At 41.5% G+C, this 67,427-nt stretch overlaps 1 long non-coding RNA gene across 1 annotated transcript; it reads left to right on the forward strand.

Moving 5' to 3' along the window:
- Positions 1–1,370: 1,370 nt before the first annotated feature.
- Positions 1,371–37,953, forward strand: LOC125879393 (uncharacterized). The gene is made up of 3 exons (XR_007447863.1): positions 1,371–1,554; positions 37,095–37,196; positions 37,854–37,953. It is a non-coding gene; the product is annotated as an uncharacterized LOC125879393 (long non-coding RNA).
- The last annotated feature ends 29,474 nt before the right edge of the window (positions 37,954–67,427 follow it).

The raw sequence follows: 67,427 nt of genomic DNA on the forward strand, positions 1-67,427 counted from the left end.
GGTATCTGCCCATAGAGCTAATTTTGGTTTTACTTTGCCAGATTTTGTGATATCCATCTCTGACATTTCAGTTGCTGGTCCCTTATAATTCTCTCTGTGTGCAGTTGTAAAGAGAGAGTCTTTTACAGTTGATAATCAACAGCATTACCACTGTGGGTCACAACTAAATGACTCTGTATTTGCATATTACGTCACTGCCTGAAGGCCAACAGAGGCTATCGTGATGGAGTGCTCAGGAAATGGCTGCCTGCCCTAAGGTTACGTGACTTTCTGACCCTCTGTTGGTGGGAGCTCAATGTGTTCCTGATCAGGCTGATGGAAATGATAAGGACAAGACAGCCACAAGACTGCTGCTGGACGGCTCCTTGATTCAATTTCCTCGATACCAAAGCAGTGTTTAGCATAACAATGACAAATGGAAGCATGCGCCTATGAAAGTAAACCATGCCAGCGACCACCCTCTGGGAGTCTGCACTTAGTATCCATAAGAGGAGTCATAGACTGTCGGGCTTCCAGACAGTTTTTTTTTTTAACTCTATCTCAGCGGCATGCTGATGCATCTATTAAAAACCTCTTACCATACTTGTAAAATTAATCTAAAACGCCTATCCAAGGCATACCCAAAGTAAACTGAAAGCTGTTCTTATTCCATGTTTAAGTACATGTACATGGATGGACTCTGAAGTTTTTCCCTGACAGTCAGAATCACTGTAACTGTGACTGTCATTGAGTAATAGAAGTCTGAATACACTAAAAAAGATTCTATTTTTTAAAAATCTCTGCTTGAATATTTTCTCGAAAAAAAGATGCCACAGATGACAATGATTGGGACTTATTGGCAGGAAAACAAAGAGAGACCATAGTATAAAATCTAACCTTGTCTAAATTTAAAGCAGACAATAATATAATAAAAATTTTACACAATTTTCTAAGATTTTGGTTAGACGCCTTTCAAAGAAAGGGTAAAATAATGTACTGAATGTAAGAGTTAAAAACACATCAATCAAAGCAAAAATATCTCTTGAGGACCATAGCCTACCACATATGAAAACAAGACTGAGTTTTTTCCTCTTAAGACAAATGAAGAACCACCTGTTTATCATTTATGTGCATTTAAAATGGTCTATGTTAAAGATAATGGACCTAAAAGTCCAGTTTCACTGGCTGCAAGACCTGTCTGTCATCGGACCAGCTGCATGCTATTGGCTGGCTCTACAGAGTGAAAAAAGAGGCAGGCTTTTCTCCCAACACAGGCTCTCATTGGTTATTGTAGGTTTTGGAGAGGATATGGAAGCTCCTATTTGCTTAAGTAAAGTGTCAATCAAAAGGTCAGAGTTCAGTCGCCATTTTGAAATCTTGTTATCAAGGAAATTTACATGCAAACTGAGGATACTGCAGACAGTACCTGGAGAAATCAAAACATTTGAAATGATGCAACAGCTGTCCATGAATATCTATGGTTGCAATGTTGAGCTTGGACTCAGTATTCAGTGCATGGGTCGTCTGGGCCTTTGCAAATATATAGGGAAGGTGGATTATGATAAATCATCATAGGTAAGTATAAGCTGTTTGTGTGCTTGTTGGTTGTCTGACCGACGCATTTAATGTACCTGCTGCAGTGGTTGTACCTTGAAATGATCCATATTAATCAAATTGCAAAGATCGCAGCTTTCTAATGACATAAGTCATATGGGTCAACCATGTAAACACAGCAGTTGGTTACATATTGCAATTATCTAATAAACCATACAATGGCCACAGCAATGGTTATTCAGCATACAACCACAGGCCTCATTTAAAAAAAAAAAGTTTCACAGGTAAGAAAAATCCTTTCTTCCTGTTACAGAAGCTATTCCTAAACTCATATCTGTGTCCTGTCTTAGACCCCCATATTATCTTAAGAAATCATATTTATAAGTGTAAATTTGATTCTTAAGTCAGCACTTGTCCTGTCATGCTTGTAGCTGTATCAGTGTTTAGAATGAACAGGTAAGCCAGTGGTTCCCAACTGGTGGGTCCTGGTCCAAAAGGGGGTTGCGAGTTCATTCTGAATGGACCGCAAGTGACTTGCAGACATGTCAAGTTTGTTAAAAAAAAAACATGTTATTTTTAGATACAGTGAATTTCTAGCAGGGGCGGCACGGTGGTGTGGTGGTTAGCACTGTCACCTCACAGCAAGAGGGTTGCCGGTTCGATCCCGGGTGTGGGAGCCCTTCTGTGTGGAGTTTACATGTTCTCCCCGCGTTCTCTCCGGGCACTCCGGCTTCCTCCCACAGTCCAAAGACATGCAGATTGGGGATTGGATTAATTGATAACTCTAAATTGTCCGTAGGTGTGAATGTGAGCGTGAGTGGTTGTCTGTCTCTATGTGTCAGCCCTGCGATAGCCTGGTGACCTGTCCAGGGTGTACCCTGCCTCTCGCCCGATGTCAGCTGGGATAGGCTCCAGCCCCGCGACCCTCAAGAGGATGAAGCAGTTAGAAGATGAATGAATGCGAGATTTGATTTTGAAGTTCTGTTTTTTGTTGTAGACAGACAACTACTTGACAAAGACAGTAAAGTAGCTCCACTGCATGGCCAAACACAAGTATGATGCCAGATGTATTAAACTGTGTGGACCTTGGACTAATGACTAAGGAGAAATTTTGACCCCTGTGAATGGACCACTTGAGAACCACTGCAGTAGGCTAGTCAGGATGGAAAGCTGTGCTATCAATGGTGCTCACTTGTCTCTGGCTAGCTACCTGCTATCATGGACAAAAGACAAGTGTTCAGTTTTAGCTACAGGGAATCACTAATTGTGTCCGAAATCCTATCTAATTAATCAAATTCAAAGTTAATCCTCTTGGCAGTCAGTATATGCCCATGAATATGTGGCCTGGGAAATCATCTTAAGGTTTGGATGGCCTTTCAGTCATTATGTTGGTGTGCAGGTTGTTCCCCATCTTCATTGTCATTGCCATACAGACCTAACAACAGTGCTTCTGCCATATTTGGTGGTTAAATGGAATTTAGGACAGGGTCTATGCCATCCGAACTTGTAGTGCCATGTAATAAAGTCCCATCTTCAGATAAAATTGATTTTTTCCTTAGGACACCTAAAATCCTAAATGTCATCCAAGCTAAGATGACAGGATTTTGGACTTTGAAGGTTTCTGTAATGAGGCCCTTGATATACAATCCATATTATTTGTTTCATGTCTACAGACCAAAAACCAGATCTGCCCTTCCACCAGGCTAAGGTGATGCTGACATGTGCCATCTACCCATGTACCCACTGCTCATTAGCAAACCCAAAATGTGGAAGTACTGTACATGGGGTTAATAAACACACCCACAAATGGGTCATGAGGCATGATTTGCACAACCCGGTCCTGACGAACAAGCCTCACTGAGCAAGTTCAATCACTTTCACTTCCACTTCTGTAAGCTTCAAAGCCACCATGCCAACAGCACAAAGGGAAGGATACAAAGAGGCCAAATTCTTTCCCCTGCTCTCTGTTTGTTTTTTGTTTTGTTTTTGTCTTTGTGTCTTGATGAGGAGGAATTAGGGGCAGAATTACTGTGCATCATGGCTCACATTTAATGATATTCATGGTTGATGGACGGCTGGGATCAGGTCACAAGCATGGGGGTATTTATGATTAACAGAGCTGGATAATGATGTGCAGAAATTGGTTTGCAGTTACAGTATGTTGGAGCTGGATCATAGGCATTTGGTCTCTAAATAAGAAGTTCTGCTGGGCCATTAATGCATCAGGACTCCATTCTTTAAAGCTTTAGTTAAATGAGACGTGACACTAACTTGAAACCAATAGTAAAGTCTAAGGGAAATCTGACCCCTCTATTTAAATGATCTGGTTTTGCTTTAAACCAGTGATTCTCAGTGTTTATGACTGAGTGCCAATTAAGAGAAAAAAACTTCCAAATTAAACTGCAGACTTGCTCACTGAACTAACTTTCGCAGTGACAGAATGATGCTGATGACAGAATGTAGGGCTAATTCCTGCGACATTCCCAGACTTTGAGACGCTTGATAGAAGTTTGACTTAATACCCACTGAAGACCCGCTCCAGTGAACATTAAGTTTTTTATCTTGTCAACATATCCTTATGGTGTTTTGTTTAATATATTAAGACATATATTATTTGTGAAATATGCAGTCAGACCAACACATTCTCACTCCGACCTCATCACATATCAGTGTTTGGTCATGGACTTTCCATGTCCACATAAGACGTGAAAGGTACCCTGGGTGCTTTGGTTGTTGACGTTCTGGGAATCCATGTCAAGTTCTGCCTGTTACATGCATTGTCATCTTTCAAAATAGATTTACCGTTTACATACAGTCTTGTTCAAAATAAACGCACTACGTCCCTACAACACTGCATATCGATGTTTTTTTCCTTCAACAATTAACGCACATGGTAAGGTTTAGGAAAAAAGAGCAGGGTTTAGCTTTATAATCTTATGGGACATGAACACCGCTCTCCCAGGTGAAAGCTGGTGTTTGTTGGATCCATTCACCAAGGCTCCCGCACTCACCTAATCTCACTTTCACCGCCTTAACTTTGGTTCTTGTTCCGCCGCGTTTCCCCCTGATGATGCCAGGCGCCATTAAACTGCAATGGCAACTAGCCACATATCATGCCAATATTAGAAGACTTCGGAGTGAGAACGACTTCGGAGTGAGACAAAGTTTGTTACCTTAATCCTAAGGAACCAATCACATCAACTTGCAGGGTGAGGCTGTCCATCACATGGCATAACGAGTGATATGAAAGGAGAAGCCAGGCTACATTTTGATGTCTGGCAAGTTAGGTTTCAGCTTCACTTCAGCATGTCAGAGCAGGCGTTCGGGAGCAAGGCTTATCTGACAATAGCAACAAATTATTAGCTGGCAAGCTGAAGCTCGTGGTATCTCTTACTGTCTACAAGCAGAGGTTTGTGTGTTTGATGAGCAGAGTCAAAGATGAGCAGGTATAGAGTGGCTGAGCAGTGGGACTAAATTGCACATTCAAAGGTCTGTGCATACTGAATGAGGCAAATGTGTTGAGTCACATCAAAGGGCCCTGACACACCAATCAATGTTGGGCCATCAGTGAGCATCTGTCGCACTGGTTTTGCATTGTCTGCTTTTTTTGTGGCTGATTCATAACGTTAAATCAAAATTGACGCACAAGAAGAGAAGCAGAAGTGAGCAACAACTGCGGTCAAGAGGATGTGAGATAGAAACAAACTTGTTATATTAGGTAAGATTATGTTTTTAGCTGCTGAGCTCTTTAACAGAAAGTTTGTAATTGTTATTGTTCGCTCTGCTAACTGGCTAATTAGTGTTTTAAATACGTCTTGTTGTTCATCCGTTTTCCCTTTTTAAATGACGAATACAAACTACCCCTGCCTTCTGGCATAGAGAGTGATTTCCTCTCATGCAGGCGTAGAGTGCATGTGTTAGTTGGCCATTGGCGGTATTCTTTGAGGGGTGTTCAAGGGCAACTTTCGGCAGAGACACAGGTGACATGGGGCGACACAACTGTCGCAGCTGTTGGCCTTGGTGTGTCTGGGCCTTAAGCCCCACATGGTCGCTGATACTCTCTCCTCTGTGAACTGTTAAGGAAAGGTAAATAATGTTACAAATAACATTTAAAAAATCAGCAGTGTTAAATCTAGGTCAGCATTTTTAATCAGTTAAACTTGTCTTGAGTTACTCTATTGTAACAAATAACCCTTTGGAGATGCCCTATGAACTTCACAATCCGGTTAAAATAATATAGAGTTCAGCTTTGAATCGTCGCTGTGCCTTGATCTGTGGAGCAGCTTCACGCTTAACCCTTTGCAAAACAGCCTCAGATATTCATCAAGTTTACACCTTGGATGATCCAATATCATCTGCAGGCTCTGTCGCCAGTCAGGCGCTCTCAGCCAAAAGGGAGCTAAGATTTTAATGATTGTGGTATGAAATCAGTACCCTGAAATACCCCCGAGACCTCCGAAAGCGCACCAACAGGCTACTGTATTTTCTATGGGGCATTACACATGCTTTACTGGCGGTCTGGGAAAATGTTTTCTTTAAATTAGCCCTTCAGGGTGTGCTGCTGTTATTGCATTATTATCAAATTAGTGTATTTTAATTACTACGTCATCTGAAATGTATGTGCCAGTAGGTCACAGTGGGGTGAGAGCAGAGAGCGTGTCCAGACTCTCAGGTTGCTCAGCCTGCAGTGCGACGCTGAGATGACGGAGAGAGAGAAACCTCAGTGAGCACATCTGTGAATTATATTAGCTAATTGTGTGCACTTCTCCTTGCACTCAACACTTGGGTTGTCCTCCAAGCACAAGGAAGAAATTAAGAGCACTGCTGCCATGTTGTTCTATTAAATACGTGAAGAGAAAATACAATTACTGGTTAAGTGGGAACATACCACATGGGATTATGAGAGGCACAGCATTTCAAGATTTCAGAGGGAGTTGATTTTTTTGCAATGCGCATGACCAGGTATCCCAGCAACACTGTTGTACGATGTACAGATGTACATGCAAACAGAGGGCAGAAAACAGATGACATTAGTGCAGAGAACATTTAATAAAGATTTCCTTGCGTTTAAAATTCATGTGCGGTCAAAGAGATCATCAGCTCTGAATTAAGGCTTCTTTGTTTGGTCATTCTGAGTTTACCTCTCTATCTGTTTGATGTGAACTGCAGATAAATAATAATTAAATCTTTCAAAAATAGCATTAGCAATTAAAATTATGGGCTTTCCTCAATGGAAAAAGTCTGTTTTTGCCCAATACTGTGTCTCCAGTCCAGGTGGAGCCTGCTGCAAAACTCACCTTGGGCAGAGAAATCTTAACTGTACCCGATTCATGACAACAGCTTGAATTTCAATACCAAACTGTCTGCTACAGGCAGACAGCTCAGCCTTTGCGTTCCATAACAATAAAACCACATATTGAATCAGATTGTTATGGTAAGATGAGAGAGTGTTTGAGAATCCCAGAAATATGTCTAGCATTTCCCAAATAATAAGAAGAAGCAAAGGCAAGACAGGGTTATGTGTCAGGTACTGAGTTACATTTACATTGTAAGAAGCTCCTGCTGCTCTTACAGACTTTTGTTTTGGGGGGAAAAGGGTGCAGTGAAAAAAGGTAAAGGCGCTGGACACAAGCCAGAATTGCTAAGCCGTGCATTTTGTTTGTAGGGGAACAATTTGGAGCACTGTCACAAGGCTGGGTACAAATGATCTAATGTTACAGAATGGTTTCTGCTGTGCTTTAATACCAGTGTCTTGTTCCCCCAGACATAGGCATAGTATCTGGGGGGGACACAGGGGACACGTGCATTTGTCCTTCCATCCAACAGAAGCATGAAAGTACCAGAAAACTTTTATTTTAATCAACTGCGAGAACGTGACTTTAAGTTAAAAAGTCAAGCATTTGCTGATGTCATTCTTCTTCCATCCATCAATCCACCCATTTTCATCCACTTATCCAGAAGCAGGTCGTGGGGGCAGCAGGCCAAGCAAAGCACCCCGGATGTCCCTCTCCCCAGCAACGTTCTCCAGCTCCTCCTGAGGGACCCCAAGGCGTTCCCAGGCCAGTTGAGATATGTAATCCCTCCAGCATGTTCTGGGTCTGCCCCAGGGCCTCCTACCAGTGGGACGTGCCTGGAACACCTCCAGCATCATGATTAGATGCCCGAACCACCTCAACTGATCCCTTTCAACGTGAAGGAGCAGCTGCCCTACTTCGAGCTCCCTCCGGATGTCCGAGCTCCTTACCCTATCTCGAAGGCTGAGCCCAGCCACCCCACGGAGGAAACTCATTTCAGTTGCTTAACTGTGACCTTATTCTTTCGGACACTACCTCATGACCATAGGTCAGGGTTGGAAACTATATGGACCAGTAAATCGAAAGCTCCACCTTCTTGCTCAGCTCCCTCTTCACCACAATGGTCCGGCGCAGTGCCTGCATCACTGCGGACGCCGCCTATCCTCACTCTCCATTCTACCCTCACTCGGGAGCAAGACCCCAACACACTAGAACTCCCTCGCTTGAGGCAGTAACTCTCTCCCAACCCAGACGGGGCAATTCACCAGTTTCTGGCAGAGAACCATGGCCTCAGACTTGGAGGTGCTGACTCTCATCCTGACCGCTTCACACTCGGCAAACTGCCCCAGTCCATGCTTCTTAAATGTGAGAATTTGCTGCTTTTCTTTGACATACTTGACAATAAATGGAATAGTTTTGTATTTTTGGACTGTCAGATGAAACCAATGTGACATGATCCCTACTTATATTTCGCCTCGTGAGCAGAGCCACCGGGAGTTGTTAAAATGACACCAGGGGCAGCCATTTGTGTTGTGTCTTGACGCAGAAGGCGTCAATGGTAAGATGGGTCCGGCGGTTAGGTTTAGGCAAAACTACTTGGTTATGGTTAGGAAAATATTGCAGATGACGCTAAAAATGCATGACTTTGAACGACACCATTGCGACTGGGAAGGAGGCGGCATGTCGATTAAATAAAACAGCCGACTTTGAGTGGCACAAGCACCAAAATCAAGGTTGTTGCTTGTTGTTCTTGAACACCACTCTCCAGGGTCAAAGTTCAGTGTTTGTTGGACCCATCCACCTCAAGTTTAGTGATTGCCCACAATGAGCAGACTCTCACACTCTTATTACTTCTCCAATAATGACATGGATGGGTGACACTGGAGTTGGTGGAAAGCCCAGTGCATCTCACACAGACACTAAGCAGTGCTCTTGGCGTCTTTGTAGTGATTACGCAGAGCATTTTTCACTGTTTTCTGACATTTTATGGACAAAACAATGAATCAATTGGCACATCAATAATTAAACTAATTATTAGCTGTAGCCTTACATGTAACCTCAAAAGCAATGCTTGCAATCTGCCATAAAACGGAAAGAAGGAGAAGAAACTATGCATGGTTGAAAAGGCAGCATCATGACATTCCACCATAAAATGGAGCATAAAAAAATCTTTAATTATTAATTTTAATTAATGATATCTTGTCAAGGACTATCACTAATCAACATGACAATGTATGGCAGCTTTTGTTGATGTTAGATTATAGATCCCTATCATTCAAGACCAATTAATCTGATCTGAATTGATATCCTGCTTACGCTAGTCTGGATGTTTTGTTGACTTTTTTATGCAGTTACATTTTTAATAGTTGAGATTACAAATGAACTTGAATTAGAACATGCACAATGGCACGTCTATACCCATCTTGAACAATTCTTCTCCTAGCCTGTCACCCACAACCCTGCAACACCGACTAATAAGCTAGGCTGGCACTCAGGCAGATGTTAATCATCCTGCTACCGGCAGATCTTCAGCTGTTCCAAGAATCAGCACTTCACCTCATCTGTTGAGTCTCTGCACCAGACACCACACAGAGGAAAGGATTATAGGTGGTGCTTACAGCCACCTACCTTTCTGGCCTTTGGCAATCATGTCCAAATTTGACTGAGGAGGACTTAGTGGACCTGTCAGGTTCCCACCCAGGTTTTGCCTCTTCACTGATTATGTGTGTGTCCCTGAAAGCCCTGTTTCTCTTTTCTGCCAAGTGATGGATGGCTGTTCTTTAAAAATACTAAAGTGCTTGCCATCTTTATACATTTAAGGTTTTAGTCATAAATGTCACTAAATTGTTATTATGTAAGATTTCCAAAAAATCTGACAGTGTAGCGTTTTCATTCTTGGACCGGTTTGAATTTTGTAACATAAATCAAACAACAGAGTATCAGTTTACATCAAGGCTGAGAAATGCCTGGAGCTTTTACAACACAAAACTCTCCTTTGAAAGAGTGAAAACAGTTGCTGCCTGGCACACAGCAAAGAGTGTTATATAATACAATTAAATACTGTTCTCTCCCTCCTCTTTGTCCCCTTGTCTTTTTCCCCCGTTTGCTTTCTCTCACACTCTTCTTTTTTTTTTTTACTTTCTCTCTAGCTTTCTTGCATCTCCCTTCATTCATTCTCCTCTCCCTGATGTGCTTTGTTATCTGACGGCCTTTGGCTGTGAATAGATAATGACTGTGCGAGAGGTTTTGTTTACCATGGATACCAAAGGATTAGAGTGATTACTACTGGTGCCAGTGTTGTAACAAGCCGGGGAAGCCTTCCACAGTGTATGGAGGTGCTGACAGTTATCCTGTACAAGATTAGAGAACTTGGATTATGGGTTGTTTTTCTCCACCTGGTGATGAGAGAGTAGAAGAAAAGGCCAAACGTAACAATGCCAAACCCCCCCCCCACCCCCGAGGAACAGAGTTGTCCCGGGTGAAAGTAAACCACAGCCCCCATATTTCTTTTGAACATTGGTTCATTCTTCAGTGTTATGTTAGCTGTAGCCCATGGGGCACAGTCTTCGTTGTGGAAATGACGTCACTTTCTACCTTGACCTTTCACCTTGGTATTCCCTGATGCCTGTGGCGGTCCACAGAGGAAGATGGTTCTTCTGCCTCCAACTAAGCTCTCCTGTGGTAAGGGCCCACGTCGGTGTTCAGTTTCACAGCCTCTCTCTTCTTGGCCCCAGCACAAATACACAACACCCTCTCCGATTGCACTCGATAATATTTATCCTCAATTATAATTCCACAGATATGGATTCTTGAGTGGAGTACAGTGGCAGCAGACAAAGCAGAGCGGCCTTGAGCCCCCGACTAGGCCTTGCTGAGGTGGGTTCCTGTGTGAACCCCAGACAATTCGTGTTCTCTTCAGCAGTGGGGCAAAATAAGCAATGTAGCCATTAAGAGCTCCGATGCATTGGAGAAACACTTGGCTGTATATTTGTCCTTGTGTTGAGTGCATGCATTGCGATAGTGAAATGTGAAACCAGCTACAAAACACACCAAGTGTCACACGTGAGGGGTGGTCACAGTTAAAATAAATGAATCCAGCTTCTTGTGAGCTGCAGCCTCGTCTGCATTAACCCCCCAGACTAGGTAGTGTCAAAGATAAGTGTATTAATGACTTCAGTTGGACAGAACGCCATAAACCATGAAGTTGTAAATCAGTCTCACACACAGGTATGAGAAACATGCCTGACTGCAGAGACTCTCTCGGATTATAGATAATAACCAGATGATTAATAATTTCCAGAAGGGAAACAGCATTGCTGAATTGTTGGTTTTGCATGTGCATACCTGCAAACATTTAGGTTTCGGAATACATTCATTCATTTTCCGTAACCGCTTATCCTATTAGGGGTTATGGAGGGGCTGGAGCTTATCCCAGCTGACATTGAGCAAGAGGCAGGATACACCCTGGACAGGTCGCCTGACTATCACAGGGCTGACACATAGAGACAGACAACCATTCACACTCACATTCACACCTACAGCAAATTTAGAGTCACCACTGAACCTGCATGTCTTTGGACTGTGGGAGGAAGCCTCTTGCTGTGAGGCGACATTGCTAATTACCGTAAGCAGGCCTCTCTGCCAGTGCATTGAACTGGGTTGTGGGTTGTTGGGGTTGCGGTGACAGATGGTTGAATTGTATGCAGTGTGTGGATTATTTGTGTAAATTGTGTTTCATGAGAAATTCGGCAACTAGGGTAATGTCAGACAAACATAAAGGTTATCGATTCAAGTATCATGATTATTGATAGGTTTCCCAGGAGGAAGAACAAAACTGGAGGGCGCTGTGAGATGGCACTTACATAAAGCGGGAATCTCCAGGGCTGAAAATTAAATTAACATGGAAGTGCAAAAATGCATCGTAAATTTATACAGTCTCTTTTTAAAATAAACTGAGAATGAAGTTAACAAACTTTAACATTTACTTCCTTAGGTTTAGACAATAAAAGTATATGGTTAGGTTTGGAAAAAATCATCATGGTTTCGGATAAAATAAACATGTTTTTTACTAAATTTACATATTTATGTGGTACTGGATGCAAACAGCAGTCTCCCAGGTGAAATTTCTGAATTTTTTTTTGTTTTACGCTCCATGCTTCAATATGAGAGCAGACAAAGACAACAACAACTCTGTACCTGATGGGAACTTCAGGGTGTGTTCACACATGCTCGATTTGGTTCGGTTAAGTTGAACTCAAATTCGTTTGTCCTATAAGTGCAGTTTGTTTGGGCGGGTGTGAACACAGCAATCGCACTCGGGTGTGTACTAAAACAACTGGACCAAGACCTTCTTGAAGAGATGGTCTGTGGTACAGCTCGTTTGTGGTGAGAACGTGTTCTGACCTCGATCTGAATCAACTGCAGTCACGTGACACACTGTTTGGGTTAAACATGAGCATGTTACAGTCCTGGGGGATTATTAATGTGCACCTCCTCATGTACTGCCTTAATATGCACATTCAGCACATCCAATGCATCAAAACATTGTTTTCTAGTTGGAGCCGAGCCTCGTTTTCAAACTGTATGGTTTGACTAAAATGAACAATGACAGCAATATAGTCCACGATGACCAGCGCTAAAATCAACCTGCGTAGTTGTCCCTCCATTGTGACATTAGAAAGTGTCACATTTATCTTGTAGTGTACTCTTCTTCAACATTTTGTTTACTTCCTGGATTTTTCCAGCATGGAAATTCTGACCAATCAAGAGCAGCTTTCATTTGATCTGGTCCGTTTGTAAATGCTGCTGTGAGAACACGAACCAACTCTAGGCAATTACGCAACTTTGTGACAGAATCCCTGATGCAGACCAAAGCAAGAGAACTCTAGGTCTGAAAGCACCCTCAAAGTCATCAACATACAGCTATTATTGGAGTTGATATAAGGCTCAGCATTTTTAAGTAGTGATGAATGAACAAGATTGCGACAGATGTACTACATTAAACTCATTGACCCAAAATATCATATTAGCTAGCAGCTCTTTACCACATGATGTCAGGCTAACCTGTGATTGTGAAGGAGGCTCATAACATTGCATGTATTTTGGGTAAAAATCCAATCTATGTTGTACATAAAGAGCAATATTTAACTTGGCCCTTGAGGGAGTATATGCATCCCATTACCTATGGGCTTTATTGCCTCAAACTGTGGCACCCCATATGTCCTGAGATCATCCATCTCATTTCTGGTCAGCCAGCATCCAGTATAAGCTGGAGCTCTTATTGAGGATCAGCCTGTGATTTGTTGGTTGTCTTGGCTATTAGAGATGGCATCAGAGGATTGAGGATTTTCTAGCAGGGGAAGTAGATGGAAATAATGAGGGGAAGGAGCGGCTGCCAGCCCTTGCTTTTTTAACCTGCACACACATAGAGAGATCTGTGTGTAATATTGTTGTTACTGGCAGGGCCTATTTTGGGCAAGTCAGCACTACCCTGTGATGCCCAGGAACGACATGCGTGTCATTTCCTGCCAGGGGCAGTCATTTGGTTATTACTGCTGCTCACTGGCAGCCCGCTCATGTTCTGTCTCTGATTTCCAAAATGAAACATGTATATTTTTCTTCTGTCGACAGCAGCAATATTTCCAGGCAAATCACGATCGCGAATCATGAAGGTTCGGAGTTTTAGAAAACTTCAGTTTATAATGAAACGTATGAAACGTCTGAACCCGGCCGCTTATAAATATGCTCCTGAAGTGCCTCTGGCTTTGAAAAATAGCCTGTTTACTCTACCTTGTAATGCCCCATAGGTTGGATTTCCAAACTGTATACACAAAGCTTGCACAAACAATACAGACTAATTACAATGTATCTTGAGTTACATGATATTTAGCTGGTGATAACAGGAAGGTCACATGTAATTAAATGTTATTAATGAGCATACTGACTAAAATGAATGTTGTTTGAACGTTCAGTAAGTAAATCAGCTCCACCTTCTTTCCAAATATGATTTGCAGAATTCATTGGCCTGATGGGGCCACTGTCTGCTTACATTACACTCAGCCGTTGGAGAGACAGAAAAATGGTTTATGTAAAGTCTGAGGCTCAGTTCCTAGTGTGTACAACACACAGCGGCAAATCGTTTGGTAGGAAATGTAACTTTAATTGTTTGATGTTCTTTGAAAAATTTGATTTTAACAAGGCCATTATGCATTTGTGTGAAACAAAAGCAGCAATTTTGTAAACTTTGATGGTTATGATTGGTAGCTTTCCAGTACCTAATTTAGTAATAACGCCTTTGATTAGTTATGACACAACAAAGTAATTGAAAAAGATCAAACCCAAAGTTTTAAATCCACTAAATAACATATAAGCCTTGACTTATTCCACCCAGTTTGCTGGCAATTTATTTCGCTTTGGTCTCTCGTTATTAAGAAAAAAAGAAAAACAAAGGGGATTGGCACAAAAAAAGCAAGACAGAGCCTTGATGTTTTTAAGAAGCAAGAGGTCCACCCTCACAGGGCCCCACAGCTGAGCATCAGTATTCCACAGTCATCAGATTGTTGGCTTGGCTGATAGCACAGCCGGTGATGTGGGCTGTTAGCCAATGAAGGACTAATGGCTGAATTACTGGCCACAAGCAGCTGGGCCCATCAACCAATAGACACAATGAGGGTATATGTGTTTGCACTCTATGCACTTTTAAAATCATGATGATGGAAGGAGTGAGTCGGTTAAAGCAGTGCAGCTCTCTGTGCTGTAGCATTACGTGGTGTGAGAGGAGACACTCTGTGATACAGAGGGAGAACAGCTATGAGACGTCAGAATACACTCAGACTCTTCATAAAGGGGAGGAAGAATCGTGGTAGTCTCTTGACCTCAGGGTTTCAGACTCAGCTAAGAGGTGGATAACAGTGATAAGCTCATGAAAACAGAAGATACCATACAGGAAGTGTGCGTACGTAGCTCAAGCCAGAGGTTTGAAAACTCGTTTCTGCAACTAGGTATTATGTATTTGACACGCTAAGCTAGCATGTCAGAGTTGTGAATTATTATCTCGAAGCAGACAGAAGCGCAGGTCATATTGCAGTTTGTGTCTTTATCCCCTCTGATTAATTGAATAGACTTTATCAGTCGTGCCACGGCTCTGTGCAAACTGTTAAACTCCTCAAGGCGGAGAGGATGAGCAGTGTTGGAGGAGTAACAGGTGATAACCTAGGATGGCCTCCTGCCCACGTAGATATCACACAACTGTTTCCTAACTGTGAGATAACCAAGGTCAGCTCAGCCTGCGGAAGACAACTTGTTGTTTAAGAGAAATGAAGACGTTTCAATGGGGATTAATTGTTGTGTGATTCATTAAAGCCAGTGCACATATTAAGGTTAAAATCTTAAAAGTAAAAAACACACTCATGGATTACCATGCACCTGCGTACCCTTGAAGTGGCATTGTACGAATAAGAAATACTTATAGTCCAATAGCCAGTACTTACATTGGAAATTCATTTGAAACACTGTCATTTTAAAGCCTTGATTTTTAGTGTTTCGGCTGTCGTCATCTTGGATTTTATGTGCCAGAAGTGACCATATTTGGGCAAGGGGGTGGAGCTGTAGAGGAGCGAGGTTTCGATCTGATTCATGGGTTGTGGTGAAGAAGAAGAACACTGATTAACTGCAGACATTTTGTGATATCCAGAAGAAAATACAACATCTATACCATACTGCGTAGCCCAATAAGGTTCCACATCATTGGTTATGACTATCAGATGTAATTTCAGTTTGTCAGCGTATGATATATCTGCCGTCAAAGTTTGTGAAACTTGAGTTTAAGATTCCACAGGGAGGGGACGAGCAGTTTGTCTTCAAAAGGACATTTAGACACATCCTTTTTTAATCCTCTGGGTCAAACTAAGGTTACTCAGCAGCTCTCTGAGTCAGACTTACCATGTCAGACCTTGACTTTGGACCAAAATCTGGTCAGCCATGTAAATCTCCGACATACATTATGCAGATGATCTAAAGAACAACATGAATAAATCTGGTAATGGGCAGGATGGAAGGGAAGGGGGCTGCTGAGGGGAAAATGTGAAACAAAAATCAAGTAAGTATTTAATTTCCTTTTGAACTTGTGGAAAAGCCTCAGCGTGCGCCTGCTTTACGTCACTGTGTGATGACTTTAACACACAGCCTTCATCCTCCCTTTGGACTCATCCATCTGAAGGTCTTTAGTGCAGATAAGCAGACAATGAGGGATCAAAGGTCATGCTGGAGAGGTGTTTAAAACACACCATGTCCCTCACTACGTAGCAAACGCTGCCATTTAATCACCTGCCATGAGGATAGACACAGAGAGACAGGGGCAGGGTCATTTCTCATGCGTATAAGATTAATGTCCACCATGGCTCTCAGTGCAGAAAAAGGATATTCTGTTGATCTGTCTCCACCTTGCAAACATGTAAATCTGTCATTTGAATATAAAAAAACCTTAAGATCTTCAACAGAGTGTTCCCATATGGGATGCTCCTCTGAGTTCAGAGGAGCTATCAGAGATTTATATCTTTCCATACCTATACATCTCCTCTCTGCACTTTTTATGATCTTCATCCATGATAACAGACAGTTTATCTCCCCATTTGTTATTGCTGACAGGGCCCATTCCTCCCAGCACATTAAATAAACCTCACAGCTCTGTTGAGTTTCTGCAAAACATATGATAACAAACAAAGAGTATATGTATGACTCTGGTGTGAGCAGCAGAAAAAATATTGTTTGGCTGTTTTGAGAAAAAATAAAATTCTTGTCATTGATCATAGATTCTTAAAATAGCTTTTTTCTTAGGCCCCAATGCTGAGAACCTTAAATTTGTGGAACACACACGAGAAATATGTTTTAAAAAAGTATATATCTCTTTTTGTGTGTGTGTAAAAACCTCCCCTGTCTTGAATGTCTTTAGTCTTCTCACACTTTAAGGTAAAGAAAAAATGCCTTTTTAACCCTTTCAGATCACATCCCCGGACATTTGTTTGCACATGTTTAACAATCTATGCCCAAAATATTACAAAAAACAATTTCATTATCTTGTGTCAAATCCAATCATGTTTTCTTCCTGTAAAACAAAATATGATGTGTGCTTACGTAAGCCTGTACCAATTTCAGCCAATAATATCATGACATCCTCCAAGGAATTAGTCTGCAATTTTTAGCCACACAGTTAGTTAGCGGGGTAGCAACAGCATGCTTCATCAATGTGTTTTCATTTTCCCAAAATACCATGGTTACAGGGCGCAGGCTAAAATGTATTCACTTTGAGGAAAGTGGTATCTGTGACAGGACCAGATTATGTGTAAAGCATTTTAGAATGGACTGCTTCAGCAACTAACCTTCATGAAACATACGATGTGCTTCGTCTCTGACAGATACTCGCCCACTATCCTGTTAGCTTAACACCTTTGGGCCTCACTGTTATGACGCACCCTCTTTTTAATGATCAAACCAATGTGGCTGAGGTCTAATTCATTCATTCATTCATACATCTCTCCCATCTTCCTCCTCCTGATCTCACGCTGAGGGGTGTGTGTGTGGAGCCAGCAGTCTGCAGTCCACAACCTCAGAGGCTAAAAACATGAAGCCAGTGCACAAGTGCCAAAAACCGCAGTTCCTCTAATGGCCACTTGAGGCTGCCTCCAAGAGCGAGTCAATCCCCATAGACCCCCACGTTGAAATGCCCAACTTTAGAGCAGAAATAAACATGTTTCCAGCTGGGTACAAAAAATAGTTTTGGTGTCTATAACTAATTTCAACATTCATGACAACTGTACAAGGGGGTGAATTTTTTTATGACTTTATATTTTTATATTTTACTAAAGCCCAAATTTGTGCATAGTAAAGGGTGGGGCCAGTTGAGTGACAAGCTGTCTGCAAGGGGTCGCAACAATGTGTGAGTCAGATCCACCTCTTGCTCTTCCACAGCTCCACCCTCTCGTCCAAATATGGTCACGTCTGGCTCTAAAAAAAACCAAGATGGCGACGGCTGAAATACCCAACTCAAGGCTTCAAAATGGCAGTCCACAAAACACGGGTGATGTCAGGGTAGCTACATCCATTATTTTATGCAGTCTATGGCTGGTACTGTGCTAAACTCTAAGCCTGCCCACTTTTTAGCTGTCCAATCAAATGCAAAAGATTTGATTCAGTTACCTCTTGTAACCATACACCAATTAAATATTCCTTTATTCTGGGAAATACAACAAAGTACAGGAGCTAAAGATACTCTTGACTTAAAGTAATCTTTTGTAGTCAGTTTTCTTTATCTGTTCTTGTAAAATCTATAAAATAAAACTGGATAAAAAGAGAGCAGCTGCCAACATGCCTCCTTTTAATGGTCAAGGCCACAAATTAGATAGCACTAACTTACTGGTTCTACCCTTGATACAAACAGCATAATACTACCACACAGGCAGCACACACACACATACAGAAACACAAAACAGCAGTAATTTGTGTCTTATTACACACACACACTTAGTTATTCCCACCCGGTGGCTCATATTCCAGTAAGCGAGCTTCTATTAACAAACCAAAAAGACATTTTCTCTTGTTTTTTCAGAGCCTTTGTCCAGTAATCAGCAGAGATGTGGAAAGGTTGTTGATACTAATGCTGTACGGCAGAGACTTCCGACGCGCTGCTGATGGACTGTTTGCTTGGACAGTTCTCCTGCGATTGAGAGGTGATGATGGCCAGAGGGAAGCTGTCAGTCAGAGCTGGCCGGTGCTGCCGGTGCTAACAGGTGTCAATGTGTCACTGTCTCCATGTATATAGCTGAGCTGGATGGAAATGCACATGTTCAGCAGCTGCGGGGAGTATTTGTGTATATGTGTATGCTAATGGTGGGGCGGTGGGGTTATTCTCTGAGGGGAGGAAGCCCCATATCCCTCCCTTTATTTTTTGTGAGTCTGTCGGCACTGCAGCTCCTTAGGGTTTCAATGTAGTGAGCCAGTATGCCAGCTAGATTCAGCTCCCAAAGGTGAAGGCACTATAGTCTTGGTTGTGTCAAGTTGTGTGTCACCTAAACAATATAAGTCAGTGAGCTGTGACGACGGCTGGCGGCTACTGGGAAAGCCAGCTCGACTTCCTTTGTGTCAGCCACAAGGCGCTTTGAGTTTTCAACGGATTTTTGTAATATGGCTGAAACTTGTGGTTTTGGAATAGCCAGCCATATTATCTACTGCACTGGCTGAGCTCACAGAAAAAGCAACTTGAGCTTTATTCTGCGCAGATTGTGGTCCGTGGCTCTTTGCTCGTTAGTCTAAGATTCAAATGCAGTGCTATTAATGGCTATAAATAGCATTTAAGCTTTGCTGTACAGGCCAGTGGTCTAAATGAAAAATAATAAAGCCATGTTTGATCAGACATGAGTATTTTTCACCACTCTTGCACAACCCTTCATGCTGCAGTCAGAGGGTGATTTCAGGCCACTGCATCTGACACCAACATAGCCACAGCAACACAGTGATACACAGCATTTGCTCTGCTTTTGCTATGGAAACAGCCAGTGGTATACTGACACAGCATCTCCCTCACCCAGCGGTCTGCAGCATGACTCTGGGTGCCGGTCTGATCCCAGAGACGTCAGCCTTTCTAATCATCACATCATCCTGAGGAAGATGGAGGACGCCAGGGGATGATGGCATGCCTGCTGTGACAGCATGGGACAGCATGAGGTAATCTGTCCTCTGGGGAACTCCTCCCTGTGCTCTGCCCTGTAGGGCTCAGCAGGAGCCAGTAATAGGCAGTGTCACAGAATGACTGTGGTCTTTTTTTTTTTGTCTTTGCTGCTCATGTGTAAACCACTTTCATTTCTGCCCAGGCATTACCACTGGCATCCGCCAATTATTTGCATCTTTGACGTCAATATTTGCTCTTTGATACTATAAATGGCTCATTTGGTTTTTGCCAGGTCTGTTGAAATTCATACATTATGCTCTGTCACATCCCAGACAGTCGAGCTAGGACACGTAAACTATATAGTTTTGGTTGCGTAAAATAAGTATGTTTGACAGATCAAGACATTTGTCTAGTTTCATAACATACTGGCCAGCCAAAAGTCAGATCAGTAAATTGCATGTTGGATAGATTTGCTCTCTAAGCTCCCTAAAGACTGTATCCTCCAATCCATTCCCTGCAGCATTACCTCGTTGTTGTCTAACTATTAAATAAGACACAGGTACTTACACGGAAAAGCTTTCCTTTGTGTATCTGATGTTTTAATCTTTATTTTCCATGGACCTTGAAATTCCAAAGGCTTTCACTGACAGAAAGTATTCCGCTTATTTCCCCCCAAACATCTGTTAAAGTTAACCTTGATGAAAGTATTGGCTGCACATTTAGCTATTGTTATTTCTCTTAGCCTTTCGATGGAGAAAATAATGATCTGTGCAAAGCGAGCGCCGTGCGCCCAGCAAAAACTAATGGCATTGTTAAAGCAGCAATTAAAACACCTCTCAGAAACAAAACAAATGCAGAACATGTCTAGTGTGATTGGGAATTAACCTTAGCTGTATTGTTCTAATTGGAGGAATGTGTGAGACAGACAGAAAGAATGTAGGAAATTGGGGCCTTGAGGCTAAACTGTAACACCACAGTGTGTCCTCGCTTTCATCTACAAGCCTAAGGTGCCAAACACTCACCTTTATCCAGCCATCAAACCAACTGAAGAAATGATCCTTTTTTTTTTGTAAAAGGCAACTCAATGTACCTGACATAAATTGATATACACTGAAACAACATTTCTAGCATACATTTTAATTGCATTTTCCAGCATTGGTGCACAGGTTTAATTCTGTTTTTCAGGGGTGAGTTAAATGTGGTGTTGTAAAAACTTTATAATCTGTATCAACAATAGAGGACACACAAACGCTCAGAACGCAGTGTGATATATTGGCTTGTATTGAACCATTTAGACCTTTGATTAGTATCCATGCTTAGTGTGCCAGTGAGTGTGTGAATGCATAAAACCCTTTCTGATTGAGTTTAACACCATCAAAATATCTCCCTTTCTTTCCACAAGAGGTGTGATTTTAACTACAATTAAAAATTGACTCTCAGTTTTACTGCCCTGCTGTAGAAAGTGTTCCTCTCCTGCAGTACCCGTGCTGATCTAGTGATGGCAATCTGGCTCCATTCAAACAGGTACACTCACGATGCTTGACAAGTTTTTAAATGGGCCTCTGTCCCAGCATGTTCAGTCCAGGAAAAGGAGAATTACAATAGGTTATTAAGATGTATTGACACCAGATGTGCCCTGCTCCGCTGTTCTCGGGCTCGAGCGAAAAGGTTCAAGCACTAATTGGCCATCTGACCAGCCAACATGGTTCATAAGCAGTCAATTGACACATGAACATATGAATACATACATGTATGTATGCACACATGCAGTCTCTGTCGCAGGTTTCAAGGTAATACACACTGAATTCATAGAGTAGGCAGCATAATAACTGAAACAATGCAGAAAATAACAGTATAAAGTGCATTTATATATTTATATTCTACACAGAGAACCAAAATTATTACACGTTTGATATATGACTTTCATCAGACACATGTATGTCACTTTTATCTAGGGAATCCTTGGCATAATTACAAACAATACACAAGAGAAAATGACTAAAATGAACACAATCTTGTTATAATTTTAGATGACTGATGAGACTTACTCCCATTTACATACATGGAGAAAGTAAATATTTGAAACATCTTTCAATAATATGCAATCCAACTACTGTAAACTACATCCTGAAGAAACACCACCGACTTTAGTTAAACCCTCTTTGACACAGTTTTTAAGCTTTAAATTGTTTCTATTGTGTTTTTGTTCCTCAGTGCTGCATGTTTGAGTGTGTTACCGCCCCTCCACACACACACTCTCTTGTAAACCTTGGCTGTTTCTACAACTGACGGCCATGCGTGGGGTCAGGGGTTATCAGCAAGAGTCCTCCCTCTCAGATGATGTCACTGATAGCCTCCAACAGACTGAGTGAGCTCCCTTTAACATAAACACAAGCTCAAAACAAAAGTCCCTGCCATGACACACATTTAAATATCCCCCCAGGCCATCTCACACGTATTTGTGTTTGGGATGTGTTCATTTTGCATAATGGCTACTGAGGTCGTCCCTCAAACTGCAGTCTCTGTCTTTGATCACTGCTGAGATTATACCTGTCAAAGAATCCTTTCACACCGCTCAATTGCTTCTCCAAACTGTCTGGCCATCCATATGAAGACCCCTTATTGTTCCAGACCTGCAGATGTGTTGCAGTTGTTAACTGCTCACACTGGACACACACAGACAAACAGTGGATCTCTAATCATTGTTAACTGACTGAACATCTTTACTGTGCTTTGGCATAGATTGTGTGTGCAGCTGTGTACATGTTCAGAACTGAACAGAGGCGGTTGTGTTGTTGTTGGTAAACAGGACTAAACTGAACATGCTGTTATAGCTGTTACACGCAAAGCAGCACCTCTACAAAGATGTCCTTTGTACTTTTCTTTCTGTGCTTTCTTTCTGTTCAGTCTGTTACATTGAGGCAGCAATTATAAAATATAATTTGAAAAAAAGGTGCTATTCTACGACAGGCAACCACTTACCACTGTCCAAAATATCCTTTAGCCAATGTAATTATAATCATAAATAACCTTAAAAAATTGCCATTATAATTATTTAGAGGTTCTTGTTTACAGTTCTGTATGTAGTTTGTCCAAGTGGTGTTGCTGTAGCCTCATACATGTAAGTGTCAATATTTTATGGTGCACAGCATGTGTAATTTATGTAGACAATAGAAACTTTCATTTATTGCATAATATACTGTATAGCTTTTCTTGCTTATGCTATATAATATAATATAGTAGGATATGAGTTTGCACATTTAGAAAAAAAAAATCAAGGTGGGGGTGGGGTGGATGTCTCACATTTGGTCCCACTGGCCTTGTGTTATATAGACCTCTGTGCAGTACATTCGAAGAGTAATAGAAATGGAAAAGGAGGTTGAGTGGTGTGATTAACTGTAGCTGGTATTAAGTATTAAACTAAGTATTGTATTTGATTATACAGTATGTCTTTTTGGATTTCCTTAAACCCATACAAGAGGAACAATTACTACTACTACTACTTCGGCTACTGTTAGAATATTGTAGGATCTAGTCGTGTACATGAACGCAACGTTCAGGCCGCTCGGCAGGGCACCTTTTTATTGCTCGTAATACGGGCTAAAATCATTTGTTCAACAGTAGTTGAAAACCTCCTCAGCTTCTAGCGGGCAGGAGGGGGCTGAGACTTGGCCGGTGTTAAAACGGCAATGTGGGCCCAAGGTGCCATTAGTGGCTGTGGAGCAGCTGGAAGTGATTCCAAAAACATGGCGAGGAGGAGGCAGTTTAAAACCACATGGTTTCAACTGGATTTTCACACTGTTCTTGGCAATTTACAACTAATGGCTCTACGCAGCCTCGTTGTGGCTTTGTTTGTGTTCGTCAGAAGAGAAAACAATGATCAGCCGAATTAAAGATGTGCAACCTTGGTTTAATGCACCGCATGGCGGTGTGGCTACTGTATCATAGGTGTTAATGGGCTTATGGAGGGTATATGATCCCACATGGAGAGTGAAGGAAGGCCATCTGCTTCCTGTCTCTGACCCAGAGAGAGTTTGTTTTGGGTGTCCAAAAGTGCAGCCTTGGCTTTGTTGTAGGTTCAGCACAAGCCAGATAGTTTGTTATTTTTCTTTTGAGTGAAATACTTGAGTGTAATGCTCCCAAAAAATATGAAAGCTAACAATAGTATGTTACCAGTAAAGGAAATTAAATCAAATTCAGCCAGGACCCTTATTTTTCAGTTTTGTGTCTAAGTGATTAATGGGAACAACAGCTTTTGGAACTGGTCCATTATTGAGCGAGAGCAGCGGCCAGGCTGCAATGTTAATATCAGGGCATGTTTGCATCGTCAGTTTACATTTACCAAAAGTGCCTGTTTTGGCCACAACAGGCTGAGATTGTTATAAATGTCTGACAAGATTATTAAAAGGATCAATACAGAGACAGAAATTCTTGCTGGAGAGTAAGCTCCTTCTTTGTTTAACCAGAAACAGCCCCAAAATTACTGCTATCAAACCAACCAGACTCCATTCAAATAAATGGCAATTTAATTGTTGTTTAACACACTTCATTGAAAGTTGACAGACACAAAATAAAACTGACAAAACCATCTTGGTTCATCTTCCCACTCTTGTAACAACCACCCACTCTGGTTTGTTTGAAACAAACCTGATATTCACTCAGGTAGATGTGAAAATATGCTGACTCTGTTCATGCTAAAATTGCTGTTTATTTGAATGGAGTCTGGTTGGTTTGGCAATGGCGATTTTGAGGCTGTGTTAGATTGTTTAATCACTGGTAAAACAGTTGTATGCCTTCAAATCCCTGCATGATAATGTTACAGCAAGTCATCAAAACATAAATTAATGGGGATGAGTAACGTTAGCGCCGCTGCACTGTCTGGAAACATTAATGGAGTTCACTAAAACATGTTGCTGTTGAATTACATCATAGTGTTAATGGCTGTAGGGTACTGATTAATTAATCATATCCATATTAAATGTAATAGTGTCTCTTATGTTAGTTTTAAACATGCTTTCCCAGCATTTAAATGATTGGATACAGGTTTTTCCCCCTCTAACTATGACTAAACACTAACCGTATTTATATCATACATAAATTTGTCTGTACACAACATATTTCCACAAGTTGTCATCAAACACTTAACTCCTGACAGCTGCAGCATTTGTAGCCTGTTGCAACCACACAGCCAGATTGCAACCGGTAAAACCACTGATTTCTCTGATAAGATTCCTGTGCATAATCTCATAGTCTTGTACGAGTGGAAAGCACCTAAACAGGCTCTCATTTCCAGCCTTTTGTGCTTGGCTGTCTCTCATACAGTAGAGTAGGTAGACAGGCCTGTTTAAAAAGCCCACCTGAATAAACTTCCTGTGCTATCTGCCCTAATTATGGGATTATCCCTCAGGAATTCTTATGAGCGCAGCAACACACAGGGATACACACATATGCACAAAGAAACACATGTACCCACACACTGTTTTGTTAGTGTGGTACGGAATTTGCAACACGTAGTAACACTAAGTGTGAAATAATTTTAATAACTGCTCGAAAATTGCATGTAAGTGCAATGAAATTGTTTTGAATTACAAGGCAGTTGGGCTAGTTAATTATTTTCTGGTAATTTGTTACGGAAAAAAGAGCAAGACGTCGACAAAATACAGCCTGTTGGACGGAAAATAAGTTTGGACTCATCCTTTAAACTACTATGCTCAACCTCTGAATGCACCCCAATCTGCTGGTCAAAACTAAATGACCATTATTCAGTGTTAAATTCACCGGCTCTAATAGGCTATGAGTTAGATTGAATTTATCAGATTTGCGATGTTATTATCCAATCTAAAACAAGAATATTTTCCTCTCAGTTTGGCCCGACACACAAACAGGCTCTCCACTGTAGATTGAAACGAGGGCGGTGCAATGTCCAACTAATCAGCTTGTTGTTTCCATCTCTTTGAAAATAAATGGCCCTAATAGCACATAAATGTAGCCTGTTTTGTTAATAGCTGAACTGGCCATTTCATCCACAGATCAGAGAATTTTCTCGGTATCTGTGTGATGTCTATCTCGCATGTTTGCAGTCCATTTGCACAAGGTTACAGTGGTTAAAGATTCAGAGTTGTGCATTTTAAACATTGTTCTCTGTAACTCAAGAGCTCAAGCTGTGCCAGCAACCGTGTCGCTAACTATAACTATCAGATCTTAGATCCCAAATACTTCAGTGATTCCAACTCAGGCCATTAGGCTTTTAAATCCACTATGGAATTACCTCGACATATGCAAACATATAAAATCTATTGTTTTCTGCTCTGCATAAATAGAAGCAATTTTATAGATTGCTTGAAGTGCACAAGGGCCCACACATGTACATGCACAACACAAACACACACACATGCATATACACATAGGTTTCTGGTTCATTTCTTTCAGTCCAAGGTCCACTGTGAGCACTTTTCTTTTCCTCTGAGTCTTTTAAGCGTTAAAACGACTGTGATGCATTGCTTCATTGGTGTCTCTCGCGAGGGCTAAGGACCAATGAGCTTCTGTAAGAAAGCACTCTGTGCAGTCGGTGACAGACAGCAGAAAAGATCCACTGAAAATGATTTAAAACCAGATTTCTTTCACTTCACATCAGGCCTTTATCTTCGTGGAGCTCAGACCGCCAACAGTGTCTGACTGCTGACCTGTTGCATCATCTTGAAGGATGCTTCGAGAGTAAGGCTAATCCTCAGAGGCCTCTGCTGTAACCAGACCATATATTTCTCTCTCAGAAAAGCCATGCTGATTTACATTTATGGACCATGGCAGCCTTACTGTATACAGTCCCACCGCATCAGTAAAAAAACAGGCTTCTTTTCTAAATGTGCAAATGTTTGTATCTCTTGCTTCAAGCCTTTTATTGTATCCCTGTCAGCACACATGAATCAGAAGATCTTACTGTAAAATTATTAAGATTTCCAAATTAAAATTATACTTTTTAAAAGTTTCCCCCATATTTTATATACATTTATATATTTTATAACAAAAGTCATGCACCCTGTATATACTTTTATATATGGCATTTTCCATAGATGGAACTAGATCTGCAATTCCTGTGCAAGATTGACTCACATATATGCACTCATTTGCAGTTGAAACAACATGCTAATAAATTGAACATTGCCACCCTAGTTTCAGTCTACACTGGAGAGTCTGTGTGTGTGTGTGTGTGTGTGTGTGTGTGTGTGTGTGTGTGTGTGTGTGTGTGTGTGTGTGTGTGTGTGTGTGTGTTACGCCAAACTGAGAGGAAAATGTTTTTAGATAGCATTATAACAAATCTGATAAAAAGTATCTAACTCATAGCCTATTAGATCCGGTGAATTTAACACTGAATAATGGTCATTTAGTTTTAACCAGCAGATTGGGGTGCATTCAGAGGTTGAGCATAGTAGTTTAAAGGATGAGTCAAGGCTTATTTTCCTTTAAACAGGCTGTATTTTGTAGATGTTTGCTCTTTCTGTAAGTAAAACACTCAAATCAAATAGCCCAAATGCCTTCTAATTTTAAAGCATGTTTCATCAGACTTGTATGTAATTTTAGAACAGTTATAAAGTAATTTTTTAATTAATGTTAGAAGATGTTGCCAATTTCGTACCACACTTACAAAACTTGCACACGGTTTAGTTGAAATTACGTTTATTTATTATGTATATATTTAAATATAAAAAAAATTAAAAAAAAATAGATAATTTAATTGAGTAGTTTTTATAGTAGGCTATATTTATATATATTTTATAGCTTATATAGAAAAAGCATGTAAGTATGTTTTATATGGCTACAAACTATTTTAAAAAGTAAAAAGAAAACCATGATACAGATGGATTTGCCTTTTTGATGACATTTTCAGCAAATAGCACCATTTTTAAATTAATAATATTCTTTTTTTAATCATCTATCATTGAACACAGGTATATTTCCAAGGTGGCAATCTGAATCACTTGCAAGGGCCTGCTCTCACTATGGGCCCCTCCACCCCAGGGGCCCTAGTGTTATCGTACTGCCTGCACTGTCTATATTTACACCCCTGCTCATATACCAGATGAATATGTAACAGAAAAGTCATCCTGTATACTTACAGGTCAGGTCTCAGGTCTCAGGTCCTGAGCACTGTAATATTAATTGAACTATATTTTCATTAGTTTATAATCACCAGAAAATAAGAATTGTTGTGTTGTTGTTACTTTAGAATTAGCCGTTTATATATCTACGTAAGGAGCAGGTTTGCCATGTTGTTCTACAGTAGCCCAGAATGGACAAACCAAACGCTGACTCTAGATAGAACCATTTGCATTTTCATGTTCTTGCCACCGTAGTCCTCCTAACAGTTTGCAGTTCTGCAACCTCACAGCTAGGCGCCACTAAATTGCTCACACTAGACCAGTGGTTCCCTACTGGTGAGTCCCGGAATTACCAGCACAGAGCTTTTATTTTAAAGTGCCATTTCCAGCTGTAGAGTCAATGACTAACAGACAACTGCTTGACAGAGACAGCAAACTAGCTGGAACACATGGACAAGGGAAAGTATGACGTCGAATGTATTAAACTGTGTGGACCTTGAACTGATGACTAAGGAGAAATCTGGACCCTGTGGCTGGACCAGTTGGGAACCACTGCACTAAACCTTTAATCATAAACTTCTGAGTATTGCGCTTCACTTGTCATGTACCTGGGTTTGAAATGATTTATTTGACCCACATAAAACAAACCTTTATGTTTCGCCCTGAGGAAAACATTCTTTTGTTTTGTTATTTGGGTACATTATAAATGTTGTCCTTGTGGTAATGGTTGAGGGAATGGTAATTATTTTTGAGGGTTGGTAAAATTGAGGGTTAGAATTACTTTGTTCTACATTTATGTATTTTACACCGTCTGCCAGGAAATGAACCACTTCAGATTTGAACCACTCGAACAAATTGTGGACTCATAATCCCATTTTGTTTGCACTGTGACTGCAGCAGTGTGTTTGTAATGTACAACACAGGCAGCCATTCCTTTGAGACTTTCACCCAAATGGTAACCCATATAATAGAAAGTATTAAGTGCCAATGATGCAATCTACCCTACATATTCTGTGTTTACTTTTGGTCCTGACTCAGAGATATGTGTTGTGGAATGTTAGTGTGACCCATAGCCACTTCTATGGGAAATACGTCAGGTTGAAATACACCAGAATTCCCTCCTATGTATTGTATTGTATGTATGTATGTATGTATCAACTGAGGGGTCTGATGACTGAGGATGGGATCTGAAGTATTGCTTGTGGGAGGTGGAGCTGGGGGTGCGTGGGGGAGTACGATGGGATAGCAGTGTAAGACATGTGTCCGTCATGCTGGCAGTTTCCTGGCCTTGACTAGTGTCTCCACCACCTGGGGATGATGGGATATTTACAGAGCGTGTGGGGCGGATGGAGTGAGACCAGAGGGCGGCCAGGCGCCCCAGCTCCTGCATCTCGCACGCATGTGCAGGAACTTCTGTATTTTTAACATGTGATGTGTTTGGGGGAGTGTATGGACGTCCAAATATTTTCCTAACTGATTTTCTGTCAGCAGCTTTCTCCAAATTATGCTTCTGATTCATTCTGTCATGGATGAAAAGGTCCTTTCAGTGTGAGCGCAGGCTAGTCCTGACCAACCTGAACTTCAGACACAAACTCTAAAGACTTCTTACTTTTAAAGCTTTACTAATTCTTATGTAATACTTTCTTAAGCTGATGATAGAACTTTTCACTCTGCTTGGTTTATATTCAGTTACATTTCGACCCCAATGAAAACACTTTAAACAGTAAACTAAAGTCCTTGACCCCACTTTCCTCACTGGCATTAATACAGATTGCCGCTTGCAGAACACACACCAAGCCCCATTCTTTCACTGCCAGCAATGCTCTCTGCATTTGATTGTTGTTGCTAGGCAAATCACAAATATTCAAACATTGATTTATTCAGCCACATGAAAAAAACCTCCTTAAGCGACGTGTAGGCTGTAAAGATGACAATCGGCGAGAAGTGCTTTATGGGTGTGTGACGTGCGAGAGCCAGGCGGGGGGATGTATTTCACTTTAATTTCCTCCACGGACGGCGGCTGACTGCCCCGGCAAGGCACACTCAAGGATGTTATTGCTCCACTTTCACAGTCTGATACTGTACATGATAAGGAAAAATAGAGTCTCTTGGCAGCGAGGGTACAGTGTAGGAATTTTACGAGCTGCTGAAAGTGTCACTTTAACAGATATTTTAACTTGTAACATTATATCTGAGAGAGTGCTTGTGTTCAGCGTATACTGTAAAAACTAAACTGCTGATATTATAAATACAACTATTCAAATTATTATTTTCCTATATAAAAAAAATAGTTTTGAGGGTAAGATTTGACTTTAACCTGCACTCAATACATTTTGCCGACAGGATTCTCATGGGATGTCCTTGCAGGCCACTGATGTTTACGGTCTCTGTGTGATTTGGCAATTAATGATGCTTTCAGCAGCCTCCATTCCTGGTAGAGGAGAACAGAGGGGTCACGGCCTCATGCCTCCTCCATGGATGACTGAGCCTTAGATTTACACAACAGGCCGACCTCTCAGACTACAGGAAGTCAGATTGGACTTTTTACTATACTTATAGATATAATGTAGAGATAATAGATATCAGTCTTCTGCGCAATCTGTTTCTGTTTTGCAATTACAAGACTTTTTTTAAAAAAATATTTACATAAGCTCAGACGTGGAGTATTCAAATCATTTTCTTGAGTAGAAGTAGTGATACTACAGTGAAAAAATACTCTGCATTCAAAATCATTAATACATATACTTACAGTTCCAAAAATAAAAGTACCTATTATGTAGAATGGCCCATTTCAGACTTAAATATATTTTATTATTGAAGAATAATGATACATTTGTGTGTTCATCACTTTAATGTTGCAGCTGTTAAGCTATACTTTAAATTCATCTACTGCTCGGTGGCTTAACCTAAAAGAATATTTTGTAACCTATTTGCAAATTTAGATTATTGATATAAATAAACCGAGCCACTAAAGCTTTAAAATAAATGTAGTAGATTAAAAAGAACAATATGTACCTCTGAAATGTAGTGGAGTAGAAGCTGTACAGTTAAGTACAAGTACCTCAAAATTAAATACAATACTTGAGAAAATGTATTTACATCCCACCTCAGAATAAGCTGAACATTTAAGTATTTCCTGCCTGGTGTGATCTATTTTTCCCTAAATAAAATTTAAAAACTTTACGAGCCTTTAGGATTTTGACACAAGGACTGCATTCAGGCTCCAATTTCCCACCAAGTTGTTCCCAAGCAAAAGGAAACAAACAATATATTGTGTTTCCTCCTGAGACAAACTTTACAAGCGTTAGTAGCTGTTGAGCTAACCTGGAAATCTGTTTGTTTTTTTTTTCTCAATAGAAAATAGGTGTAGCTGGGAAAGTGATCACATCTGTTGTCGTTAACTGCGACACAGAGATACCAGTTGTGCCACCGGTTTAATACAAGGGCACGCATGTTGCCAGCCGCGCGGGAGTATTAGCCGGGACACTGAGTAGTGAGTGTAGCAATTAACGCCCGGTGGAGTGGTGTTGTCAATGTTATGAGGTGAGTGACATGAGGCAGACCATGACTATAACAGGTGGAAGCAAAGGTCAGGAGGGAGCAGGTTTCTGGAGGAGGCCATTATCAAGCATGGAAGGCAGGAAAGGAAATTTAATTTCCTTAGTGGCCACTGTTAAACTCATGTTGGCTACCTGCACAGTAGCCAGAATTTACCAGACTACCAGGGTAAGTTTGGGGTGAGGGTGCTCCACTACTGCATATTGTAGCTCTTTTAGTTGAAATCAGTATTTTGTGTGGCTTCTGTTAGCCCCTTTACAATTTTTTTAACCCCCAAACTGACTACCTGGTGGTAAACATGGTGGATTCCCCAGTTTCTTTCACGTTTATAGCCCAGGTCAGAGAAGTCTGAAATGCTGGATTGGTCTTCACAGTTCTCCAGAGACGTGTATGGCTCTTTTGTCCAGTATGTAAGCTGCAGTCCTGCCCTGCGTGTCTAGACAGAGGAAGAGGGAGAAATATCCGCCAGCATGTACTGTAAAAGGACTCATTCTAAAGGCAGGGAGTTTAATTACTTTTTCCTTCCCGATAACCTCTTATTAACTCTGACATTTACTCTCTCTTGCCAAAAGTGAAAATAGAAGACGTACAGTAAATACTTCATTTTTTTTGGAAAACAAAACAATTGTGGGCAACGTTTGATTAATGTGCTAGACGTTTGTTGACAAGCCGCAGCAACTTTTGGTCACCAAATGTGACTAAGCTCACTTGGTTGGAGCGGGAGACAGTGAATGTGTCATCTAAACATAGCGGCGTACAGAATGACATAAAATAAAGAGCCTTGTTGAAACCTGACTTGTTGCCTTTTGGCCAATGAAAATATCAGCTGTTACTATTTAAGCCGATTGAACATTTCCAAGGTTTTCATGAGCTAACAGTAAATGCAGCTTTGCTTTTCCTCTCCATTAGAGAATGCATTATAGTAATGCATCAGTAATGGAGCCAATAACTGCCTGATGAGACTGTATTTCTTCTAAAGAGAGCAAAGACAGAGTGCTAAATCAAAAAGTTAAAGTATTACTTGTTCATACTGTAGCATCACTGGTGACGTCCTCTCACTGTGTGGCCTCGGGATATTAAAAGACCACGAAATGAACCTGAAAATAAGAAACACAAATCATAGCTGATACAATAAATTAGGTCAGAACTAATTTGATCTGAATGTGTCAGTGTTTTCTTCATCCCTGTCGGTAGTGTACAGCTCGCTCAGCCAACCCAGACATATCAACTTTCAGTCATTACAGCGTTTTAGATGACTGACAGACTGAACAGGCCTTGTCCTGCCTCCTCCCGCCGTCTCACTGGCTACTGAGCATCTCCTGTCACCAGGCCTCGCAGTGTAAAACCACCGGCTCGGCCGACGCGTCATGACTGGCAGCGGAGAAAAAATAAACAGCTCTGGATTATGATAATTGGTTGGTCAGCTCCAGCTCGAGTGCAGCACTGAAGACATGCTCAATTAATCAACTGTTCTGCTGAAACCTTTTATAACAGGCACAACAATAACCTTTTAACAGATGGGAGTCATTTCCCTTAATTAAAAACAGAAATAAATACTGCCTTATGACAACAGAACCACTCTGGTTGTTACACACACTTCAGCCATCCCCTTAAGATTTTTCTTGCTAAGCCAGGGGTAATCAAGTCAATTGCAGTGAGTGTCTTTTTTTATGACCTTGTGCCTGTTATCTTAATTGGACCTTAAATCTCATGGCGCTACCTTTAAAATATACAGAGACAGACGAGACATGGAGGACTCAGAAGGGAAAGTTACAAAACATAAAGTCATATTTAACAAAGTATGATATTACTGTAGCATTTACAATGATGAATCTGTTTTGAGCTAAAACAAAAGTGATTACATGTGTATGACAGCTGTGGTGGCTGCATTTTCCATAGTTTATCACAATGTCCCATCTGATCATGTATCTTTAGCACAGGTGTGTGAACTGTGGACAAACCTAAACTGTCACTTTTAATGAATGGGACGGTTAACATCAAAAACAAAAACACATATTTTTCCTCTTACCCATGGTGCTATTTATTAATCTAGATTGTTTTAGTGTGAGTTGCCGAGTGCTGGAGATATCAGCCGTAGAGATGTCTGCCTTCTCTCTAATATAATCGAAGCAGATGGCACTCAGCTTGTGGTGCTAAAAGCGCCAAAAAATACATTTGAAAAACTCAACAGCAATGTGTCTTTCCAGAAATCATGACTCAGTTACTCAAGATAACCCACAGACCTTGTTGTGAGCAGTTTCATCTTCATTTCACTGAAGATTATGTTGAGCAACCAGGTCACAATTTCTCAAAAGATACATTTGGGGATGAACTATCCCTTCCAGCAATCCTTGGATGAAGACTTAAGCAATGAAATACAATGAGTCTATGTTATTTTTTGCAATCAACCTCATTGACATTTCCCACAGTAGGGCCCTAGCACTAGGAAAATGCCATTCGACAGTTCAGAGTTGCATCATCGGGAAGAATTCTCTCAGCACTCAGAGAAAGTTATGTCCTATAAATACAATAGCTGAATGCAGAATTTTTAGTTCATTTTGTGTGCACTACAAAACCTTTAAGCTCACTCTCGGGGTGGAGCTGATGGCACTGAACCACATTCATACCGCCACACCAAAACAATGATATGACTCTGTCTATAAACTGCTCAAAGCTTAAGAGTGGGATTAGCACAAGCAATTTATTCACATTACTCATCAGAAGAGGTGGATGTTCAGTGTAGCCTTAAATAAATATGGTTGGTGATATTACTTTTTAGCCATGCTATGCTGTAAGCGTCATGTCCCCCTAGGGATGACATTCAATAACTTAGGGCCTTTTCACACCTAAGTCGTTTGGTCTGGACTTTCTAGTTTGTCCCGCAGGTGTGAAAACTACCGCTGGACCACAGTCCGGACCAAACGGCCGAAATTTGGTCCGGCCAAAAGAGGTGGTCTCAGTCCGGACCAAACGGAACCATGGTCCAGTCCCTTACTAGTGTGAAAGCATTTTATTGGATGGTACGGCCTTTTGGACCATTGACAGGAAATTCTGGTGCACCGGTTGTTCATTTCCGCCAGGAGAGAAGTCAAGTCCACCATCAAAAATGAGCTGTCTATGGTCACTCACCTCGACACTGGTCGCTCCCAAGTTGGCAGGGCTCTCAGCATTGCTAACAGTGCTAGCTGTCTCCTCCTCCTCCTTCCTGCGGGCGATGATGACATTTTCACACAAGGTGTAGATTTATATTTTGTTTTTGTACGAGCCGCGAGTATTGTGCTCTACGTTGGTGCTGCAGCTGATAGCAATTAGCACATTAGCACATTTTCCCCCAAAATACAACATGCTAATGTTTTTAGCACAAGCCTATGGCATTTTACATTGTATAAATTAGCCTAGTGGCTAGTGGACTTTTCCTGTACTCATATGAAGCCAGGGACAACAGCAACATTTAACAAAGGTAATGTTACAAAATTCTGCTCCATTACAGCTAACAAGGTTCACAGACAAAACAACTGTCTTGAATAAGTTAGCCTAGCGACGAGCAGATTTTCTCTACTCATATGAAGCCAGGATAAATCACACACAAGACTTAAAATGCTATTTTTGTGGGGGCTTTGTTGTCTTCACAATTTATTGTTTATTATCTGTTGAATTAAAGTAAATAACAACTTTGAGGTCTGTTTTGCCGTGGCGTGTAGGTACATTTCTAGGGAGGTGCACGGCAGACTCCAGCATAGGGTACGGCGTCAATTTGAAACAGAAGTAAAAATCCTGTGTTAGCATTGCCACTGAGATCCTATTAGCCTGCTGGTGTTAGCATTTAACTCAAAGCACCACTGTGCCCATGTGGGCCCTACTGAACTATACCTCACACTGCTAGCATGGCAGTAGACTCTTACTCTTGTTATAGTCTATTAAGCATTCATTCATTCATCTTTCAGTGAATGAATGTCACGGAGCATTAAGGGTACTTTATTCACTGATAGAGCTCCTCCATCAGTGTCAAAGCAGTCTTGGCTGTATGCATGAACTTGTGTTCTAGCAGAGATGTGAAAACATTCTATCCAGGCCTGTGAGGGCTCGTCACCATAGCCGCAGTCCACAAACTGGCTGCCCACCAGCAGACAGGACTGGTCAGTCTGTGGAGTTCGCAGGCACATGTTGATAGCTGTCGCTCCCTCTGTCTGGGTGTCATATATCAGTCTACTTTTCTGTCTCACTCGCCCTCACCCTCTCTCCCCCTCTTGCTTTCTCTTTTCATTCTTTCTTGTCCTCACTCAATCAACTCCTATCCCTCTCTGTGGTCCAATAAAAAAGAAAAAGGCACTGTGTCACTGAAACCACACTCAGTCAGACAGACTGTAGGGCTGGTTTGAAAGAGCCTCTCTCACCGAGTCTATTTCTCTTCAGAGTGACCTGGACTGCTGGCGCTGGGCTAGTTTAGAGCGGACTTTGGGAGGAGACAGACTGTAATCTCACCCATAATCCATTTTAATCAACAATAACACACTACCTCCAGTCCCAGGGCGAGGCCACAGAGCCTTTCTGAGACCCAGATTTACATCTCAGTGAGGCAACGCTGAAATATGGCTCTGATTTATTCAGGTTTTATTTGGCACAAATTGTCTGAGTTACAGATCACATAGCTCAGCCCTTTTCCCCCAGGCGTTAATAGAAAGTGCTCTGAGTTGTGCTTAATTGCAAAAGAAGCATTTCATCCATTGTCGTCTGCTAGTTTCGGTAGCAGTTGCTTGACATATTCCTGAAATGACATTCAAGAAATAAATTACTTCTGAGAACTTTAACAGACTAAAACTAACTTCAGACTTTAAGTAACAGGAATTAAGGAATTTAGGGAAACATGTCGACCTGAGTGATGTTTCATGGAAACTTTTGGGTGTCGCAGGGAGATTAATGCTGCATTCCACGTACTAACATCCCATTCACTTGAATTGAAATAATTATTATTATACTGTATTATAATTTTTCTATAATCTGCTGGGTTGCTTATGAATAAAAACACATTCCTTGTGTTTTGATTGTGATAGATTCAATTAAGGAAATATGAGCTGTGACTAAACTCAGTGACAATTTTGTTGTAATGCAACCGTTCAAATATGGAAACTAACATTTCTTGTCAAATCTTGTATCCACTTAAAGAAAGAAAAAGGTAATATAAATTTCAGCGACCTCTGATGAGCACATTTGTCTTCTGCATTTATTTCTTCACCCAGTCAATGTGTCAACAGGCCCAAATATTCAGATTAATGTGGGGTAGGCAGGAATCTGGGAAAGGAAAATAAATAGATGAATAAATAAATGAATAAAAGCAGAATTTGAAAATTCACTTTCCTGCTGCAGCTCCTCTGACTCAGTTGATCTTATTTCATTGTAGAGTTGCACACAGCACATTAACTCAGACGCTCCTTGCCCCGCCTTTACTCTTTATCGGATCACAAGTGAGACAAGAATTGGCAAGCTAATGCCAGCCACCCCACCGTTCCTTCATCTCGCTACCTGCCACTGTGGACTGCTTCCACACACAGAAGTGGGCAGTAGTTTGGGAGACAGACCTTCGGTTTCTGGCTGTAGAGGCTTGAATATGGCCAAGTGTCCAGCAGCAGTGCCAGGTCTAACCTTTCAACTGATCTGGTGGGGATTTGCACTGGTTGAACTTGTCTTGCTGCGGACCCTGGTTGGGGGTTCGTCCCTGGAGCTGCTGCCTGCTCTCCTCCTGTGGATGTGGTCTGGCGGTGGGGAGTGAGGCAGAGGACACACTTTGATTCAAGGCTCTGGCTAACTTTAGCTACTTTAACATGAACATTAAGTTGCAGCAGTGAGACTTTGGCTTTGGTTACCAGATGCAAGTTTGTGTTTTATGTCATTTATCGTCAGACTTCCTTTTAGACTCTCCTTTCGATAAGTCCGTTTTCCTTTTTTGGGTTGCAGTGTAGGCAGTTGATGCCAATGCTGGAATATCAGCTTCCTCTCCAGAATTCTCTGCCATTGAATCAGCCCTCTCGATAGGAATGCCCTCTGTCTGACAGACAGGTAAGCTATACAATCATTTCATTGGGCCTGAATAAGATTATTAGATGGGCTGATTGCAGGCCTATGACAGCCACAGACACAAGATTTCTTTAATTTTTTTTCAGAGCATTTCATGTATTGATTGCTACCAGGGTGTAAAGAGAACTTCAACAAATATGACAGAAATTAGTTTCCTAGCCTATCTTTAATCAATAATGACAGAGTGATACTAAATCAATACAGATAATGCTGTTGGTCAGATGTAACTGTGGTTGTAACTTTTGATGGATACTTGTTGTTGCAATAGGAGATCACCTTAAGATGTGTCTGCACTACCCCCCCAAAAAGCTAATAAGTGGACCTTTTAGATTATTTTTTCACACAAATCTCTGTGAATCAAAACCAAATATAAGACTGCATGAGTCCTCACCCTCTTTACTGTGACATATTTTTAGACCAGACACAGCATGACTCTCTCAACAGTACACAGAGTTAATTACACTTGCTGAAGTTGTATCCTTCCCCATTACACCCCTATTACTGGTCCCATCCAACCCTGACAAGCGCCCTCTTTGTTCAGCAAGTCTCCTCCAAGTGACAGGATGTGTTAATATCACTTGGTTGATTGGATGCGATAAGTCTTGCACGCTGCTGATTTTTTTTTTCTTGTGTATTCAGGCCCAGTGTCCAGCAGAAAGCTCTGCCTGCATCCAAATCTCTCGGCTGGCTTTGAATTGGCCTCTTTGTCCGTCCCTGCAGATCCAAATCATCAAGGCCAACGCTGTGCCCTTGTGCGCTGTCGCCATGGGAACGGGGACCGTGGCTGCCAAGTTTGCTGTTTGCTTTGGCTGGAAATCAAAGCGCGCGTGGAGGTGGGGATGGATGGGGTAGAGTGGGAGGTGATGTGGCTTGACGTGGGATGGTAGAGGTGATACAGCGTCTTAAGGTACACCGTGGCTTTGTCCCCTTAAACAGGAAGCCACAGTACACTGGTCCTCCCTGAGGAAAGAGATCAGGTTTTCCTGACCACCTCTGCCTTGTCATCAACCCAACATGCTCCTCCTGATCCTGACAAGATCTGCATGTGTCACAACCTACAACATGAGCCCACCCCCTGCAAACCCTACCATACCCCCTGCAACTCAATTTGTTTACTTTAGCGCACATGACTGGACTCCTTGAAAACAGATACAACGTGCTGCTCTAAATGTGACAATATCAACCACCTCCAAAAAAATCAATAAAGCCGCTGTTCACAGCTCATAGGCTCAGCAGATCGTGTTACACGGCTGTAGCATGATTCTGTTGCGAGTGACAGGTACGGTTTTGTTATCGTAGAGAAGGCTAATCACTCCTGAAGCAACTGAAAGCAAACAGGCTATTATATACCAGAAAACCACACTATTGCTGTTTCATTCCCCGCAGGCTCACCAGGAGAATTCCTTTTACAGAGTATGGATCATTTATGTGCCAATTCATCAGGTGCTTGAATTTGAATTTATCGCCAGCTCCGTTGTACAAATAAAGTTATCTTGGTTTGTAATTTCTGTGGGCGCAAATTCATATTCGATGGACAAGGCCATTTATCACTGTCAGAGCCACGACTCACTTAAAGCCCCTTCACCAAAAGAAATCCTTGTTTTGACAGGCGTTCTGCAGGCAGACCCAGTTGAAGCTGGGACAGGCGCTGTAGGGGGTCTTCTGGCTTACATGGTTCTGACGTCTCCGGGCCCTCTCACATTCAGGTGTAAAACCCCCTCGAGCAGCACAGCCAGGCTAACATTGCCTGGGACTTGCAGCGCCACAGTGTCTGCTGCAGCCCCCGAGCCTTACCGCCTGCAACTAAAATAGAAGCAACCTCACACCAAGACAGGGCTTCACAGCTAGCATCTAAAAATCTGAATATTCAAAGGATTTGCAGCTCATCCATCATTTTTTAAACAAACTTGATTTGGCTTTTGCAGTTGCATAAGTGTATTAGGCGAACTCAATCATGAATCCTTTTCTAAATGTCCATAACCTCTTTCTTCTCTCTTTTTTTAATGGTGTCATTCTGCTGGTGAAGGATCACACAGATGCCACAGTCAAAGCAGGTTTGCTGTAGCTCTATGCATGGGTGGATTATGAGGGCACAGATATGCAAAAGGTCCCACTGCCTCTCCTAATTAGGAGCAAGACACATGCACTCTGTGGTGACTTTTCTTCACTTTGTAGTTTTTATGCATCTTTTTGTGGTTTTGCATTCCTTTGGGGAAATTTTGTGTCTTTTTGGTTGTTTTGTGTCTCTTTGTAGCCATTAGGTGTCTTTTTGAGGTAATTTTGTGTCACTTTGAGGGGATTTTGTGTCTTTTTAGGTAATTTTGTGTCTTTTTGGTCATTTTGTGTCTCTTTGTAGTCATTTTCTGTCTCCTTGTGATTGTTTTGTGCCTCTTGCTAGTCATTTTGTGTCTCTATGGAAATTTTGGATCACTTTGAGGCAATTTTGTATTTTTTTTAAGGTAATTTTGTGCCTTTTTCAGTTGTTCTGTATCTGTTTAAGGACTATTTGTGTCCCCTTGAGGTAATGTGTAATTTTGTGTTTCTTTGTGGTAGTTTTGTGTCTCTCTGTAGTCATTTTCTATCTCCTTGTGTTTGTTTTGTGCCTCCTGGCAGTCATTTTGTGTCTCTTTAGGGTCTTTCTGTGCCTAATTAAGGTAGTTGTGTGTCTCCTTGTGGTTGTTTTGTGTTTTTATCTGGTCAAAATGTGTTAATTTGGAGGTGAAGGCCAGGAGGCCCCTGACACTTTGGGCCCCTGGGTCTATGTCTGGGAGGCACATTCACTAATCCAACCATGGCTGTATGTTGATAATGTTCAAGTCTTCTGTGGCAAAAAAGACATTGTGCATTTAGCATTTCGAATATTCTTTTGTCCACATGCTGTGTGAAGGTTTTTCCAAATTGTTGTGTGAAGGTTTTCTACAGGGTACAGGTGGAGCCCTTTTGGGCCCAATATCCCAGATGATCAACAGATGATTCCCCATGCCATTCACGTCTGTTTCCTGCTCAGCAGCACAGCGGATATCAAAACCACACATGTTCCTTCAGCGCTCTAGATTCCCTGTCTGGGAATGGCCCCCTGAGGGTCAAACCTCGGCTTCTTCCTCCTCTTCCTGCTATTTGCAGGTCAAAGGCGATGGCCTGTTGGCGTGGTGTTTCCCACCACAACTCTATTGGATTCACGCTGAAAATCTTCATGACGGAAGAGCAGTGGCAACTCTTGTGCATCAGAAGGCGCCAAAGCAGATAACATCTTGTTGGGGTTAATGCAAAGGAGGTTATGTTTACTAAAACAAGCCGAGACACAAGCAGAGAATTTATAACCATCAACTGACCCCAGGAGGAACTGAGCACATGTAAAGAAGCCAGATGGGAGGAAAGATAGTGAGATCTGTCTCATTGGGCCTTATGGGAAGTTACAGGATGCAATAGAAAGGATACAGCACGATTGTGGTCTTGACAATATGAGTACAACACATTCTCTGAAAATGACTTGAATAGATTGTTTAACAGATGAAATCAATCTGAAATAACCTCCCTGAAGACTATTATGAATAAGGAGAATTTGACTGGATCTCAGAGCATTTTTCTTGGGCCTCATTAGTGTCATGACTGATTTCCCCTCCAATATTGAGCCCAGGTCTCCTTGAGGGACCCCTGTACCATGGAAGCGGATCTGTCAAGTGGAGTGATGATGATGGGAGCCTTTTGACACATGTGTACTTTTACAGTGAGAGGGCATGCATAATGCATGTGGCTTTAACCAAACATCCAGCGCCCGACTCTACTGAGGTGTTATCTGGTGTGTGACTTGGGCTCTCTTCCTGAGTGGGATGGTGTATCAAATTCCTGGAGGCCCTGCTTCCTCCAGTGTACACATGTAAATACTCCCAGGCTGCAAGTGAATGCACACACACACACACACACACACATGCATACAGATATAAACAAGAATACATTTCCCAGATGATGAAGCACCAGATGTTGTGTTGCAACATCCCCATTTTGAGTTTAATTGGGGGAGAAATTATCTTTGATTCAAAAACGATTAATGCAGGATAAGGGATTTTCTACATGAACAAAAGTAAAGGTCACTAATAACTTATTTTCCATTGCATATTAGCACCTTAGCAAGCAAACCTGACAGATATCAGCTGGATTTTTTCCCTCCCAAAGAACACACACTGTAGATCTCCTTAGATGCTAACTAAAAAGATGTTCATGGTAGGAAGAGGGGATTTGGAGCCTCACAAATTTCCACCTTCTGGCCATCTTACAGCCATGTCTGGCCTATCCCCTGAGCCCCAGCAGAGGCTGCGTGGGCTAACTCCAAGACATCTGGCATGATAGCATGTCTGCACTGTCAGGTTAGGTTTGCAGACACAAACATAGAGATACAGGCTAATTGTCGGAATAAATGTTTACGGTGACATTTTGTTGTCATTTACCATGAAACGTTTAAAATATGAGGGTCCCTTAAAGGGTAGACCAGACAGAATTTACATGTTATGTAATAACTGAGGCAGCTGGAGGCATCTGGTTCATTGCAATAACAAGCGGCAACGTTTTAATGATGCTTACCAAGTCCAAAGTTTGCTTTGCATTTCATATTCACACAGCATGCCAGAGACATGGTGTGAGTGGAGTGGGTAGTTTTTGGAAGGTCTTTTTTCCTCAGGACTTCATACATTAAATAACCATCTCTAACTATATCCTATACATTTGTGCAAACTTGTTATTATAGGGCTATTAGTGAAAGATTAATATTGACACAGCCATGACAACCATTAGTTCACACAGAGTTCTCGTCACCTTTAAAGGAGCTGTATATAACATTAAGAACATTAATATAAAGATATGGTGGCGTAATGGTGTCCTGAACAGAGAATAAAGTCACGCTCCCTCTTTGTGTGATGCAATACAAGTTTCTCTGTTCTTTCAGTCTGGTCTTGCTCCTGTTGCGTCAAAAATTAGCGCTTGGTCAGTCGCCCTCAGCGTCAGATACGGATAGGCAATGCACCCTTTAGCGTCTGTATTGTATGCACTGAGCTTTTAACGCACTTCAATGTAAACCCTGCTGTGTCATTATCAGATGGTCAGAGCAACAAATGTAGTATAAAGAGCTAGACAGTCTGCTTGGGGCATGCGGGAGAAAAGGTTAGTAGAAAAAGCACAGGACTTTGACCCAGGAGACCAGTGTTCTTGCCCTGTGTAAAACTATAAGTCAATGTTGAGTTATTTTGTTACGAGTCTTTCATCAAGTGAATTGTTGGTCACTCATTTGTCATGCGTGTCAACTCACGTGCAACCACAATCATTTCGTAGCCCAAACCAAGTAGTTTTGCTGACTAAACCTAGCTACCGACTCCTTCTTGCCAAGATACAACACAAAAGGCTGCCATCAGCATTATTGTATTAATAGAAAATATGATGAATAGGGATGAGATCACATTTTATTTTATTTTTTTTGTTGTTGTAGCAGCTTTTTCTGCCGTGCAAGCATGTTAGTGCTTGTGAGTCTCTGTGTGTGTATCCCACTGGTGTTATTTCTTCCCCAAGCATGTTCTGCCCAGTCTGAATTGGGAAAAAAATGCATCCTGCTGGGTAGCTAATTGATGAATTTACCGCTGATAATGTGGTCATGACCCACAGTGGTTGTGTCTCATTGTTGCAGAAGCATAACGCCCACCCTCCAGTTCTCCGTTAGCTCTGTCTGCACTGTTGCTGTTGTTTGCACTGTTAGCACTGTTAGCTGCTAGCCATCTCAGCCACCTCATTGTTGAGAGCTGTGTGCAAGCAATCCCAGCTCAGACTCTGACATGTTAAATTGATCACGCAACTTGATGCCAATATATAAACCTTAATCACGTTAAAGTATAGTTGAGGTGCACAGGTTTAAAGAGTATGGTTGTCTTTAACTGAGGCTCTGTCATCAGGGCCTCTTATAAGCCACATTCACCCCGCAGCCATCCTGATTACCAGAGTTTTTTAAGTTTTGGCTGAAAGGGAATCGCACCCAAGGTGCCTTCCAGGGTCCATTTGACTGGCTTTTACGCTCTATGTGCATTTTATGACCGCATTGTGGTTTCAGCCAACTGTGGGCCTTCCCTGAAAATGAACCTCTGACTGCGAGGTGCAGACTTATATCTGTGTGTTTATATCTGTCAGAAAAAGGCCAGACTCAGCACCGTGACTGAGGCTCCTCTGCTGATGTAAAAGTTTTGATACTTCTCTGAAGCGTGGAAGTACCCTCCAGCCAGCTCGCTCTGATGGGGTCTGGGGGAGTGTGGATGTGGAGATTGTGCAAGTGTACCCATGGTGTCAAAAATGCAATTTCTGTGGCTTAATGATCTCTAAGAAAGTGTTAAAACCACAATATATGCTGCAGTGATGTGTAAATGGGTCCAGAAGGCAAGATTCTCTCATGCTGTTATTCCTCGGTTTGAAGTGTTATGCCTGACTATATTTTTCTTTATTCAGGGCTCTTTCCATTTGTCCTTTTTAATCATGGGAACTTCCCAGAAACTATTTCAGAAGCTCAAGCTGAATCTGAATTTTCTCTGCAGTTTGGTTCTTGTTCCATAGTTTCTGACCCATTGCATACTGTCTGTAATAGGCCCCATTCATTTAATATCACCAGACAAATGACATCAGAGCTTTGCCTGTTTAATTTAGTACATGTTTATTTAAAGGTCCAGTGTGTTGGGAGATATTTGGCAGAAATGGAATATACTGTAGAATAATATGTATATTTTCTTTAGTGTATTATTCCCGGAAAATCAGAAACATCAAGCAGGTCCTCGTCCATGGAGTCCAACAAGATACGGTATGATATGATTCGATACAATATGATGCGATGCGATACAATACGATACGATACGATACGATACGATAAGATAAGATATAATATACTTTATTGTCCCCCAAGGGAAATTCGTCTTGGACTCGAGCTGCAGAAGTATAGCTGCCTTACAGTAATAGTCCAGAAGAAATGAAAAGCATACACCATAAAAAAACAAACATAAAAACACATACTACATGTAATAGCATTGCACATCAGCCATACATATATTGCACATAACATCAGCACACAACAGAGCACCATGATTCAAGTGCAACACAACCCCTATGCATCATTTCAAATCGTAATTGAGGTTGGCAAAAATGAATTTTTAAAATGATTCAGGTTAAATTTGCACATCCTGTATCGTCTGCCTGAGGGCAAAAGCTCGTACTCAGTGTGGAGAATGTGGGAAGAGAACAGCCTGCTCATACAGTGTGTGGAGGGAGGAGTCCACCATGTTGCAGTGCCATGGTTTCACAGTAGCCCAGAAAAGACAAACTGAACACTGGCTCTCAATAGGGCCATTCGCATTTTCACGGCAGCCAATGTAGTTAGCCGCCCCTCTGCGACAAGTTGAACAGCATCGTAAAAACACAGATTTTTAATGTGAAACTGATTTATTCAGTGTTTTTACCAGTTAAAGTCGTTGGTTCTGTTTGTGTTGGAGAGGAAGATATCTCTGTAAATAATTGGTTCCAGGTAAAAACCTCCTGAAAAATGAACACTGAAGGATCCTGAGTTCACACTTGGCACATGGGAGAAGTTTCAGCTGGTTGCAGTCTGCAGTCCTCACTGCTAGATGCCACGCAATTCTACACACTGCTCCTCTAATTGCCAATTACTCATCAGTTTTACTGACAATTTAGAGCAATGGCGTTCTGTAAATGATGTTTCATTGGCTTTCAATTCTGCTAATTTTCTGCTACAATGCTGCAGTCACCTAGGAAATCAAACCTTATGGCAAAAGCAAGTTATTATCTATTGCAACATAGAAAGTTAATGCTAAGGACAGGCAGATATGATTAATTAAAGACATTCTATTCAATTTGAAATGTGTCGCAAAAACGCAGATAACGGACAGGTGACACTGAATTGCAAAAGGAGAGTATACAAAGTTCAGTATATGATTCACAGAGCAAAGCTGATGCTGGCTTCACCCAGCGTTGTGTAACACGGTAAGTGCAGCACGCTCTAAGTGTGTGAAGTGCCGGGGCTGGGGCAGCTTCCCCTCTCATTTACAGTAGGTTGTGTGAGAATATGCAGAGCGCAGGTCCAGGCCTACAGCTGCTTATTTATTATGGAGCAGTCACGGCAAGCAGACAGGAGCGAGAGCAGCAGCCAGGAGGGGTCCTCCAGGGGCCTGGCCCGGGGGCCAACACAGTGTCTGACAAAAGCATAAACATAGGGGACCTCCAAACCCACAGAGCTGCACCGCTGCCAAACACCACCCACCGTACTTACCGCCACCATCACACCCGTTACATTCACCACCACCGTTTCAGAAACCTTGCTTTCGCAGCAACAGTTTGTTTTAGAAACGAGCATTTTGGGCAGCAGGAACCTGACACTGCTTATGTTATGATTTCGTAGTCATGTACTAATTAAGCATAACAGGAACTGTGCAGTATTGGCTCTGATGAAACACTGAGGACGATGGACAGAAAAGAGGTCCAGTTATTCGGCGTGTGTTCATTCAGACCTCAGCAACAGACTTGGTTTAAACATACACTGTCTGCAAAATCCAAGCCAATGTACACCAGAGAGTGAATATAACTACACTGTACTTCTGAAAGTCATGTTTTGACTTTTGACAGAGACTTGTGTCCATCTGAATAACATCAGACCTCAATGAATTCACTGAAATTGAATAGATGCAACCATCTGCACGGGTCTCTGGAGCTGTTTAAACTATGATAACGGTCTCATTGAGAAATTCTGTTGGGACATTGGGCGTCTTATCACTCTAAATTGTTCCTATGCCTGTCATTGGTGCAGCCTGTACTGAGGTGCGTGGGTTGACATACGGAGGCCTGCAACTTCTCTCAATTCTGTACATTTGGTGTTTCCAGAGTTGAGCCCTGCACTAGCTCAGACAGCGTTTCAACACCATGGAGCCTGTCTCTGCTGCAGTCAGGCCAGCAGCTTCCACCCCCTCCCTCCACCTATCACTTCCGGAGAAAGAAAGAGAGATGTCTCAGCTGGACTGGCATCAAAGGGAAAAGGAAAAGAGAAGCGGAAGAGCTTTGACGCATCTCAAACTACTCTTGTGGAATCGCTTCAAAGGCAGACCTGCAAAGATAGCTGCAACCCCTTTGATCGAGTCAATGCAATTCCGTACCTCTAAGTGTCTTGAAAACAAATCCTCTGACAGAGCATCTTTAAACCATTTGCCTTCATCTGTTTCTGACCACAGCGTTGTCCTCAAGGTCTTTCTTCACAAACATGAACAGACTTTATTAGATTTGTTTTTAGCCTTTCGATGTTGAGTCGTTGCCCACTTTGGAAACAATAGATGACGTGTGTTTAGTCTGAGGTGCCCAGCCTTGGGATGATGCATTGTTAAAATGCATACCAGCAATGAAAACACAGTGTTACAGCCGTTGCAGGCATCTGATTGGTTCTCTGTTGACAGCCAGGTTTGAAATGGCAAAAAAGCATACTTCTGCCAATATGTGTGAGTAAGAAAATGAGGTGGCACATTTTTCTTGTTTCTTGAAGCCAATAGATGCCAATGAAGAACACACGATACTGAAAAAAGATACCTTCAAATTTAATACAGCATTTCTGCCCTTTGTGAGGCACCACGCTGTTTTCAGGAGAATCCCTCTTGTCAGTCACGTCATATGTTTGGACGGTTGTATTCCTCCCCTACTCCGGTGGCCTGGTCATGCTTTAACAATGAGGGCTGACTGACTCCAAGACACACAAACGAAAGTGTTGGAATGTATCTCATGTTGTGGAGGGTTACTTAACGGGGAGCTAGCAGGCCGAGAGGTGTCATGTTATTTAATTACATGCAGCTTTCAACTTCTGTCTGCCCACGAGGCCACCGCTCGCCTTATTCTGATTTAATATCGTTACTTTTGCAGAGAAAATATGAATATGAGCTTTTGTTTGCATAACTTTAATTAGCCCTTAATTAATATTGTCATCTCAAGAACAGGCCTCAAATCAGGCTGGCAAATTAAGGCGACAGTGTGTGTGGAATGCGGCTCCGTTTTCAAGACAAACTGACGTGAGAGACAGCAGACAGAGAGGAAGAAGTCCGCTCAGTATGAAAACAGAATGAAATAGACCCCGGCCTCACGCGTGGTATTGCTAACATGACAAGACAACATCTGTTTTCGTAGGGCCTCCAGGCTCAGCCTCCAGACAAAATTATGTTTTATTAAGGAACTAATATTTCCTTCTCAGTGGTGTTGGAGATGGAGAGAGGTTTTGTGTATCAGAAACTGAAACTGCTACGTGTTGAAATTGAGGGTTACCTTGGTGATGGCCTTGTCTTTGTCATTATAGAAGTCGGTGAAAACTGAAACCATGTCCCACTGAGGGAAATCAGAATTTGCTTGTTGGAGAAATCGCACTGTACCTGTGCTCCTTTGCAATTATCCAAAATTGAAAGGATAGGAGATGTATACATGCATAATATGCTGGAGCAGCATTGGGAAGGAAAGACAGAGTAAACTCCAGTAAATGTCAAGTGTGTAAATAACTCCTGTGCTTGATTTTGGGTCGATGGGGTCTCACTGCCACCTCACATTCTCATTTCCAGACACACAAAACCAGAAGTAGTCTCCAGGGCTGAGTGAACACCACATGAAGGCTGTCTTTGTCCTCTGTGGCTGTGGTACCGTAGCTTGCTAACACTGCAACCCTGGCCTGCGAACAGCAGTGTGTCACCCAGGAGGTGTCAGCCCAAACGTGCCAGTGACTCTGACATCAGCCATTTTATTTTACCACCATGTTTGTATGTGCTTGCGTTTACATGCTTCTTTGTTTGTGTCGACTGGTTTCGATGTAGATAGCTGGTCTTGTTTGGCCTTGGCTGTCTGTCTGTGTGGGTGTGTGTGCTTCTGTGGAAGCATTGGAGTCACTCATAGGTTTGCCCTGCTCTTAGCTCACTTCAGAAAGGCAAGGTGGTATTGTATTTATGAAGCAAGCATGACATTTTCTGCCACTGACACTCTCCCTTACCGGAGTTATAAACAGACTCCAGAGAAGGCCACCTCCTATAATTATTCGCTCGCTTGACCCTGAGTGAACAGAGAAGCTGCTTTCTCCACGCCAAGTTGTTTGCATTTGCATGAACACAAGCATGTAGACATGGGGATTTGTACGCCAAATTGTGGCTCTCACACGCTACACTATGCATACACTAACACACACAAACAAACTTACCGTACTTGCAAGTGGAATCATTATTTCCTAAGGTGTATGTTGTCTTAGTGTTTTTACTGCTTCAGTCCTGCCAGTGTCATGCTTCTATAAAGCTGTCAGTGTCAGTGTAGGCCCCTGCAAGTCTGCTGGTTTAAATCCCTCTTAAGGCAACAGACTTGTGTTTCTGTTGACCTGTTTATCAGCTCAGGTGAACTGCCACCTTGCTGGGTCACCCAAGTGCTGTTGGCCCTGTTCGCACCATGTTTCTAAGTCGTCTAACTTACTTTAACTCATGGAAGCTGCAGGTTTAACACCTTACACGATATGATGATTGTACAGGTAACACAAAGCTTTGAAGAATTTTAGGACGAATACAGAAACGATGGATAGTCAGATTGTTTGCTAAAAGCATAAATTAACACACCCACCTACTGTCAGCAGGTATCTTAAATTACCTACCTTGTTTTGGAGCTTGTAATAGTCACAGACTGTGCTGCATTCTATCGCCCATGTCTCAGTTTGGCATGTAGACATAAGGCTGGTGGGAACCACTTTTTCCAGAAGTCACATGACATGTTTCCAGTCTACTGGCAATGCCAAACCAAACGGCCAACCTGCATACACTCTATACAGTACATGCAGCTGGTTGAGTTCCAAAATATTCTGGGAATGGATCCACCAGAGGTGCTGTGTATGTGTGTGTGTGTGTGTATGTGTCCATCTGTCTGTGTGTGGTGTGTGGACATGTGCGTGTGTGCGCTTGTCATAATGAGTATGAATGTACCATGCCAACTTCCAGTGCCCACATCCACCTATCCAGCGCGCTGTAGTGCAGTACACATGTCCCGACCGGGCCAAGCCAAATAGCTGCTCACTCTCCTATTCTCCCACAGCCTCCGAAGCCGGACCAGCAGACAGCAGACAGGCACGCTCCACCTCTTAGAAAAAACAGATGCCAGATACCACAGCACACCTTGCTCAGGGTACATAACAGTGTACCACAATGTACCACAGTGTGCTGGAAGGCTCATTGGACAGCTTTGGCCATTTGGTGGGAGGTTTTATTGAAAAAAGTAACACAAGTGCATTTCTTTTTTTCACAATGGACAATGGCCACGGGCAAGTTAAACCCATGGCAGCCTTAAAAACAAAGTGAGTTTATTCAACAATAGCTTGACATTCAGTTTTTTTCTCTTCCACAGGTTTTTGATAATTCGGTCATGTTTTGAACTTCGGTTGAACCCAATCACTGGAATAAAAGCTGGCATTGTACATTTCTGTACAATATTTGCCAATATGTTGAAACTTTAAATTTCAACAACATCGTGCTTCACGTGTGGTTGTATTTAGGCACAAAAAACACTTTGTTATGGTTAGGAAAAGATCATGATTTGGCTTAAAATACCCAGTTGGTGCCACCTTTACTGTTAATTGATCATGAAGAGTGGTCTTGGTGTGATGCCATCCATTAACCGCTCCACCTCCTGATGACAAAATCAGCACATTTACACATAATCAGTTCTAAGTCACGTAAGAAATGTTGCTATGATACGTATGAGACGTACAAACGTATCCCTGGTTTGCAGAAACATACAACATTCTTTCTTCATGTCTGGGCTGGGAGTGTATTTACTGACACTGCCATTCAGGAGCAATCGCCATTGCTTCAAGTATCAAATGTAACCAGTAGCATGCAGTTGAAGAGGTCAAAAGTTTGAAGGGTCTCTCTGCGACAGTGATAGGCGTGCACAGGACAACTCTGGCCTCTCCAGAGAAAGCCCCAAACACCTGACCTTCCCACAACATTCAGTAGGAGCTCAGATTGTAAGGATTTATGGGAGAAGGTGAGAAGCTCTGGCATAGGCTCTGCCCTATGACCGACCCTCAGGGGTCCTGCTCTCCCTTGTGTGTTGACAGCGTTACTGCGCATTTGGACCCCTGAAAGATTGGGTGTGCTTTTCTCCCAATTGTTCTGACCCCTATAAACTGTGGCCTGGCTACCAATAGGCTTTTCCGCTTGGAATATCTCACCCTTAAATGGATCTCTCAGGTATAGGGGCCTCTCAACGTGTGCCTCCAGTGGGCTACAGGAGCCCCAGGACTGGGTTCATTAACTCCGCATTGATTGCTCGAGCTTTGAAAAACGTCCGGCAACGGCAAGGATAATATGACTCTATGAAAAGCCATTGGGAGTCCCCAAAGACCAATTATGGCACAGACAAGTAGGTTTGTGAATGTTTAAACGTGGGCCTTGTATAAAATCCACATTGCTCCAATTTGAATTATGAGAAGTCTTGTTTGAGTAATGATTCCTATTACTTTAATATTATCATAACAATGAGGTGTTTATTTTGCATGAACAGTAACTTTTCAGCATTGTACAAACAAAAGTAAAAGGTCCCTTGCTTTTGTAACTTTATTAATTAACAGCAAACAGTTTCTTACTTATCTTTGCAACAGTGATACCAATACTTTTCCCAACAGATGCTCTTGGTCAGAACTTAAAGTTACCAGTTATATTTTGGGAGTAGCTTGCTGTTTAATGCTGTGTCAGGCCTGTCCATGCTACTGCCTGTGGAGACCGGCTTAGGTGTGATTGATGAAGGCCCTAATGCTCTGGACCCTCCCAGGTGAGCAGGCCCTCAGAAGTGTAGTGCTTCAAGACGCTGTGCGATAACACTGGAGCTGTCCTCCTTGCCACCGTCCTGCTAGGAGCCTCATTCATCATGAGTATGGGATACTGCTCACTTCACGGCAGGGCTCAAATATGAGTCGACCCTCGTTCCATGTGTGTTATGGGGGAAATACGGGAATGGCACTCCCAACATGACTCAGCTTTCAAAAGGGCATTCATGTTTTAATCAGTGCCTTTGAATTATGAGGTAAAGGAAATCTCAAAATAGACACACCAACTCTTCCAGTTCCCCTGACATGATATCAAGTTGTTCCTCTAAAACCATGCAAATTCTCAAAAACCCTTATTGCTTTAGAAGTTTATACTTTACACTGGAGCGTATCGCAGGCCGAGATGAGCTGAGGTGAGCCAGGTCCTGCCACAACCTCCCAGGAACCAACCCACTCTTCATTCCTTCAGACTTTTTGTGAGAGAAAGCAGTGTGGTTTCCAGATCCTGATGGGCTCGCTGGCAGATGGGACTGAAACTTTCACTGAGCACCTCTGTTCCCAATTCCTCACAGAGAGGCAAGGATTTACTGCGACCACCTGATTGTTTTTGATACGTCTTTACTAGTTTACCCAAGGTATTCCCATGTAGCAATTATTGTGTGAATAGGCTCATTATACACGAAGGTCAGCCACTACTTCAAAGAAACGCCACGAGAAACATCACGTTCCTTGTTGCTCTTGATTGCATTACAGTTACATTGTAACTTACATTGCCTACATTATATTAACATATTTCTCCTCGACTGTCTTTGTTGTTCAGCACTTGTACATGTGAGATGGGATGCTTGGTCTTTGTGGTACACTAGTTGTCCCACCCCTCCTCCACTGTGATTGGATGGCTGGGTAAAAAGCGACAGTGAGGAGCGCAGCATTTTACCCAAAGCTGAACATTTTTCAACTCTTAGTATTCAGAACAGAATACATGCTCCTCCTCGTCACTCTGCTGGCACTTTGAAGCGTTGTGTAAATACATTGCACTCCTATTGCAAAAAAATAACAAAAGACATTAACCTCTTTTTGACGAGTCAAGATGAAGCCATTGCTACAGCTAAACTTGTGTAATTGTTGGTTTTTTGTGTTGGTAGGCATTGTTCTTCTTTCTTGGTATATAATGGCAGACTAGAACACTTGAAGGCATTAATGCTGCTCTGTCAGGTCCGTAAGAATTGTATCCCTGGTACCACCGGTGCTGGAGAAAAACAAGTAGCTTGTCATGTGTTCGGAAATTTGGCATCGACTTGGTACCGAGGCAACGTATCCTCATACAAAGATTCATATGCTATCTTACAAAAATGCACACACAAAGGTTCATATGATTTCTAACAAATTAGTGCCCCACAAAAGACATTAAATGTAAATTTACGTAGATATGGTTTAAGCAAGTAGACTTAAGTAGAGGTTTAGGAAAAGTAACATGTTAAGGTGTCTTTAGGTTTAGGCAAGTAAAGTTACTTTGGATAGTTTTAGGGGGAAAAAATGGTGACAAAGTACCTTAAAATGACTCAAAGTTCACTTGGTTTCACACAGCTCTGATACGAGTCTCTTGAGGAAAGTCCTGGGAGAAAGTCCTGTGCTTTGTGACATATCCATCACCCTAATCTGCCTCCTTATGCGGACTACTTCCTTCTATACTCGGCAGGGCATTGGTCACATGATCCACATTAACTTATATCCCTTTTGAGTGGTTTTTAATACATTAACAAACAACTCACTATAAGGGATTATTAAATAGTAAATCAAATTATTCTTGAATGAGTAACAGATTTTGATCTAAAAATAATGCCCTCCCAAAGTTAGACAGTTTCTTATTCACTTTAAAATGACCAAAAGTATTGTGTTTGATTTAATTCATCTTTAATTTTCAGAATATTTGATTTGTAGTCACAATAATTTCAGCACAGTGGCTTCATGTTTGCTGGTCATAAGAGCTTAACGGTGCATTACTGCCAACAACCAAAGTGGTGAGATTATACTGACATAAAGAAATAAGAATAAAAATATCAACAGTATTCATAATAGGCAATTAATTCCACTTGAATTTCAGCTTTGCCTTCATAGTCTAACCTTTCTTCATTATAATATATGGCTCTCTGTAAACAGCGACATGGCTGTTGGTTGTTGAAATAAGTGTTGATCTTGGTGATGAATTTGGTTACCACAGCCCTTTGTAAGCACAGGACACATGTTTCATATTCCTCCCCTTTAATTAGGCTGGACTGGAAAATCTGACCACACTCCTTGTTTTGTTGGTGTAGTCCTGTGGAAAGGTGTGCGGTGGGCCTGAAAAATTAATGCATGTGCGGCATCTCTCTCCAGTACCTGCAAGATTTATAACCAAGTATGTTGGACTCACCAAAGTGGTCAGACTTTTTTAAAAGCATGTAAAACAAGGCTTAATTTCAACATCTGACAGTTGGTTACTAAGCCAGTTACCACCAATAAACAAAACACACACTACTTTTCTTTAACTCTTTGGAAGGTCTTGAAAATGAACCAAAATATTCTCTGCGGTGACTGCCCTGCCTAGGTTTGAATAGGGCAGTTCATGTTTAACCACAATTTACATTTTACCAGAACTATGCCTAAATTTGTGTTACACCTCTGAACAGAAAAGAGTGTGTCCAAATGAGTGGGTGGCTGTATCACACACACTGGTTGTCATCAGTCTAGCAAACAGAAAAAGCATAGTATTTGGTGGTTCTGTCAATTAATATTTTCAAATATGTTATGCATCTTTTCAGTATGTGTTTGCTAGGACAGTTTAAGTCTAAGGACTAAGGAATTCCTATGTGCTTGGTTACATCACTGTTTGATATGTACTATGGATTATCTGAGCAGATAATCAAATGACAAGCATTTGTGGATATTTAGTACCTGAAATGAGCAAATGTCTGTCAGAAACACAAGTAGAGTCAGCATCCTTCCATCCGACCTTGAGAGTTAACGTGTACAGCGAATCCCCAAGAGAGACGTTCCAGTAAAAATGAAGATGGGCAGGGTTTCCTGTCTTGGACAAAAATACACAAAAATGACCCGTTTTTTTTTTTCTGTTAAATGAAATGTTAAGAATAGGCCCCTTTATGAGGCTCTGTAACCTTATTTGTTTTCCCCAGAAATTCAATGCAGATAAAACTGGTCGAGCAAACAAAGAAGATTGTAAAAGTGGAAAATAGCAGGCTTTGGTAAATAAAAAGACAAACGGAACAGCAAGTCATTCTGTCTCAACAATATTGATCCCTTTTTTTTCTCCTCCTCATTTTCTACAGGTTGTTAGGAGTCATCAGCTGATGGAAGGCTGGAGAGGCTTACCACTGCATCCCAAGGGGAGTCTTGTGGGGGGTACTAGAGGAGTACAGGGTACCGGGGTTGCTGCTATGACCTATCTGGTCCTTGTATAACCAAAGTGAGAGCTGTGTCCGCATACATTTCCGATGGGCACTGTCCTCCGCCAGGGTTGTCCCTTGTCTCCAATTCCGTTTGTGATATTCATGGACAGGATCTCAAGGCGCGATTTGGGGAAGGAAGGGGTCCAATTTGGTGACCTCAGAACTGCATCTCTGCTTTTTGCAGATGATGTGGTTCTATTGGCTTCATCACACCGTGACCTTTACACTTGGTGTGAAGCAGTTGGGACGAGAATCAGCACCTCCAAATCTGAGCTTAGAATGGAGCATGAGATGGATGGGCGGTTTGGCACGGCTTCTGCAATACCATGGGTGTATCACTGCAGACACCTGTCGTGGTAAAGAGGGAGCTGAGCTGGAAGACAAAGCTTTCAATTTACTGGTCCATCTACGTCCCAGCCTACACCTATGGTCATGAGCTATGGGTAATGACCGAAAGAATGAGATTGCGGATACAATCTGACATCTGAGGTGTAACAGGTGGTGTGTTCCATGTTTTATGTCCCGGTTGCTTTGGGACAGACAATTAGCTTACCGGAAAGTGCTAAACTAATCGTCGCTGGTTCCAGTTTAGCACTAGAGGTCACACCCATAATTCAAGTTATGCAGATTATCATGGGGGCAAGAGATGGAATACTATTTCCATCAGTTCATCTGTTAATCCAATAATACATTTTCACAGCACCTTTGGTTTATAGTTATATCGCCATTGTTTTAAGTGTTTAATCTGATTTGTAATCACTATCATTAAAAATGTTTGCTCAATGGAATTTGATGTTTTCATAATTTTAGCTGATTAAAAATCTCAAAGGTCAGCTGCACTCTTCAGCCTTTTTTTTTTAGCTGTGCACCTACATACATAGTGAAGGCAGAAGAAGATGGCTGAATTTTTTTTATTTTTTTTTATTTGAAGTAGAAATCATTTTAATGAAATGATTTTATGTTGCATGGCCATCATTGTAATCCATGAAGATATGAAGAGACCTATTGGATTTCCTTAAATAGAGACAGCGTAGAAGAGCATTTGCCAGCTATGTCGACCAAGTGCAAATGTTTATTTTAAAAGAGATGTTTGAATATTGTTTTATTTCCATATACTTGTAGACTTGGCTCAGCAGGTGAGTCTGTCTCTGAGGCATGTTTGAATTGAGCGCCTGGATTCAATTCACATACTGTAGGAGTCTATACCGGGACAATGTGAGTAAAAGGAAAGCTGTGATAAGAGAATCTGTGTCACCGTATCCAAGTAAAATAAGCGAAAGACTGGCATACTTTATTTTTGAACATGGTCATGGAATATCAGGTCTACCCAGTGGAAAAATACCGCAGGTCAAATCAAATCCAGGGTGTCACTTCTTTAGTCTTCCTAGAAGTTTTGGGAAATTTAAGTTAACTTTTCGTTATGTTTGTACAGGATTGTGTTTCATATGCAATAAAACACCTTTTGGGTGACTCCAATAAAATATGAATTTCTTGAATGTGTGTAGCAAAGTCTGCTGGCTCAACTAAAATTCTGACTACATGGAAGATTGTACAGCTGGACCAAAGATTTTAAATCAAACTGCTACTGCTGGTCAGCTGTAGGACACTTTTGATTTTGACCTTAATCTTTTTAGCTTCATGGTATTCTTTAAAATGAGAATTAATAAGTTAACAGTCTAATCATTATCAACCCTGTAAGGATGATGATAATAAATCAAAAATATAGAAATGGGGCAACCCTATACTGGTGAAATCAATCAGTCAATCATGCTGGTAAAAGCCAGTGAGTGTGACTAAGGTGAGTTATAACAGTAGCCTTGTGTCTGGACGCTATAGGAGGGACAGTTTTCTATTCCTTCTTAAGTAAATACTACATATGCAGTGGGTATTAGGCTCCATCACAATCCCTGGTTATTTGGCAGGCTGTTGCTAATGGAAGCATGGCTTGAGTGAACGTCACAAGCACACGGCTGAACAAAGAAGCCCTTTCTGTTGGCCAGAAGGTGCTGAAAGGCAGGCTGAGGGTGGCAGGTCTGTGTGGAGCACCACTATCATGCTGGGCTTCATATACTAAAGCTCATAGACAAAGTTGAGACATGTTATCACCACTCCATTGCTCTGGACCTCTGCTGGGGGTTAGATCAGTTAGTAATATAATATGTTGTCCAAAATCATGAAAAAATAGTCATAGTATAGTATGTTGTCAAAAATCATGAAAAAATAGTCATAGTATAGTATGTTGTCCAAAATCAGGAAAAAGTTACAGTATAATATGTCGTCCAAAATAATGAAAGAAGACATGGTGTAGCATGTGGTCAAAAATCATGAAAAAAGTCATAATGCAGTATATCGTCCAAAATTATGAAAAAAGTTAAAGAATAATAAGTTTTCTAAAATCATGAAAAAAAGTCATAGTATAGTATGTGTTGTTGTATGTTTTTACTGGACCTTTGAGTCTGTGCAAATAAAGTTGATTTGATCTGATTATGTCCAAAATCATGAAAAATATCATAGAATAGCATGCCTTCCAAAGCCATGAAAATAAAGTCATAGTATAACATGTCATCCAAAATCATGAAAAAAAGTCATGGTGTAACATGATGTCAAAAATCATGAGTATAATAGGTTGTCTAAAATCATGAAAAAACATCATAGTATGGCATGTCTTGGAAAGCATATCTTCCAAAATCATGAAAAGAAGTCATAGGATACTATGTCATCCAAATTCATGTTGTCCAAAATCATGAAAAAACATGATAGCATAGAATGTCTTGTATAGCATGTCTTACAAAAATCATGAAAAAAAGTCATAGTATAGTATGTTGTCCAAAATCATGAAAAAAAGTCATAGTGCAGTATGTCGTCCAAAATCATGAAAAAAAGTCATAGTATAGTATGTCGCCCAAAATCATGAAAAATAGTCTTAGTATAGCATGTTGTCCAAAATCATGAAAAAAGTCATAGTGTAGTATGTTGTCCAAAATCATGAAAAAAGTCATAGTGTAGTATGTTGTCCAAAATCATGAAAAAACATGATAGCATAGAATGTCTTGTATAGCATGTCTTACAAAAATCATGAAAAATAGTCTTAGTATAGTATGTCGTCCAAAATCATGAAAAAAGTCATAGTATAGTATGTTGTCCAAAATCATGAAAAAAAGTCATAGTATAGTATGTCGCCCAAAATCATGAAAAATAGTCTTAGTATAGTATGTCGTCCAAAATCATGAAAAAAGTCATAGTGTAGTATGTTGTCCAAAATCATGAAAAGAAGTCATAGGATAGCTTATCATCCAAATTCATGTCGTCCAAAATCATAAAAAAAACATGATAGCATAGAATGTCTTATATAGCATGTCTTACAAAAATCATGGAAAAAAGTCATAGTATAGTATGTTGTCCAAAATCATGAAAAAAGTCATAGTATAGTATGTTGTCCAAAATCATGAAAAAAAGGCATAGTATAGTATGTTGCCCCAAATCATGAAAAAAGTCATAGTATAGTATGTTGTCCAAAATCATGAAAAAAAGGCATAGTATAGTATGTTGCCCCAAATCATGAAAAAAAGGCATAGTATAGTATGTCGTCCAAAATCATGAAAAAAAGTCATAGTATATCATTTCGTCCAACATCATTTCAATCAGAAGAGACACTTTTTTTTTAGTAAAAAGAGCATTTATTAACATGTGCACACAGGAATGCAAAATGTGAAAAGTCTTTGGCAATCAGACCCCATAGAGATGGTATGATTTAAGGCGGGTGATGAATCCATAGTTGAATATGGAACCCCTCCCCGGGGTCTAGATGCTGGTGGTGGTAGAGGTGGTGAAAATGAGATGAGAGGAAGATGGAGAAGTTCTGATGATCTGCATGAGTAGAGGAATGAGCCTTTGTTGAGCTTGACCTGGACTCTGGATACGATGACTGGAGGTGATCGGAGTGGAGGAGGGCACGAAGATTCTGCCTAAAATGATGGCTGACAGCAGCAGAAGAGAGAGCAGATTTAAAATATTGCAGTGGCATCCTGACTGGCTGAGAGAGATCGCTCAGCTAATAGTATAGTATGTTTTTAAAAATCATGAAAAAAGTTACAGTATAGCATGTTGTCCAAAATCATGAAAAAAACTCATAGTATCGTATGTCGGAGGTGAAACACGCTTCAAGTGCTCAATGCAGTGCAGAGTTTCTCTGGCTCTGCTTGCCAGACACTGATGTAACCTCTTTAAAGGACAACAGTCTCTCTCCATAATAATTTGCAGTTATTATATGCATCTAACAACTCATTAAGCGTTTACAGTCAAACACAGGAAGTGATGTGTGCTGAGGAAGGCACAAAAAAGCAGCATTCTGCCCAAGTTTCCTGGATTGAATGATGGGATCTGAAAGAGGACATGGCAAAACTTCATACCTCATTGATTCTCTGTGCCATAGTGTTTTTGCATCATATAACATCGTAACTCTGGACCACATGACTGGAGGTGCTTCTCAATAGGAAGGGGTGAAGATTCTGCCTAAAATGATGGCTGACAGCAGCAGAAGAAACATAGTCCTCAAAACTTTGCAGTGGGTTTCTCCAGTTTAGGAACTGAGAGAAAAACAGGGCAAGGAAACAGATTCACTACCAACTCGTTTTATACTCAGCTGCTGAGCTTGTAAAACACAACTGTCTTCTATCTGCACAGAACTGATTCACAAATGCTCTGCAAGACATCTCTACATCTTGTCTCCGCTGAGGTTATTCAACATCATAAAGAAATGAATGATGAACTGGTTATTAAGAGGGAATAACGAGATGATACATCATTGACGAATGCATGTGCCCCCCCTCTGTCTACACACACCATATTCCTGTCTTTCTTTCTGGGCTTTGGGTGTTAGTAATAGTGGGTGACAGGAATATACTTGTACTACTTCTGTTGCAAAATAGCCAGAAGCAGGTTCCTTTTTGCCATAGCTTTTTAAGTAATGGGGCTTTTACATTGCTGTGTGGTAACTTGCCAGTTCCAGTCATTTCAATGAGGGGAAAGCGTCAGAGGGGCAGCAGTTTCAAACAAGGCAGTACGGGTAGTAGTTGCAACCACGTGAATGCACACAGATTTTGCTCACTGTGTTGAACTTCTGCCATCTGGCCTTTGTTGATCAAATAGCAGGCATCACGGATGCATTAAGAAGACACAATGGAGGAACTGATAAAGTTGGTGTGCGAATACTTGGCACTGCGTCACTGGCAACTTATAAGGCCAACCTGAAGAAAAACTAGGCCTGGGGTAACATTTCCACCAAATTTAAGTTGACTGGTAAATTGTCCAAATCACTGACCATGACCTTCCCATAACCTGATTAACCTCAGTAACTGGAGTAAAATGTGCACATACAACAAACCCACTTTCAAAATTACTGTTATCATTTAACAACAGCTGGTATTCTCCTTTTATGAGTGTCAACGAGAGGCAGAGCAATGGGTGACCGTACTGTATGGCACGTTTCTAAAGCTGTGAACAGGGAGGGCTGAGCGTGCTAACCAAAGGAAAGCCTCAGGGCCACGCGACAGGACCCGTGGAGCCACTCGAGTGATCCCCTAGCCACTGCATACAGTCTGCCTTTTACCTCCTTGTGTGTACACAAAGGGGAACTTATCCCAGTCCACCCGCCCTTGCCCTTACCTCTCCTCCTTCTATCCCCCCTCCACACTTCATAATGAGACGGAGTCAGGTCCTGCCACTGCATAATAAAAACCTGCCTCCATTGCCAAACAATCACAGCAGGCTGGGAAGGAGAGATCATCTAAATCAGTCCCACAGAGGATGGGTGACCTGATACTGCCAGCAGTAAGTGAAGCACAAAGGGGGTGACTTTCCTCCACCTCTCATATAGAGCTGCAGAGCGCCACATGGATCTGTTCATTATTAAAAGGGAAGTTAAACGTCTGGTCAGGCAGTGGTTTCACATTAAACAGTGCACTTTTGTGTGCCACTTATATATGGAATTTAATATGCTAAAAAATAATCAGATATCAGTTATGATTTTTTTTTTCAGAAATGCTTAGCAGTCAAGTTTTGTCATCAGTAAAACATTATGGTTTTATAGAAATGCTTCCATTGGTTAACATACAGACCTGACCTCTGGATACTTTCATCCACAGTCACAGCTGAAGTCTGAAACAGATCTCTCTCATTGTGTCTGAGCTCCACCAGCCACGTGTGTTAGATCTGTCACCAGTAGAGAGTACTGTAAAATGTTACGTTTCCTCTGGCAGTGCCTTTACAGCGCAGGAGCATGGAGGCCACACACAGCTCTCAGAGATTCAGAGATGAGAGTAAATAAACCAGGGGAGCCATCCCTGACACCATGTGTGGCTACGTACAGTGCAGACTGGTGGGAAAACAAAGCTGGGTCAAACGTGATTAACACCTCACCTTTTCTCAGGATACTCTGTTACAGTCGTGTGTGGCGGACCCCAAAGCTTGATCTAATGACTTCCCTGTGAGGTCACAATTGATCTTGACCAAAATAATGTTAGATATCGCATCATGTTTTTAAATATTCATGTACAAAGACCCAGATAATAAGTAACAGTGTTATAATGACACTCATGTCCAGTGGTGTAGTAGGGAGTACACACAGGTAAACAGGGTATACCCACCTCTTTGGCCATTTACAGAATACCCACCTATGAGCACCAAAAGCCATTGGAGAGTGTACCTATTTCCTACTCATTTTAACTGACTGATTGTTGTTGTATTCAACCAATAAAGCATGAATCATCCAGGATTATCCCATGTTTTAAGATGTATAATAAGGGCATATGGGTTGTTAATATTACAGTATGATTTACATGATGGGTCAAAAATTGCCTTCAAATCAAATGACAAAATATGTAAGGTATCAGTTTTATGATGTACCAGTGCTATGGTTAAGTAGCCTGGTTCCAGACCATAGACCCCGCCCACTCAACTGAGTAGGCTTGCATCTCTGGTCTGGCATACTGCAATGAATTTGCGATTTATCTCGTCCAAACGATGGAAGGACCAATGAACGCCAGGGGTGGGGGCAGGTCTAGCGATTAGCCAATCAGTGCCATGCTGATGTCAAGCTGTACGCCGGTGGGTAACTGGTGAGGATAGCAACAATGGCGACCGCTACAGATCCTACAGACCACATTAACGATGCTATCGAGGTATTTCGCCACTTCTCGCGTTATTGGAGGACCAAATTAAGGAAGCTGCTAAACTGGATTCAACGGCAATGGAGCTGGGCATGCACGACGATGGAGACATTTTAAACGGGCAATGCTCGCTTGTTTTCGGCACCCCCGAGGCATGGATACTAATGACGTCAGATTCTGGGTGAGTCGTTGATCTCTACTGATTGGCTAGGGAAAAATCAAACACCCCCCCCCCCTTGTAAATCGCCTTCAATGGAGGCAATGTCAGATTGAAGGTTCTGAGAGCTTCAGTCTGACACTCAGGCTAATGGTTAAGGTTAGGTTTAGGTGCAAAAAACAATTACATTATTGTAACCCTGGTTCTATACTGTAATCCAATGTTGTAATCCTGGTTCTATTAGCACAAGTTTTACCCTCTACTTGACTCTATGGGTAATACTATCCTCCAGTCAAGAGGATGCATTTGCCCACTGAATTTTGCACACATGCAGCCAGCAAATCAGGACGTGACTACCTTAAAATGTACGGAGCTCAAAGTATATGAGCCTGTGGATATTCTCATTTATCCAGGTCATCGTTATCTCTGACTACGCTAGTTATCTCTCACTAGGCTGGAACTAGTCTGACTAGTCAGACAAGCATGAACTGATGAAGCCTCTTGGATAAGAGGTGAAACGTCTTCTAAGACAAAATTAAGTCCAGTTGCGTTCGATTCAATTGCCTTGAGATATATAGAGGAGGCATATGACAGCTATCCTACACCCTCTTCAGCAAGCAGTGTGGGAGCAACAAGGCCCTAGATGGGGCTCCACCCATGCTAATAGAACAAGGGTTACAGTAACGTAACCTTCATTCTATCTTACATTAGCTTTGCCCTCTACTGGACTCGATGGGTACAGTGGGTGGAGTCAGATGAATAAATGCCCTGTCGGGACATAACATCAACAAAGCCACACTGATCAGTATACAAACATGGTTGCTGGAGATGAAAGGATAACAGATGATGTCATATGCCTCCTATGTATACTGTGGGCACGGCACGATTTGGATAGGTATGCTCTGATTGGCTGCCTAAGTTTATGCAAAGTTTTTAGGGTGAATGCATGCTCATGATTGGAGTGCAGTATCACCCATAAAGTCCAGTAGACGGTGGAGATAAAACAAAAAATACTGAGTGGTCGGTTTAAAGACAGACCATACTTTGGTTTCAAACAAGTACTTTGTTGGGGCCTTCGTTGTCAAGATTACATTAATAAACACTTAAGGCCACACTTGTGATCATGTGGGAAATGGGAAACAAACAGCAGCCTCCGGTCAGATTTTTGGTTGACCCAACCATCCACTCTGTCCTCCACCCTATGCGGACTGATGCTCTATCACAACATCAACTTACTACCTCCTATGCTGCTGTCAGAATCACTAGGGCTCTTAGAGGGTTTTGTCACTTGGATGTAAACATATGATGTTTTGGGACTCTTGGTCAAAACAAAAATGTTGTATTTCTTGGGACAATCTCAGAATATATCTGTCAGACCTCTTTTTACTTCTTCAGCACCTTAGTAATTAGCTCAATAAATTGTAGCAAGTAATGCCTAGAGCAGGGCCCGCAGGCTCCATGGAGCCCCAAGCTGTTTTTCTGATGTATTTGTATTTGATGTATTGTGTTACAAGTGTTTCCATAATCTTTTGCTTTGGGATTAAAGGCATAACAAGTGTGAAGAAATGTTTGATTTATCTATGACATTATGCAATGGGAGAATGTAAGGAATCCAGTTGGACAGCTCTGGTCTCTCAGCTTGACAGTTACCTCTGGCCATAAATGTTTTAGCAGAGGTTGAAAATTGTTAACTATCCATACGTTCCACATGCCTGTGGCTCAGATGTAAATCAGATTTGTAGGGGGTACTCAAGTAAGTGCCAATCAAGACAGATTGTTTATCCAAGGAAAGCCTGTAAACATGCACCCGAGTTCAGCCCCTCTGCAGGTTCTCTGTGAATGTCACAAGGTGCCGAGGCGCATTCACCTTGTGCTATTCCAGAGCAAAGCAAGCCATCGTCACTAGGATTAAGAGTGACAATGCTGCCATTTCAACAGCTATACACTCTGAAAAGTACACGCCTAATCTGTAGTCCTAACCAGGATTTGCCTCTAAACTGCTCCATAGCCTGTGGTCCTTCTGTTTGTTGTCGTCCATTGCTGCACGTAGACTTTAAATAAACACAGCTTTGATAAGCTAGGGGCCAGACAGTCACCTCTGACCCATAGCAGTTCCGATCGGGGTCCTGGGGCATGAGGTTCACCAGGTGACACAAGCATAGCTTTAAATTAGCAGCCTTTCCCTGCAGAGGGAGGTCTATAAACACTGCAAGTGGATGAGGGAGTGTTGGAAGGAAATTGACTTTGTCCAGAGTGTGCTGACCTGGAAGAGAGCAGAGGTTAAGAGGTACAGGGCCCAAAGGAGACTGGGAGGTTATCATTGACATCATTCATGAATGGGATTAATTTACACCCTATTGCTATCCAACAAGTTCCCATAAAATCACAATTAAAATTTTGAATAAACAATTTTCAGCTCAACATGTATCAATGTAAAGTTCTGTATTTCTGTACTTGAGTTAGTTCTAGTTAGTACTAGAGTTTATTAGAAGGAAGCTTTTAATGTCATTTCAAGAAAGTATGTCATGTGGCTTTATTGTAGACTTAATTTGGTTTCCGATTCTTTTATTACCTACCGTCTTACTTTCACTGAACTCATTCTTCCTCTCCCTCAGAGTGTATATATATACACTTTTAAAATTAAAACAGTTTCCCTAGACGTCTGAAGGTAAATTCAGGAAAACAACTTTATATTATAAAAATATTTCCTTCTGCAGAATAAGGGTCCTTGGCTTATTTGTAGTGGACGTGGCCATAGGTGCAGCCAGCCAGTGGCAGTCTGAGGCTTCTTTGTAGGCCGTCGAACATGCACCAAACCACAAATTATCATTGGAGCAGGACAGGCCTCCTGCACCATACGCAGACCCACCCCATGCCTCCCCAAAAGCTTGGGATTTATGGCTTGTGTCCAAATAAACATGTCTGAACGTTGCGGCAGAGAGGAGCTGTGGGCGAGCATGCATCTGAGTGAATCAGATCTCACACCTGTATAACTGATGTGGCCTGCTGCCAGGGAATACAACCGCACACTTTCTTAAATAAATTTTAAAAGATTAATTCATGTGTGCATACATGATGTTCGGTATCTCTCCTTGGCCCTATGTCTCTTGTTTTTCAGCTTTCCTTTCCTTTCGCCACTTCCCGTTCTCACCGTGTCTTTCCTTAATTCAGTAAACTTTTTTCATGGTAAATGAGGTGTGCTGTAAAGCAAACATTGCTTAGAGATGTTTACTTTTGTCTCTGTATAATTTCTGGTCTGTACAGTAGTCACACTTATACAGGTAGAGTGCTGAGTAGAAATCTTTCCAGTGGTTCTTCGTCATTTGTAACCATCTACCAGGGTGGGATTGCTCATTTCAATATTCCCTGGCCCGTTAAAGAAATTAGGGGCATTTCTTCTTCTACTGGTGGTTTTGCAGGTTTTGACGGACTGTTAATAACAGAGTTTCAGAGGGTACACTGTGTATTAATTACTGTTCATATATTTTTGCAGTTCATGCTTTACAGAGCAGTCATTTAGAATGTTCTTGTAATGCTGAGTTAAGTTAAAAGACCCAAGAAAAAGGACTTTTACATATAAATTAACATTCAAGCTCTTTCCAAACAAGTTCACGCAATGCTGATTGAGCCTATCACTGCCAGGGAAAGCTCCCTGTATTAAATTTGTTTTATCTCAGTTGTCTTTTACTTTGTGGCAGTGCTTTTCATTTTGTTTTCTCAATGCTTCATCTGCATTTTTGTATTACTTTGTGTTTTTAAATTTTCATTTGTATTCTTCTGATACTACTGTATGTGTTGATAGTTTGCAATAAAGATTATTATTAAAATGGAAGGGAGAATGAGACCATAGTGATGGAGCAGGTTCAAGCTTCCAAAAGAAGTTTCTAGAGTAGATGTGGCAGATAAATAGAGAAAGTTGGCATTCACAGGGAAGATTAAAGTAAAAAAAACAAAAACAAAACATGACTTCAAGAAAGTGTCCTTGGAGGCATTGAAGATAGGGTGAGTTTTCATGCAGGCATATATCTTTTGCCACTTCCAGAAGGGGGAGAAAAAAGTTGTGCTTTAAGAGAGAACTTTGACAACCAAAACAAAAACCAGAATACATAGACATATAGGTGAGAAAAATGTCTATGAGAAGATCCTACATAAAATCAAATAAAAAAGTATCCTTATTTTGCGAATGAAACTAGAGCCATTAATTGATTTGGCATTGAAGAAGGTTGTTAACAGGATGGAGATGTTCAGTTAAGGCAGAAATGGAGACCTGTGTGTCATCTGCATATTAACAGAAACACCATGTTCTCGATTGACAGCAAATATAGACAGAGAAAAGGGAAGGGCTCTCACTGAACTCTGGGCACATTACAAGATATATAGAAATTAATATCTCCTAACAAAACAAGAGAGAGAAACCTGGTCTCACTCCCAACTCATCAAATACCGATGCTAGGTCTGTTGCCCTTGACATCATCAGACATCACTGTGCCGAGACACCCTTTGGTGTAGGTATGAGATGCACCGAGCAGTGGTATTTTTGACACTTCGAGCAACTGCTGTGGTATAAAGAACGAGAGAGTCCCCATATGGTAGGTGACAGGGGAGATGGACGGGTCAAACAAACTCCAGACCTTCACCTGGAAGACTGCTCTTTTTGTAACCCGTGTGAAACCAAAAGTCAATCGAATATTTTTTCATAACAATGTAGTGTACTAGTATTTGTAGCATACCGTGTTAGCGATGTATGTCACGTGACATTACATTACATTGGTAACAAACATACTTATTTTAAGCCAAACCGTGTCGTCTTTTTAAAAGAGACTGTATACATTTAACAAGCAGAAACTGTATATTTCCTGTAAAATCTGAAGTTTATTTTAAAAAGATACAATGCATGAAACAAGCGTAAATTCCTGGTGCTGGGGGCGTACCTAAAGCATCACACTGTGATGTGTAAGGGCCACTAAATAAGAGTCGGTATGTCATGAGTTGAGGGTGTTGGCTGTTGGAGACAGTGAGAAAGGCCACGAATTTAACCTGTCAAAAATCGGTCAATTATAAATTTGTAATCAATTGTATCAAAAGCATCAGGGAAGCCACAAAGTACCACAGCAGATGTTTGTCTACCATCCAAGTCTTGTACTGTCTATACTGTACACTACTGCTAACCGTGGGAATTGCTATGGGATAGGATTGGGTTTTTTTGTTTCACAGACTTTTACCACCATGCTGTGAGCAGTGTTGGCCCAAAAGTCAGTGTGCACCAGCCGACGGTAAGATTCTGCTTTTGGCATGCCGTGTTGATGACATCAGTAATTTGTCACTCCGCAGACACACTGTGATTTATGACTTTTCCCATGCAGCAAAACGTGCCCTTGGTGTTTCTTTATTACATTTAAAACCTATTACTGTAAAATAGGCAGATTACTGCATAATACATGCTTGGAAAAGAGCTGCAGGTTGAGCAAATATGGTGTGTTTTATACTAATAAAATAGCTGGGTTATGGGTAAATGTTTATATTATTTTACAGCTTGCCTTGAGGAGGGAAAAGATTTCCATTTATAACCAGAGTGATGAATGTGAGTAATTACCTTGTATT

The sequence above is a fragment of the Epinephelus fuscoguttatus genome, linkage group LG19, assembly GCF_011397635.1.
Source record: "Epinephelus fuscoguttatus linkage group LG19, E.fuscoguttatus.final_Chr_v1".
In the NCBI taxonomy this organism is placed as follows: domain Eukaryota; kingdom Metazoa; phylum Chordata; class Actinopteri; order Perciformes; family Serranidae; genus Epinephelus; species Epinephelus fuscoguttatus.